The sequence below is a fragment of the Salvelinus fontinalis genome, chromosome 18 (assembly GCF_029448725.1).
Source record: "Salvelinus fontinalis isolate EN_2023a chromosome 18, ASM2944872v1, whole genome shotgun sequence".
Classification (NCBI taxonomy): Eukaryota; Metazoa; Chordata; class Actinopteri; order Salmoniformes; family Salmonidae; genus Salvelinus; species Salvelinus fontinalis.
In genome coordinates this window covers 33,786,335-33,858,423 of record NC_074682.1, presented here as the reverse complement: position 1 = coordinate 33,858,423, position 72,089 = coordinate 33,786,335, and the positions used below count along the sequence as shown (strand labels likewise).

Genomic DNA, 72,089 nt, shown 5'->3' with positions numbered 1-72,089 from the left:
ACAGATTCAACAACAGCAAAAAAGCAGATACTGAATATCCCTTTTTAAACTTGGGATCTTGTATCAATTCTACCAGTCACTACAAAGATACAGGGGTCCTTCCTAACACAGTTGCTGGAGAGGAAGGAAACTGCTCAGGGATTTCACCATGAGGCCAATGGTGATTTTACAACAGTTACAGAGTTTAATGGTGTTGATACGAGAACTGAGGATGGATAAACAACGCGGTAGTTACTCCACAATACTAACCTAAATGACAGAGTGAAAAGACGTAAGCACTTAAGGCATGTAAAGCTGCAATATGTAACTTGTTGGTCTACCTGGCCAAATACACATAGAAATGTGATTTATAAATCTGTCATTCCTGTTGAAAGCAAGTCTAAGAAGCAAGTCTAAGAAGATCTGTTCTATGTGTGCTCTTTCTTAAGTATCATCATTTACTTTCGGTTTTGCACACCATCTTCAAACAGCTGAAAATACAATATTTTGGGTTATTGAAAATATATATCACAGCGGTTTAGATGGTACAACAATTCTCTACACTATGCATTGCTTGTTTTGTCACATAAACTGAAATTAAGCTAAATATTCAAATTTTTGCAACCAGGAAATGGCGGAGTAATTTCTGCATATTGCACCTTTAAATAATATTGCTAAAACAAATGTGGCAACGAAATGACATTTATGTCCTGAATACAAAGCGTTGTGTTATGTTGGATTTGCCCCAAACATATTACTGAGTAACACTCTTCATATTTTAATTATGAATGGTGGTGGCTGTGTCATATTGTGGGCATGCTTGTCATCGGCAAGGACTAGGGAATTTTTTAGGATAAAAGGAAACTGAATACAACTATAAGCACAGGCAAAATCCTATAGGAAAACCTGGTTTAGTCTGCTTTCCAACAGACACTGGGAGACAAATTCACCTTTCAGCAGGACGACCTAAAACACAAGGCCAAATCTACACTGGAGTTGCTTACCAAGACTACATTGAATGTTACTGAGTGTCCTAGTTACAGTTCTGACTAAAATTGGCTTGAAAATGGGCAAATATTGTACAATCCAGTTGAACAAAGTTCTTAGAAACGTAACCAAGAAGACTCACAGTTGTAAACGCCGCCAAAAGTGATTCTACAAAGTATTGACTCAGGGGTGTGAATACTTATGTAAATTAGATATTTCTGTATTTCATTTTCAGTAAATTTGCTAAAATGTATAAAAACATGTCATCTTGTCATTATGGGGTATTATGTGCAGATTGGTGAGAAATGCATATATTTAATCAATTTTAAATTCAGGCTGTAACACAATACAATGTGGAATAAGTCAAGGAGTATGAATACTTTCTGAAGGCACTGTAGATACGGATGCAGCCACAGAGGCAGATATACAGGGACAGACACAGAGACAGCTTTACACAGACTGATTCAGAGGTGGATATACAGGGACAGACACAGAGACAGCTTTACAGAGGCTGATACAGAGGTAGATACAGAGACTGATACAGAGTCTGATACAAAGGCTGATACAGAGGCTGATACAGAGGTAGATACAGAGGCTGATACAGAGGTAGATACAGAGGTAGATACAGAGGCTGATACAGAGGCTGATACAGATCCTGACTGAGAGGTAGTTACAGAGGCTGATATAGAGGTAGATACAGAGACTGATACAGAGGCTGATACAGAGGCTGATACAGAGACTGATTGAGAGGTAGCTACAGAGGCTGATACAAAGTCAAGTATGCACATGTGTTTTTTCTAAGATGTGCGTGTTGTCACTTTATAAGTCATGAGAGATAGAAATGCTACAAACATACTGAGAAGGAGAAATAACTTATTATCAGTGAGATCTAGCAAGACATAAAGAAAGACGGAAATTAAGCTATAGCCAGAAAGGGAAATGGGAAAATAGAAAGAGAAAGAAATGAAACCTAAGTAACAGAAACAAAAACTCTAAAGACCTGTTTATATCTGGTGCTAACTTTGTCCTGATCTTGTCCACATTCTGATAGTGGCCATATTTAGACAGGTGTAGACGATTAAAATATGCATTGGGATCTGCTTTTCCTGACCACCTCGGGAGGTAGACAGGAGATAATGGGGACAAATGGGGTGGAGACAAGCACAAGACAGGTGAAACAGATCAGGGTGTGACATGTAGAGGTTGTTGATGAAGAATTTTTTGAATCCGAAATTATACTTTTGTTACATTGTTTGGTAGTTCAGCTGGTTAGCTAGGGCTCAGTCTCATTGACCACAAAAAGTTGCTAACGCTAGCTAGCCACTTAATATAACTTGTTTTCCCAAAATATATGTTAGCTAGCTAAGTTAGCAATATTATGAATACAACTCCCATATTCTGTCGACATCAGAATAGGATTTGAAAGCACTAGTTAGCGCCAAAGTGATTATAGCTCTTACTGCATGCTGACAGTAAATTCTGAACCATTCAGTGGCTAGCTACACTACAAACATAATTTTACCAAGTTCCCGTGAAGCAAATGTAATGACAGTCCACCATAACATACCCAAGTTTCCTTATAAGCAAGGGGTAGTCTGTATTTCATTTATTTGTGAAATTATAAACACAGTTTGGGATCATTGTGGGGGGATTTCGCCAGTGGTTGAATGGGGAATAGGTCTTCCCAGGAAAATGTTGCGCAAAATTGCAACATTAATCAAGGGGGGCGGAGTTTCGCGAAAGGTCAATTGGTGGAATAAGCTTCCATTTCAACTTTTACTGTAGGTGGAGTGGTTAATCTCAATAGACCTCCATCCCCACCTTCATTCTCTCATTTTCTTCTGTACCCTCTACTAAAGTTTGATTTGATTTGACAATCTATGTCAATGTATAAATAGCTAATTCAGAAGCGGGTGCTCATTCAGAAGTCCCCGAGACGCAAATTATATGTCCAGGCCCCTCCAGCCAACTGTGATAAGGATTAAGCCAGCAATACTAGCAGGTCCTAGGTTAACATTATCGCTAACATTATAAGAACACTAAGGAACCAAAATCATTCGCAGGGAATCACAATGCACATCACTTGTTTTGTTAATCTTGTTGTCAGTCAGTCACGACACCACCTCACACCTCAGGTACCCATGCCTCACGGGTCCCCATTACCCTCCCCATGTCCCTCCCTATCGACCTCAGAGAGTGTTTTTGTGTGTCCACTTTACGTTATAGAGAGATTAGACCTCCTCCCTCCTTCTCTGTGAACCTGCTCTCCTGCTCTCTCCTCTCTGGCACAGGGCTCCACATGAATAAATGTCTCCATATCTCAGAGTGACAGCGTGCCGACCCCTACTGCGAGGGAAGCCGAGCGTGACCCCCCAGCCAGGGCCCCAGCATGGTGCACATTATCAAACGCAGGCAGCAAGCCCTCACTACGGCTGCCCTAATCCTGCCTGACATTTTTAAGAGTCAAATGTTACACGACACAACCAATATGAGAGGAGAGGAAAACAACAAATGAATCTTTCAGAAGGACCCTATCAGGAAAAAAACAAAACGTAATTCTATCAATGTAGTTTTGGGTGACTTTCCTATGGTTGATTAGGAAAGGGCATCTATTTTTCTGGATTGGCAGGTATGCTACAGTCTGTAACGCCACTAAATTAGGATGTGGTTATAACATTTAATGATACACTAGGGGGTGTCATGTAAACTCTGGGCATTAGTTCCTGTATGGATTTAAGCATCAACATTTAACGGTACATTTGGATGGTTGTTATTTTACAGTAGCTGAATACAGTAACAACCGCTTAATATGACTGTTGAGGCGTAAGAACAAATCTTACTCCTCTTCAGATATTCATTTTCACCATCGTCATCATCACCATCACCACCACCAACACCACCACTTTAAATTTAATTCAACATGTTATGATTAATGAAAATATATAGAAAGAAAAGAGAAAAAAATTTGAGGAGATTTGTGGAGTTGTATGTAGAGGTGTGTGTCATTGAAGAAGAGCATGTGTCTGCTCTGGGGCTCGATCGTTAACCTGGCTGGTGTTTTAGCTCCAATCAAAGGAAGAAGAGGTGGAAAGTGTGAGGAGGTGGGTCAGGCTGAATGTGTCAGACAGGGATCTCCCCTGAGAGGGCACTCCACTCGCGCAATCAGAGAATCAGACCTGTCGAAACAAGGAAGCGGATGAGGTGAGACGGGGGGAATCTTGGAGTTATGTGAAAGACACTGCGGATCACCCTGGCGTCTCCCGAGGCCTGCCAGACTAATGGGGCTTTATCCGGATTAGGGCTGGATCAGAGTGGGTCTCTGGGCCTGTCTCCTGGTTAAGAAGAGTATGGCGGAGTTACCATGCCAATGAGGTCAGCTTGGTGCTCTGCTAGCTGTGACAAGCCCAAGGACAGTGCAGAGAGAGGGTGCCAGGCCAGCCCAACCTACTGTAGCCTAGCCCATCCTGCCCCCCAGGCGCATGTGTCCTGTCTGTGTGTGTGTGTGTGTGTGTGTGTGTGTGTGTGTGTGTGTGTGTGTGTGTGTGTGTGTGTGTGTGTGTGTGTGTGTGTGTGTGTGTGTGTGTGTGTGTGTGTGTGTGTGTGTGTGTGTGTGTGTGTGTGTTGTCCAGCATACAGCAAAGGATTACCCTCAGGGTGTCCGACAGCAGTGCTAATCTGGAATAATCTGCAGACTAGTTTGCGCTGTACAACACACAGGGAGTCAAACAAGAGCTGAGTGGCTTAGTGTTACGTACCGCTGAGTGATACCCAAACAGAGCATCAGGGCGTAATCAGCCCAGTCAAATACCAATAAATAAAATCCCTATATGTCCCTGTGGTGGCCGCCCGGAATAAACCCTAGTACACTGAATGAAATAGTCTAGATTCGTGAGGATCTCAAGTCAGCAAAATTAAGTACATTTAGATTGCGTGGTAGATGTTTGTTTTATTTTGTTCGGTTAGGTTAGTGTATATGTGAAAACACTGCAAAGTACAATACGGGTGACAGATGTGTCTGAAAGCTTTATGGGTGTGTGTGTGTGTGTATGTGTGTGTCAGCGTCTCTGTGGACAGGACATACATACATAAGCATGTGCAAATGGGTTGTCCACCTTCATTCTCCCCCCTATTCATCTGGACCCCCAGTGGAGAGACTGGCAGGCAAACTACCAATTAGCGGCAATTGTCATTCAGGCAGCTTGGTGAGCCTGCCGACTGACTTGGCCAACAACTGGCCTGGGACAGAGTGGTGGGCCTTCTGTCTGCTACTCACCAAGCCAACTCCCTGGCCCTGCCTTCTACCTTGGGTGTGTTCAGGGTTGCAAGGTTGTGTCATTTCTGTCATTTGAAATGACACAATGTCCCATGGGTTGTAGATGTTCCCTATAACATGATGTCAAGTGTGATCAAATGCACATCCTTTAGTGGGGTGCAGGGCCCCCAAAAAATTATAAATAGAGCGTGCACACTCATAAGGTGCAGGATCTAAGCATTGTTAGTTTGTGAATAAAGGTAGGTTGTGGAGGTGATGAGTGTGTGAGCTCTATTTCCTTTATAACATTTTTGAACACTTTTAGCATCTACAACAACCCTGTCTGTTCTACTTGGTGTATGTTCAGAGGCGCAAAGGTATTTTTCCTTTGAATAACATGTCAGAACACTTGTCAACATCCAACACATGTGCCATTCATTCCAGTTTCATGTATGTGTCACGCATGTTTGGACTGTGTGGTGGCTGCCTGTGATAGTTAGTGATCTGGTCCATAAAATACAATCACTCCTCCATCGGCCATTTTAACTTCAACCATGCATCAGTGTAGACAGCTAGCACTGTTTTAATTCTATAAGTCACATGAACTGCAATAGTGAAAATCCATGTTTACGTCCCAAATGGCACTCTATTTCCAGAGTGCACTACTTTTCACCGGAACCCTAGGGGAGCTCTGGTCAAAAGTAATGCACATTATACGGAATAGGGTGCCATTGGGGACGAAGCCCATGTGTTACTTTACTCCCACGTAAAATGTCCATAAATGCAGATTCCCCGTTCTACACTGATGATCTCCTGTCTCACACAGGGTGATTATTGCTGCACCACTCATATTAATGTGAATCATTTGCATAAAATGTGTGTGCACTCTGCCGGCCTCCACTCCACTCCATTGACCATCTCCTGGAATTACCTTGATCTGCTTAACTGTGTGTGTATGATATTGCGTGCTCTCCCCCCTCCTCTCCACCAAAAGGAAGGGAAAGCGGATACCTAGTCAGTTGCACAACTGAAATGTGTCTTACACATTTAACCCAACCTTCTGAATTAGAGAGGTGCGGGGGGCTGTGCTAATCGACATCGGTTACTGGCTCAATGCTCTTAACCGCTAGGCTACCTGCCGTCCCCAATCCAATGACTCCGCCTCCAATGATTGTCAAACTACTCAGGTTTGCTGATGACACCACCCTAGTTGGTCTCATCTCTGACGACGATGAATTTGTGGAAAGGTTGACCGCCTGGTTCTGCCGCAACAACCTGGAACTCAACACAGTCTAAACCGTGGTGATGGTGGTTGACTACAGGAAATGCCCCTTACCATCTCTCCCCCCGAGATAGATGGCTCAGCCGTCAGCACGGCCAAGTCATTCAAATTCCTGGGCAGCATCTCCCACAACATCACAGCGGTCACCAAGAAGTATCAACAGAGGATGCACTATCTGCACCAGCTGAGGAAACTCAAACTGTCTCTGACAATTCTTGTTCGGTTCTACACGTCCATCATTGAGTCCATTCTTACCTCTTCTATCGCCGTTTGGTTTGGATCTGTGTCTGCCTGCTACTAGGGCAAACTGCAGCTCATCGTCTGGTCTGCGGAGAAGGTCATCGGCTGTCAACCGGCCCTCCATCAAGGACCTGCACGCCTCCATGACAAGGAAGTGTGCATGAAAGATCATCGCAGACCGTGCTCACCCCAGACACCGCTTATTTCAAAGACTCTGCTCTGGCAGACGGTTTAGGTTAATCAAAACCGCCCGCCACCTGAACAGTTTCTTCCCACATGCTGTGGTCCTCATCAACTGGCCATCGGGCTCATAGGGATTAAGTGACTGCATTGGGTGGATTACTGCACCTTGTCATCAATGACCTCAATACTAATCTGCACCACAGGAGACTGCTAAGGGGAGGACGGCTCATAATAATGTCTGGATCAGAGCAAATGGAATGGCATTAAACACATGGAAAGCATGTGTTTGATCTATTCAATACCATTCCACTAAATCCGCTCCAGCCATTACCACGAGCTTGTCCTCCCCAATTAAAGTGCCACCAAACTCCTGTGATCTGCACGATGTACAACACGGTATATATTTGCTTCAGCAGCATCCCTCCATCTGCTTATACATTACCGTTCAAAAGTTTGCGGTCACTTAGAAATGTCCTTGTTTTCTATGAAAACATACATGAAATTAGTTGCAAAATGAATAGGAAATATAGTCAAGACGTTGACAAGGTTATACATAATGATTTTTAATTGAAATAATAATTGTGTCCAAACTTTGCTTTCGTCAGAAAAAACTCCATTTGCAGCAATTACAGCCTTGCAAACATTTGGCATTCTAGTTATCAATTTGTTGAGGTAATCTGAAGAGATTTCACCCCATGTTTCCTGAAGCACCTCCCACAAGTTGGATTGGCTTGATGGGTACTTCTTACATACCATACGGTCAAGCTGCTCCTAAAAACAGCTCAATTATCAAGGCACAAGGCGAGACCCAAATGCAGATACAGGAGGCAGATGGTTGGAGTCTTACAATGTTTATTAATCCAAAGGGGTAGACAAGAGAATGGTCATGGACAGGCAAAAGGTAAAAACCAGATCAGAGTCAGGAGGTACAGAGTGGCAGACAGGCTCGTGGTCAAGGCAGGCAGAATGGTCAGGCAGGCGGGTACAAAGTCCAGAAACAGGCAAGGGTCAAAACCGGGAGGACTAGAAAAAGGAGAATGCAAAAGCAGGAGAACGGGAAAAATGCTGGTTGAGTTGGAAACATACAAGACGAACTGGCGCAGAGAGAAAGGAAACACATAGAGATTAACATAAATAGAGATTAGTTGAGACCAGGCACCTTAAGGTGGTCTCCAGGTCTTGGCTCGCTCCGACTGACCGTTAGTTTGAGGATGGAAACCAGATGACAGGCTGGCCGATGACCCAATAAGGGTGCAGAATGCCTTCTAGAACTGAGACGAGAACTGAGGACCCCGATCGGAGACCATGTCTACCGGAAGTCCATGGATCCGGAAGACATGCTGCACCATAAGCTGGGCCGTCTCCATGGCAGAAGGTAGTTGGGTAGAGGGATGAAATGGGCGGCCTTGGAGAACCGGTTGACTACCGTTAGAATGACAGTGTTGCCATCAGATGGAGGGAGCCCAGTGACAAAGTCCAGAGATATATGAGACCAGGGACGATGAGGAACCGGTAGTGGCTGCAGGAGGCCAGAAGGGGCTTGCCGTGGAGTCTTGTTTTGAGCACACACAGTGCATGTGGTGACGAAGGTAGAGTCGTCAGGGACCATTGTGGGCCACCAGAAACGTTGTCGAATGAAGGCTAGTGTAGGACGGGACCCTGGATGATAGGTCAGCCTGGAGAAATAAGCCCATTCCAGGACCCAGGACCGGACTGGGGTAGGGACAAACAGCTGGTTAGCCGGATCCCCTTCAGGACCAGGTTGGGAGCGTTGCGCTTCGCGAACGAGGTTCTCAATACCCCAATCCACAGTGGCAGCAAGCAATGAGGTAAGGAGAATGGTTTTGAAAGTCGAGGGTGTGGCAGAGGAACTGTATAGGCGGGAGAGAGCATCAGGCTTCACATTTTTAGACCCTGGACGGTAGGAAATGGTAAAGTTGAATCTGGTAAACAGGAGGGCCCGCCGGGCCTGCCTTGAGTTGAGGCGCTTGGCTGAACGGAGATATTACAAGTTTTTATGGTCAGTCCAGACCAGGAATGGCTGTTCTGCTCCATCCAGCCAGTGCCTGCACTCCTCCAATGCCATCTTCAACGCTAGGAGTTCTCGGTTACCAACATCGTAGTTCCTCTAGGCAGGATTGAGACGATGGGACAGGAAGGCACAAGGATGAAGCTTCTGGTCCTGGGCAGATCGCTTGGACAGGATGGCCCCCACGCCAACATCCGAAGCATCAACTTCCACCACAAATTGATGCGAGGGATCCTGGTGGATGAGGATGGGTGCTGTTGTGAACCGATGCTTCAGTTCCACAAAGGCTTTGTCGACAGCTGGAGACCATTTGAACTGTACCTTGGGGGAGGTGAGTGCCGAGAGGGGGGCCGTAATCCCAAATGAAACGGCGGTAGAAGTTTGCAAACCCAAGAAACCGTTGCAACTGCACCCTGGACGTTGGTTGAGGCCAATCCACCACTGCTTTCACCTTTCCAGGATCCATCTGAACATTGCCCTCAGCAATGACATATCCCAGAAAGGTGATAGAAGAGCGGTGGAACTCACACTTCTCGGCTTTCACGAACAATTGGTTCTCCAGGAGGCGCTGAAGGCAGCATCTAGTAAAGATGAGGTCAAGCGTATTGCCTGCCTTGTGAGTAGGGGGGGAAGGTGAGAGGGTGAGGTCAAAAGAGGAGAGGAGTGGAAAGAAGGAGGCAGAGAGGAATGAATCAAAGGTAGACGTGGGGAGGTTAAAGTCACCCAGAACTGTGAGAGGTGAGCCGTCCTCAGGAAAGGAGCTTATCAAGGCATCAAGCTCATTGATGAACTCTCCAAGGGAACCTGGAGGGCGATAAATGATAAGGATGTTAAGCTTGAAAGGGCTGGTAACTGTGACAGCATGGAATTCAAAGGAGGCGATAGACAGATGGGTAAGGGGAGAAAGAGAAAATGACCACTTGGGAGAGATGAGGATCCCGGTGCCACCACCCCGCTGACCAGAAGCTCTCGGGGTGTGCGAGAACACGTGGGCAGACGAGGAGAGAGCAGTAGGAGTAGCAGTGTTATCTGTGGTGATCCATGTTTCCGTCAGTGCCAAGAAGTCGAGGGACTGGAGGGAAACATAGGCTGTCTGACATGGAGTACATGTTCTTTGGCAGATCGGGAAAAAAACAGGGTGTCTTCCAGGTAGACAAACACAAACCGGTTTAGCATGTGCCGAAGCACATCATTGACCAAAGCCTGGAAGACAGCGGGGGCGTTGGTGAGTCCAAATGGCATGACCTGGTGCTCATAATCTCCACTGGCTGTGTTGAAGGCTGTCTTCCACTTATCCCTCTCGCTTATCCGAACCAGGTAATAGGCATTCCGAAGGTCCAACTTGAAAAACATGGTAGCCCCCTGGAGAGTTTCAAACGCCAAGGAGAGGAGAGGTAGGGGGTAACAATTTTTGACAGTGATATCGTTAAGTCCCCGGTAGTCAATGCACGGGCGCAGGGTCTTGTCCTTTTTCCACAAAGAGAAACCCTGCACCGGCAGGAGATGCAGAAGGATGTACGGCCACAGTTGCGAGAGACTCCTCTATGTACTCCTCCATAGCTGTGGTCTCTTGTCCAGACAGAGAATACAACCGACCCCGATGTGGTGTAATGCCTGGGAGAAGGTCAATAGCACAATTATAAGGACAGTGTGGGGGAAGGGAAGTAGCACGTGCCTTACTGAACACTTCCAGGAGGTCATGGTATTCAAGGGAATTGCAGAGACATCCACAGTCTTGCTAACATCCTGAGGAGAACGACTTGGTGAAGGCTGTGCTGCTTGAAGGCAGTGGGAATGGCAAAAAGGATGGAGCTTGTGGTCCAGTCAATCACAGCATTGTATTTTTGTAGTCAGGAAAATCCCAACACAACCTGAACATGGGGAGATGCAATGAGGAGGAACTGTATCAATAGGGTTGAGATACGGTGACTGTGCTAGTCACTCCTTTATAGACAGAATACCAGCTGACTACTTCTTTTTTTAATAAATTTATTTTTTAAATTGAATATCCAAAACATACAATATACTTGCAGGGAAGCCGCTCAACAACTACACCACACCAGTCATCCAACAGACTCCCATTCAGAGTTCCACACAGAAGCATCCAGGGTCAACGCCCTGCTCAAGGGCACGTCGACAGATCTCCCACAAGGCCAAAAAAAACGGGGACGCGAACCCTCCAAGATCCCCCCACAGTTCCCAATAGCTGTCCCTCAACCATCCAAGACCCCTCCCTCAGTCACCCCCCCAAGAAGAAAAGAAAAGAAAATGTATTTAATTCCCCACCCCCAAGACCCCCCCCCCCCCCCCCCCGATGCACCAACAACCAAAAAAATTTACTTATGAGACAAAAGAAAAAGACAAAAGAAAACAGAAAACACCAATGCAAAAAATGCCTTTTAGAATTAATAAATTGGATTAGCTAACACAAGTACCATTGGAACACTGTCACGCCCTGACCATAGTTTGCTTTGTATGTTTATATGTTTTGTTTGGTCAGGGTGTGATCTGAGTGGGCATTCTATGTTGTATGTCTAGTTTGTCTGTTTCTGTGTTTGGCCTGATATGGTTCTCAATCAGAGGCAGGTGTTAGTCGTTGTCTCTGATTGGGAACCATATTTAGGTAGCCTGTTTTGTCATTGTGGGTTGTTGGTGATTGTCTATGTGTTAGTTGCCTGTGTCTGCACTGTTATATATAGCGTCACGTTCGTTTTGTTGTTTTGTATTAGTTTGGTCAGTGTTTCTTCTTAAATAAATAGAAGAATGTATTCACTTCACGCTGCACCTTGGTCCTCCTCTCTTCCACATTACGACAAACGTGACAAACACAGGTGTGATGGTTGCTGGAAATTGGCCTCTGTACACCTATGTAGATATTTTATTTAAAAAACTGCCATTTTCAGCTACAATAATCATTTACAACATTAACAATGTCTACACTGTATTTCAGATCAATTTGTTGTTATCTTAATGGACAAAAACATTTTTTTTTCAAAAACAAGGACATTTCTAAGTGACCCCAAACTTTTGAACGGTAGTGTATATCTTTCAACGATGCTGTGATGTTTAACGTACAATTTCAATCTATCTATTTGAATAGAATCCACAGATTTTGAGTTGAAGATAAATACTTTTACTAAGAGTATTAGGATATAAGTAATTGACTTACCCGGTCTCTCCAGATCTCCTAACAGTACTATTTTTAGGGTCAATTCTAGATCAATGTTATGCATTTTCAGCCATTCCTGAACCTGAGACCAGTAACAGGTTACCTGAGGACAATACCAAAATAAATGGTCTGTTGATTCTGTATCCTCACAACAAAATCTGCAGAGCTTCGATGATTTCACGTCCCAAATACTCAACATTTTGTTGGTGGCAAGAATTCAATATAATGATTTTAGCTGAAAAGCACGAAGTCTTGAATCTTGCATCATTTTATATATCAACTCATACCATGGAATCAGTATATCAAAAATCTCTTCCCAACTATTTTGCAATCTGTATGGCACAGTTGTCAACATACTGGTCCTCAAATGAAACTGGTATACTTTCCTATTTATGCTATTTTTATTCCTCTGTCAGTTTTGATCCTTTATACTGGGCAGACAGACCAGTTCTCTACCTCCTCGCGCTACCACCTGCCTCCTCCATTTTTGGGGTAATGCTGTAATCAATTGGTTGTACTCTTGGATTGAGCAGACCTTCCAGTACAATTCTGATAACTCCATGAAAGACATAACTCTACCATTCCAATTTACAATATCGTTAAAGAACAAAATACCCTTTTCAAACATCTTTCCCATAAATACAGGTATTTTATCAACCAGCACATTTGAGTTCAGCCATAATATTTGTTGTAATATTTCTTCTGTCTTTTCATCGGGATGATATTGAAATTGTAGCCAGCTGTGCAATGCTTGTTTGAAAAAGTATAATTTTCAATTAATCGGCACAATGGCAAAAATGATGTTTTTAAGCAATGGATATGCTTTTCTTAGTAATCTACTTGAAAACCATTTAGGGTTCAAGTAAAACTTTTGAATAAGTGAAGCTTTTAGAGAGAGGTTTAGTGATTTTATATTTAATAATCATATGCATTACAAATATAGGCATGCTTTATTTTGTCTGGTTAGCGTCCCAGGAGAGTGAAATATGTTTTGCTCAAATGATTTATAAAACGAATCATCAGGAGTAGGCAGCACCATAAGTAAGTGAGTAAACTGAGATATGACTAAGGAGTTAATCAGGACAATTTTCCCATAAATAGACAGGTATTTACCTCTCCATGGTTGCAGGATCTTGTCTATTTTTACAAGTTTTCTGTTAAAATTCATTGTGGAGAGCTTATTTATATATTTTGTGATATGAGTGTATGTCTACAAGTATGTCTACTTCATCGTCAGCCCATTTTATAGGTAAACTGCAGGGTAATGTAAAAGTAGTATTTTCTAAAGATCCAATACTTAATATTGTACACTTATCATAATTGGGTTTTAGTCAAGAGAGTCCAGAAAAGTTATCTACATCTTCAATGAGACATTGCAGGGATCTAGCTTGCGGACTTAATATAAAACTTGAGTCATTGGCATACATGGACACCTTTGTTTTTAAGCCTTGGATTTCTAATCCTCTAATGTTGTTATTGGATCAAATTTTAATAGCTAGCATTTTGATAGCCATAACGAATAGATATGGTAACTGCGGACATCCTTGTTTAACTCCTCTTGACAATTCAAAACTCTGAGAAGTAGCCGTTATTTACTATTTTACCGCTGAGGTTGCTATACATTACTTTTACCCATTTTATAAGAGAATCACCGAAATTGAAAAAATCCAGGCATTTATAAATAAAATCCAGTCTTACTTTATCAAATGCCTTTTCAAAATTCATTATAAATACCAAGCCTGGCTTTTTAGATATTTCACGATGTTATATTATCTCTAGCAGTTGTCGTATATTATCTCCAATGTATCGTCCATGTAAAAAACCTGTCTGATCAGGATGAACAATATCTGGTAAAACCCTTTTAATTCTGGGTGCTATGCATTTCTCTAGTATTTTTGCATCACAACATTAAAATGTAAGGTGCCTCCAGTTTTTTAGATAGACTGGGTTTTTATATTTGCCATCCAGGTCTTGTTTTAATAATAGTGAAATCAGACCTTCCTGCTGAGTACCTGACAGACTACCATTTCTATAGTAGTTAAAACAATCTAATAATGGAGCTTTTAGTATATCAAAAAAGGCTTGATATACCTCTACCGGTATGCCATCAAGCCCTGGGATTTTTTTCCAGACTGAAAGGATTTAATAGCCTCAAAAATGTCTTCCTCTGTAACTTGACCTTCGCACTGATATTTCTGTACATTTGTTAGTTTTCAATTTTCTGTGCTATTTGGAAAGAATTCCTTACCGTAATCTTCCTTCAGTGGGAGAGGATGAGACAGAAAAGAGAAGATCTGCTTTTTTTAAATATTTTTTTTTATTTCACCTTTATTTAACCAGGTAGGCCAGTTGAGAACAAGTTCTCATTTACAACTGTGACCTGGCCAAGATAAAACAAAGAAGTGCGACAAAAACAACAACAGAGTTACACATGGGATAAACAAACGTACAGTCAATAACACAATAGAAAACCGATATACAGTGTGTTCAAATGTAGTAAGATTAGGGAGGTAAGGCAATAAATAGGACATAGTGGCGAAATAATTACAATTTAGCATCAACACTGGAGTGATATATGTGCAAATGATGATGTGCAAGTAGAGATACTGAGGTGCAAAAAAAACTATATGGGGATGAGGTAGGTGGGTGGGCTATTTACAGATGGGCTGTGTACAGGTGCAGTGATCGGTAAGCTGCTCTGACAGCTGATGCTTAAAGTTAGTGAGGGAGATATAAGTCTCCAACTTCAGTGGTTTTTGCAATTCGAGAGAACTGGAAGGAAACGCGCCAAAGAGATGTTGGCTTTGGGGATGACCAGTGAAATGTACCTACCGGAGAGCGTGGTACGGGTGGGTGTTGCTATGGTGACCAGTGAGCTGAGATAAGGCGGGGCTTTACCTAGCAAAGACTTATAGATGACCTGGAGCCAGTGTGTTTGGCGACGAATATTTTGAGAGGGCCAGCCAACGAGACCATACAGGTCGCAGTGGTGGGTAGTATATGGGGCTTTGGTGACAAAACGGATGGCACTGTGATAGACTACATCCAATTTGCTGATTAGAGTGTTGGAAGCTATTTTGTAAAATACATCGTCGAAGTCAAGGATTGGTAGAATAGTCAGTTTTATGAGGGTATGCTGGGCAGCAGCATACCCTCCTGCTGGGCAGCAGGCTTTGTTGCGAAACAGGAAGCCGATTCTGGATTTAATTTTGGATTGGAGATGCGTAATGTGAGTCTGGAAAGAGAGTTTATAGTCTAACCAGACACCTAGGTATTCGTAGTTGTGTACATATTCTAAGTCAGAACCGTCCAGAGTAGTGATGCTAGTCGGGCGGGCGGGTGCAGGCAGTGATCGGTTGAAGAGCATGCATTTAGTTTTACTAGCATTATAAGAGCAGTTGGAAGCCATGGAAGAAGTGTTGAATGGCATTGAAGCTCATTTGGAGGTTTGTTTTACATAGTGTCCAAAGAAGGGCCAGATGTATACAGAATGGTGTCGTCTGTGTAGAGGTGGATCAGAGAATCACCAGCAACAAGAGCGACATCATTGATATATACAGAGAAAAGAGTTGGCCCGAGAATTTAACCTCTTTGGCACCCCCATAGAGACTGCCAGAGGTCCGGACAAAAGGCCCTCCGATTTGACACACTGAACTCTATCTGAGAAGTAGTTGGTGAACCAGTCGAGGCAGCCCTTTCAGAAAAAAAGGCTACTGAGTGCCGATAAGAATACGGTGATTGACACAGTCGAAAGCCTTGGCCAGGTCAATGAAGACGGCTGCACATTACTGTCTTTTATCGATAGTGGTTATGATATCGTTTAGGACCTTGAGCGTGGCTGAGGTGCACCCATGACCAGCTCGGAAACCAGAATGCATAGCGGAAAAGGTACGATGGGATTCGAAATGGTCGGTGATCTGTTTATCTTGGCTTTCAAAGACTTTAGAAAGGCAGGGCAGGATGGATATAGGTCGGTAACAGTTTGGGTCTAGAGGGGGATAACCACGGCAGCTTTCCAATCTTTGGGGATCTCAGACGATATGAAAGAGAGGTTGAATAGGTTAAGAATAGGGGTTGCAACAATTGCGGCAGATCATTTTAGAAAGAGAAGGTCCAGATTGTCTAGCCCAGCTGATATGTAGGGGTCCAGACTTTGCAGCTCTTTCAGATCATCAGCTATCTGGATTTGGGTGAAGGAGAAGCGGTGGGGGGGAGTGTTGGGCAAGTTGCTGTGGGGGGTGCAGAGCTGTTGGCCGGGATAGGGGTAGCCAGGTGGTAAGCATGGCTGGCAATAGAAAAATTCGTATTTAAATTCTCGATTATCGTAGATTTATCGGTGGTGACAGTGTTTCCTAGCCTCAGTGCAGCGGGTAGCTGGGAAGAGGTGCTCTTATTCTCCATGGACTTTACAGTGTCCCAAACCTTTTTGGAATTAGTACTACAGGATGCAAATTTCTGTTTGAGAAAGCTAGCCTTTGCTTTCCTAACTGACTGTGAATATTGGTTCCTGACTTCCCTGAAAAGTTGCATATCGCGGGGGCTATTCGATGCTAATGCAGTACGCCACAGGATGTTTTTGTGCTGGTCAAGGGCAGTCAAATCTGGAGTGAACCAAAGGCTATATCTGTTCTTAGTTCTAAATTTTTTTAATGGGGACATGCTTATTTAGGATGGTGAGGAAAACAGTTTTAAAGAACAACCAGGCATCCTCTACTGACGGAATGAGGTCAGTATCCTTCCAGAATACCCGGACCAGGTTATTTAGAAAGGCCTGCTCGATTAAGTGTTTTAGGGAGCGTTTGACAGTGATGAATGGAGGTTTGACCGCGGACCCATTACGGACACAGGCAATGAGGCAGTGATCGCTGAGATCCTGGTTGAAGAAGGCAGAGGTGTATTTAGAGGGCAAGTTATTCAGGATGATATCTATGAGGGTGCCAATGTTTACGAATTTAAGGTTGTACCAGGTAGGTTCCTTGATAATTTGTGTGAGATTGAAGGCATCTAGCTTAGATTGTAGGACGGACGGGGTGTATTTAAGCATATCCCGGTTTAGGTCACCTAACAGCACAAGCTCTGAAAATAGATGGGGGGCAATCAATTCACATATGGTGTCCAGGGCACAGCTGAGGGCTGATGGGGGTCTACAACAAGCGGCAACAGTGAGACTTATTTCTGTAAAGGTGGATTTTTAAAAGTAGAAACTCGAACTGTTTGGGCACAGACCGGGATAGTATGACAGAACACTGCAGGCTATCTCCACAGTAGATTGTAACACCGCCCCATTTGGCAGTTCTATCTTGACGGAAAATGTTGTAGTTGGAGAATTTTTGGTGGCCTTCCTAAGCCAGGATTCATACATGGCTAAAACATCAGGGTTGGCGGAGTGTGCTAAAGCAGTGAATAAAACAAACTTAGGGAGGAGGCTTCTGATGTTAACATGCATGAAACCAAGGCTTTTACGGTTACAGAAGTCAACAAATGAGAGTGCCTGCAGAATAGATGTAGTAGTGGGGGCTATAAGGCCTGGATTAACCTCTACACCACCAGAGGAACAGAGGAGGAGTAGGATGAGGGTACGGCTAAAGGCTATAAGAACTGGTTGTCTAGTGCGTTGGGAACAAAGAATAAAAGGAGCAGATATCTGGGCGTGGTAGAAAAGATAAAAATATTTAGCTTCCTCTTTTAAAATATAATTTGGAGAATCATAGATGACTCCGTCTTCAGTAACGAGTTTCTGCAAATGATTTTTGTTAGCGTTCCTGTGTTGGCGATTCAGGAAGAACATTTTTCTCCAAATTCCATCCAGTTTGTCTTATTTTTGTAATATATTACATTAGATCGTTCTTGAATAAGTTCCTTAATTAAGTTCTTTATGTTTTCCTCTAACTTATTTTGTATCTCTGTTGCATTGTTTTATTGCTATCTACCTGTACTATTAGTTCATGTATTTCCCTTGTTAGTCTTGCCTCTTTAGCAAGAAACATTTTTTTTATTATTGATTAATATTGAATTGAATGACCTCTGAAGGTACATTTTGTCACGCTCGTTGGAATAAATGGACCAAGGCGCAGCGTGCGTAGAGTTCCACATGTTTATTAGATGAAACTCACAAAAAACCAATGAAGAGTAACGAAACGTGAAGCAAATGCAGTGCTCACAGGCACTACACAAAAAAACAAGATCCCACAAACAACAGGTGGGCAAAGTCTGCCTAAATATGATCCCCAATCAGAGACAACGATAGACAGCTGCCTCTGATTGGGAACCATACCAGGCCAACATAGAAAACGAAAAACTAGAATGCCCACCCTAATCACACCCTGACCTAACCAAATAGAGAAATAAAAGGATCTCTAAGGTCAGGGCGTGACAGTACCCCCCCCAAAGGTGCGGACTCCGGCCCTAAAACCTGAACCTATAGGGGAGGGTCCGGGTGGGAATCCAGCCTCGGTGGGTCTGCTCGCGGGTACTCCAGCTTAGGTGGCGACTCTGGTGCGGGGATCGTCGCCGGAAGCTCCGGACCGTGGATCGTCGCCAGGGACTCCAGACCGTAGATCGTTGCCGGAAGCTCCGGACCGTGGATCGTCGCCGGAGGAACCGGACCGTGGATCGTCGCCGGAAGCTCCGGACCGTGGATCGTCGCCGGAGGAACCGGACCGTGGATCGTCGCCGGAAGCTCCGGACCGTGGATCGTCACCGGAGGAACCGGACCGTGGATCGTCGCCGGTTCACGTATCGTTTATTCTTTATTGTTTTTTTTGTGCGTTTCACTAATAAAATATGTGGAACCCAGATCACGCTGCACGTTGGTCCGAGTATGCTTCCACCGATCGTGACAGAAGATCGCACCACACCAGGACCAAGCAGCGTGCCCAGGAGGAGATGGCATCCTGGACTTGGGAGGAGATCGAGGAGAGAATATCCTGGACTTGGGAGGAAGTCTTGGCAAAATACGAAAGCCTGCCGTGGAAACAGACGACAGGGGAGAAGGGAGGACAGCGACACCGCCGGGGTTCGCGGACAGGTAGAAAAGCCAAAAGACAGACCAAATTATTTTGGGGGGGGGGGGGCACACGGGGTGTTCGGCGGAGCCGAGGAATGAGCAATAGACCGTCAGGGAGTCGAAGGAGGAACTCGACGAAAGATTCCGGAGAGAGGTGGTGGAGATGAGAGTGCTGCAGAGCGGGAGTGCTGAGGAGCGTGACACCAGTCCGGTGTCATCTGCACCCGTTTCACGCATCTGGCCTCCAGTGCGCCTCCCCAGTCCGGTACGTCTTGTGTCTCCTCCACGCACTTGCCGTGCGAAATGTGTCATTGTTCCGGTACAATTTGTGCCGGTTCTACGCACCAGGTCTCCAGTGCGCCTCCACAGCCCTGTACGTCCTGTGCTATCTCCCCGCACTCACCGTGCGGAGTGTGTCATCGTTCCAGCACCATCTGTGCCAGCTCTACGCACCAGGTCTCCAGTGCGCCTCCACAGCCCAGTACGTCCTGTGCCTCCTCCTCGCACTCTCCCAGAAGTGTGTGTCCCCAGTCAGGTACGTCCTGTGCCTGCTCCCTGCACTCGCCCTGAAGTGCGTGTCACCAGTCCGGTGCCACCTGTGCCGGCCCCACGCTTTAGGCCTCCAGTGCGCCTCCCCAGTCCAGAACTTCAGGCGACGGTCCCTAGTCCAGAACTTCAGGCGACGGTCCCCAGTCCAGAGTTTCAGGCGACGTTCCCCAGTCCAGAGCTTCAGGCGACGGTCTCCAGTCCAGAGCTTCAGGCGACGGTCCCCAGTTCAGAGCCTCAGACGACGGTCCCCAGTCCAGAGCTTCAGGCGACGGTCCCCAGTCCAGAGCTTCCGGCGACGAGTCCCAGTCCAGAGCTTCCGGCGACGGGTCACAGTCCAGAGCTTCTGGCCACATTTCACAGTCTGGAACTCCAACGACGGTCCACAGTCCGTAACCTCCTGAGACGGTCCACAGTCCGGAACCTTCTGAGACGGTCTACGGTCCGGAACCTCCTGAGACGGTCAACGGTCCGGAACCTCCTGCGACGGTCCACGGTCCAGAACCTCCAGCTCCAAGGCAGGAACCTTCCTCTGCGCCAGTGCCCAGTCCGAGCACGGCGTCCAGTCCAGCTCCATGGCAGGAGCCCTTCTCTGCGCCGATGCCCAGTCCAGGCATGGCGTCCAGTCCCGCTCCATGGCAGGAGCCTTCCTCTGCGCCGATGCTTAGTCCAGACACGGCATTAAGTACCGCTCCATGGCAGGAGCCTTCCTCTGCACCGATGTCCAGTCCAGGCACGGCGTCCAGTCCCGCTCCAAGGCCGGAACCTTCCTCTGCTCCGGTGCCCAGTCCAGGCATGGCATCCGGTCCCGCTCCATGGGAGGAGCCTTCCTCTGCGCCGATGTCAGGTCCAGGCATGGCGTCCAATCTGCTCCATGGCAGGAGCCTTCCTCTGCGCCGGTGCCCAGTCCAGGCATGGAGGTCAACTCAGCTCCATGGCCGGAGCCTTCTTCGGCGCCGGTGCCCAGTCCGGGTGCGGTGTACAACCCAGCTCCATGGCCGGGGCCCTCCTCTGCGCCAATGCACAGTCCGGGCACGGCGTTCTACCCGGCTCCTTGGCCGGACCCGTGGTCTGGGCAGGAACAAAGACCCGCACTGGAGCCGCCACCGACACTAGTCACCCCCCACCCTCCCCAGTTGGTTTCAGGTTTTGCGGCCAGAGTCTGCACCTTTGGAGGGAGGTACTGTCACGCCCTGACCATAGAGAGCCTTGTTATTCTCTATTTTGGTTAGGTCGGGGTGTGACTAAGGGGAGTGTTCCTATCTAGGTTATTATTTCTAGGTTGGCCTGGTATGGTTCCCAATCAGAGGCAGCTGTTTATCGTTGTCTCTGATTGGGGATCATATTTAGGCAGCCATTTTCCCACTGGTTTTTGTGGGATCTTGTTTCTGTGTAGTTGCCTGTGAGCACTGCTTGAGCTTCACGTATCGTTTATTCTTTATTGTTTTTTTGTGCGTTTCACTAATAAAATATGTGGAACACAGATCACGCTGCACGTTGGTCCGAGTATGCTTCCAACGATCGTGACAGGATGTGATTTAGTGAGAGTGTGTACGATGTCTGTATAAGAGTAAGACTATAATGTGTGATGTACAAATAAATAATAACCCCGCCAATTTGCATGGTTGAGTGTCTACTGTATGCGTGTACCATGTAGTGTGCATAGCCTTAATATTCATGTTGATAACTGTAATCCATATCGTATCACCATCATAGTTGCATCATAATTACCTATAACATCATTGAAAAACACATCCCAGCATTTCCATAGAAATTGACGTTTCACATGATCATGAAAGAGACCTTGCATTACTATAGAGATGGCATTACTACAGTACAAATGTATCCCGTACAATATGTTATTATTCCCCAATATCCATATTCTGATATCTTCCCCTTGCTTGTTGTAAACATATATAAACATGTAGACAAAGACATAGAAAAAAAAGACAAACAAGAAACATATTCAATATAGAACAGTTCTTGACAATAGAGAGAGAGGTGAGAGAAGGGGGGGAAGAGAAAAGAGAGAAAGAGAGAGTGAGAGAAAAGAGTGAGATCAAGTGTGTATGTGTATGTATTAGTCCATATGTGTAAGTGAACATGTAATTGAGTACATGTGTGTTCATATCCACTTCATAGTGTTCAGATATCTTTACAGTTCCCATACTTTCTTTTTTTTGTAACCTGAAGTCCCTGTAGAATTTAGTACAGCAATGGTGTTATAGAGCTGTCTCGGAAAAGCTGTCCATCTATAAAGAGTTTGTCCACAATGAGAAAGGCACACTTACCCATCTCCCTCTGTTGCCTCTGTACAGGATACAGTCTCTTGCGATGTTCGTTTATCTCCCGTGGAAATTGGTAATTGAGCCCAAATTTTGTCCCTTTAAGCACCGTTTCCCTGCTTTTGATCAGCTCCTTTTGTTGGTAGTGTTCAAATTTTGCGATGATTGGTCAGGGACCGTTGGTCTTCTCGCTCCTAGCTCCAAGTCTGTGTACACGGTGGAAAGCCAACTTGTTTACAGTCTCTACAGGAAGTTTCAAGGTGGATTGCATGAATTCTCTGATCGCGCCCTCTGGATTATTGGACGCGTCCTCAGGAATCCCAGAAAATATTAGATTTTCACGCATGTTACGACTATATATGTCTAGCAGCGACTCCTTCATCACCTTGTTTTCCCTGAGTAGTGTCACGCCCTGGCCATAGAGAGGCTTTTATTCTCTATTTTGGTTAAGCCAGGGTGTGACTAGGGTGGGCATGCTAGTTTCTTTATTTGTATGTTTTCTATTTCTTTGTATTTGGCCGGGTGTGGTTCTCAATCAGAGGAAGCTGTCTATCATTGTCTCTGATTGAGAACTATAGTTAGGTAGCCCTTTTTTCCACCTGTCTTTGTGGGAAGTTGACTTTGTTTAGGGCCAATAGCCTTTGTGCTTCACAGTTTGTTTTTGTAGTGTTTATTGTTTTCTTCGGCGTCATTTCTATTAATAAAAAGAAAATGTACGCTAACCACGCTGCACCTTGGTCCTCTTCTTTTAACTTCTTGTCAATATGGGGGCGCTGTTTCCCCATTGGAAAAAATCGTGCCCAAATTAAACTGCCTCGTACTCAATTCTAGATCGTACAATATGCATATTATTATTACTATTGGATAGAAAACACTCTCAAGTTTCTAAAACCGTTTGAATTAATACCGCACAAATTATTGAAATGACAGGCTACTTTGACACTGACAAACTGAGAATCTGAGATCAATAAAAATGACCTTGTCTTGAATCCAGCAATTGCCTAGGCCTAGGTTTATGTGGAAATGCACATATTGTAGTCTACAATACGAGGAGGAAATTATAGCCCTAAAAATGCTTTCCAGTTTCACTGACTCACCCAATGATGCACAGCTCACTCGCCGATGATGGCCGATGCGTTCATGCCAAAAACCTATAGCTCTCTTGTTTTACTTTGTAAAACAATATTTGGAAGTTGATCAAGTATTTTGGTTTCCTACAGCATATGGATTAGACTCTTCTCTTTTCAGCAGGAGCCATTTGCTTTCCAACCTGTTTTCCCATGATTGTATTTGAAATATTGCGAAAGGCCTGTTTTGTCTGCATGCTGTTCAAGGACAGATTTGTTGCACGTTCCTGACTGTTTGCTATGCCTTGTTATTGGGCTACACACAATCCACAGCTAGGCTATTTTTTAAAGAAGATATTGATCCTCTAAATTATAGGCCTTCTCATGGTGTAGTAGGCTATTCTGAATTATTTCATTTATTTCTGAACAGACAGCAGTAATTCTATAACTTTGGCATATTGATTTCAATTTATAAACAGAGTTTTGACTGGTCACTATCTAATAAAAGCGGATCCCAGCTTTTTCGTGTTGCTATATTTATTGCTCAATTCTTAAAAATTAAGCACATTAATACACTTTACAAACGGTGTAGCCTACCTGGCATATTACAAAAGTAACTGTACGCAGTCTATGGGTTACTTTTTTGTGGGCCATTCTACATAAAACAATAATTCCACACATATATTAGTAGGCTATATGTAAAGACCAGGTTACATTAAGAATACTGTGTGAGTATATTATCAAGTGCTTGCCTAATTGTGAGAGACGGATGAAGTGTGTGCAGCCTGCGCAAGATACAGTGCATAGCTCTTCCCTTTCTTGCAACTTCATTGCATCATTCAGCCTTAGAATGTATTAGAAATCAAAACATATACCCTAATGTTTGTATCGGAACGTATAAATAACTCTAAATTAAGCATATAGGTGGACCTGTTTATTTGTTAACCGCATAACACAGAATAGCCTCCCTCAAATCTTTTTGGGGAAAAATATCCTTTCAGTTTTATTCAGCTACATTCAATTGTATTGTTCTTACTATAAAATAATGCCACAGGAATTATAAGCAAATCTTTCCTGCTAAATGAACTGTAGCCCACAGCCATATAGCATACAAGTTATGGGCCTAACATAAGGATGACTCAGAATATGCTATTCTGTTCTTCTGAAATAGTCTACATTTTTTTGATATCATGTTTCTTTAGATGTGTTTCTTTAGACCTGCCTAAAATAAATCATGGATTTATTTTGATGATGTAATTGATTTATTAGACTTTTTAAAATGTAGATGTTCCTTAAGTCTGTATCAGTGGCTTGTAGGCTATGCATGGAAGCTGGAGATGCTAAAGGTGTTTATGTTAATTAACAGTCAATTACTGTGAGACTGGCAGTTATTTGAATGACAGTCACCGGCTGAAAAATTCATGACCGTCACAGCCCTACTTCATGGTCAAAACATATGTCCAGAATAAAGCGCTGCTCTGCCTTCTTATGTGGTCAGGTGCCACAAAGAGGGACTTAGGAAAATTGTCTCAGAACAGGGCAGCACGGCATTAATAATATGAATGTTGATCATTCCTGGCTCAAAGTAAAGGAGACACTGACCTAATCACTACTTGTATTTGTGAGAAGTATTGACATGTTGAAAGCACCGAGATGTCTGTTTACACTACTAGCGTACAGCTCATACACCGATGCATACTGCACAAAAAATGCCAGAACAGTCCAGAACAGACTAGGCGGTTGTACTTTATAGAGCCATGACTTCATGGAACTCCTTTTCACATCAAGTAACTCCTGCAGGCAGTAAAATCAGATTGAAAAAAACGGATAAAAATACACATTATGCAACAGTGGGGACTGTGAAGAGACACACAAAGGCACAGACACACGCATACACACATGATAACATACGCACTATACACACACGTACACATGGATTTTGAGTTGTAGATATGTGGTAGTAGAGTAGTGGCCTGAGGGTTGTGAAATGTAATGTAATGTTTTTTTATTGTATATAACTGCCTTCATTTTGCTGGACCCCTTGGCAGCAGCTAATGAGGATCCATAATAAATACAAATACAAATATATCTGTGGAAGGGTATCAAGCTATTTCTAGAATGTTGAAAGTTTCCAAAAGCACAGTGGTCTCCATCACTGGGAAAGGTAAAAAAAAATATTGAACTACCTAGACTCTGCCTAGAGCTGGCCGTCCGACCAAACTGAGCAACCAGTCAAGAAGTACTTGACCAGGGAGGTGACCAAGAACTCAATGACCACTCTGACAGAACTACAGAGTTCCTTGGCTGAGATCAGAGAACCTGCCAGAAAGAAAACAGTCTCTACAGTACTTCACCAGACAAGTGAACAGACAGAAGCCACTCCTGAGAAAAAGGCACACGACAGCATGACTGGAGTTAGCAAAAAGGCATGTGAAAGACATGTGAAAGGCAAAAGATTCTGTGGTCTGATGAGACAAAAATGTTACTATTTGCCCTGAATGCAAAGCTCTATCTCTGGAGTAAACCAAGCACAGGTCATCACCCGTCTAACACCCTCCCTACCATGAAGCATGGTGGTGGCTGCTGCATCATGCTATGGGGGTGCTTTTCAGCTACGTTCCCCAGTTTCTGTGTTCTGTTTTGTATTTGAGTGTGTGTTTCAGGAGATGGCTTCCTGAAGTACTCCCCAACCAGCTGATTGGTCAACCCCAGGCTAATTGGTGATTGGAGCTGACCCCGCCCCCTCGTCAAGAAGCAGCTGACTCTAATCACCATTGCCACCTGAAGATAAAAGCCAGTGTTCTGCCCAAGAAGATTGAGAATAGAGAGAGGAGATGAGATTTGGAGTAGAGATTTGGAGATTGAGAGAGAAAAATTAGATTGTGATATAGTGTGGGTTGTGTATCAGAAAGTGTGGTATGTACTGTTGTTGTTGGTAGCAGTTTTTCTATGTCCTGTGTTTGTGAGTGTTTGTGAAATCATTAATAATTACTCTGTTTCATTTGTTCCCAGGGGGGAAGGAGAAGGCACTTTGGGAGTGCTTAGGCAAGAGGCCCGAGGGCATACATATACCCATAGTATATTTACTGTCTAGGCACACTAGGTTAGACCTGGGCGGACCACCCCCTGTATTTTGGTTAGGGCACCAGACGGTGCAAAGTTAGGTAAGTTAAGTGGGTAGGCAGGTTAGATAGGAGAGGGGGAACTTTGATATTTACTTTCTTTGCTTTGGTTCCGTCCAGCCCCTTTTCCCCATATTACCGTGTAAGAAAATAAATCCAAGTAAACGGTAAAATCTGCTTTTGTGTCATCCTTGCTCGCACCTACAGTCCATACCTCTTGCACTTCAGAGAGTTGAGTTATAGCAGGGAGTTGCGTTCCCTCTTCTCAGAGGCGTGCGTAACAGAGACTGGTAAGGACAGAGGGAACAATGAATGGAGCCAAATGCAGGTAAATCCTTCATCAGAATCTGCTTCAGAGTGCAAACAACCTTAGACTGGGGCGAAGCCAAATCCCAGACTTGAATCCCATTGAAGATCTGTGGAAAGACTTGAAGATTGGTGTTCACTACTGCTCCCCATCAAACTTAACAGAGCTTGAAAAAATGCTGCCAAACATACCATCGTAAACCTGACTATCCTACCGATCCTTGACTTCGGCGATGTCATATACAAAATAGCCTCCAACACTCTCCTCAGCAAACTGGATGTAGTCTATCACAGTGCCATCCGTCTTGTCACCAAATCCCAATATACCACCCACCACTGCGACCTGTATGCTCTCCTTGGCTGGCCCTCACTACATATCAGTCTCAAACCCACTGGCTCCAGGTCATCTATAAGTCTTTGCTAGGTAAAGCCCTGTCATATCTCAGCTCACTGGTCACCATAGCAACACCCACCCATAGCACACGCTCCAGTAGGTATATTTCACTGGTCATCCCCAAATCCAACACTTCCTTTGGCCGCCTTTCCTTCCAGTTCTCTATAGCCAATGACTGGAACGAATTGCAAAAATCACTGAAGCTGGAGTCTTATATCTCCCTCTCTAACTTTAAGCATCAGCTGTCAGAACAGCTTACCGATCACTGTACCTGCACACAGCCAATCTGTAAATAGCACACCCAACTACCTCATCCCCATATTGATATTTTTCCTCTTGATCTTTTGCACCCCAGTATCTCTACTTGTACATCATCATCTGCACATCTTTCACTCCAGTGTTAATGCTAAATTGTAATTATTTCGCCTCTATAGTCTATTTATTGCCTTACCTCCCTACTCTTCTATATTTGCACACACTGTACATAGATATTTCTATTGTGTTATTGACTGTACGTTTGTTTATGTGTAACTCTGTGTTGTTGTTTTTGTTGCACTGCTTTGCTTTATCTTGGTCAGTTCGCAGTTGTAAATGAGAACGTGTTCTCAACTGGCCTACCTGGTTAAATAAAGGTGAAATAAAACATTTTTAAAATAATTTCAACAGAATGGGAGAAAATCCTAAAATCCAGATGTGCAAAGCTAATACAGACATACCCAAGATGACTCAAATCCGCCGAATGTGCTTCTACAAATTATTGACTCATTGGTGTCAATACTTATGTAAATTAAATATTTCTGTATTTAATTTTGAATCCATTTGCAAAAATGTCCACAAAGATGTTTTCGCTTTGTCATTATGGGGTATTGTGTGTAGATGGGTGAGAGAACAAAATCTGTTTAGTCAATTTTGAAATCAGGCTGTAACACAAAATATGTAATAAGTCAAGGGGTATAAATACTTTCCGAAGGCACTGTCAAGTTGACCTCTTTCTTGTGCAATTCCCCACTTGAAAAGGACAATCCCTCCACGTGAAGATTTTAACTGGATTTCACTCAATAAACAGCCATAGAATCAGTTGTTTGTCTTTTATTTACCATTCTTTGGTTGGCAGTAAACAGGTGAAAAACCTAAAAAAAGAGATGACAAATACAAGTGATTATTTGAGTTGACAGCCTAATTAAATACACAAAATTATCCACATCCACCTCAGAAACACATTTCTGCCATTATCAAATACAAGGTTTCCACTGTTAAGCAAATGTTTCCCCAAAATAGAAACCCACCATTTTTTATCAAATGAGCAGAACCAGTACACTTTTATCCAAATTTGCATTTTAGCCAAACACATTCAAAATACCTCTAGTAGCAAAAAACCACACTTATTTTCTAATCAGCAGTTACGCAGACAAATCCTACATCTTTTAGCCAAAGATTTTCCAAACTATACATTTGTTACTGAATTAAGAACTTGGTTTACTAAGATTTCTACAAAGTTTAAATTACTTTTAATCATTTCAAACAAGTTCTATCAACAATGAATTTGGCTCTTCTTACTTTATACCCCACAAACAACATTTGAAGTTATAAATACTACTGCAAAAGTCCTATCAAAGTTAAGAGTTAAGTCTGTGTTTTCCAGAGTATCATTAGCAGTGCACTGCTTAAGTCAGTCTAACAAAACATGGCCAATATGGCGCTTACCGGCTGTCTTTCACAGTTTTGTGGAGGGCTTGGACTTGCACAGTCACCTTGATCACATAGATGAAGTTTCCTTGGTCTTGTGGTGCTATAAATGCTCCTTTCACTGCGTTCTAAAGACAACAGCAGAGCCAGGTGCTGGCACGCCCAGATTGCCTGGAAGATTTGTTCCACCTGGTTCACCACTGATTGAAGGAGGAGGAGTTTCACCACTGAGGAGCTCCCAGGCAGTTTGACAGCACACCTCCCACTCAATCTTCCCACGGGAACCGATGGAAAGATTGTAAATCAGCACCTACATACTGCCGGTCAGCTCCGAGTTTGATCCTCAACTGGTAGCAAGACAACCAAGCGTCGAACATCTCTGTGCAGGACTGTTGTTTGCGTAGCTTCTTTCAGGACTTTGGCCGATGGTCGGTTTAGTGCGGGTTTTGTGACAGGAAGGCAGGAGCTTTGGACCACTTTGACGTTCACGTCTCGAACAATGCCCTTAGCATCTGGATTAACGCTCATCACCCGTCCTAGTTTGAATTGGCCCCTCATTGCATTTTGGTCACACAACCAGACAATATCTCCGACAGCAACGTTGCGATATGAAGTGTGCCATTTACTTCTCAGAAATAAGTTTGGGCCGGCAAGCTGGCTCCAAGACCTCCAGAACTTGTTGACCTGGTTCTGCATCTCTCTGAGTCTCTTGTAAGGGTAGTTCTCAAAGTCAAATGTTCTGATCTCACCGCTTGGAGAGGCCCGGCCCAGGAGAAGTGTGTTGGGTGACACATACTGCACGCTTTCTTCATGGCTCTGCACCCTGGCATCTATTGGGCATTCGTTGGCAAGGTTTGCAGCAAGTTGTAGTGTTGTCTGAAGCTCGCTGTAGCTAAGGCCAGTGTTGTTGCCCAGGCTCTGCAGTGCCTTCTTGAGAAGGCGACCAGCGGCTTCAGCAGCCCGATTTCGGTGAGGTGAGTCAGCAGGGTGAATTGTCCACTCCCATTTGGTACCTTTTTGAGCCGACATCTCTTCTATTGAAGTCCTATTCTGAGCATCCAGGAACTGGTACAGCTCTCTTAGGACAGGTTTGGCGCCGATGAAGTTTGTCCCCGGGTCGGACCAGATCTTTCTTGGGTGCCCTCTAATTGCAGTAAAGCGTTGGTAAGCCATCAAGAAGCTCTCTGTCGACATTGTGTTGACCAGGTCTGCATGAATTGCCCTGCTGGCCATACAGCTGAAGACGACACCCCACACTTTCATTGAGACCCGTTTCTTGATGTCATCTTTGACAAGGTACGGTCCGAAGAGGTCGACTGTAGTGAACTCGAATGGAGCTGCAGGTGTGGCTCTTTCAGCAGGTAAGTCAGCCATTACCTGTTCGCACCTTCTTGCTCTTGACTTTTTGCAGAAAAGGCAGTTATCCACTACTTTTTGGCAAATTTTTCTTCCTTGGATGACCCAGGCTTTCCTCCTCATTTTCAGCAGGGTTGCAGCCACACCTTCATGACCCTCATCGTGCGCCTCCCGTGCCAATAAAGTAGAGACCCATGCATTGAAAGGCAGAAGGGGAACTGCAGCGCCATCCTCCCTGAAGCCATGGATTCTCCCACCGCAGACTAGTAACCCAGATTTTGGCTCTCTGTACACAACCAAGCGGTCCGTAGTGGTAGTTGGGAACGTCACCCCCTCTTGAGCAGCAAGATAGATGTCTCTTATTGCCTCTTGACGTTCTGTGGCGGTGATAACTCCTTTTGTGGGAATCGCCTCCCACTTTGGGGTCTCAATGGATTTTGTTGCAGATCTAAACTTTTTGGCGGCTCTCCAAATAAAAGCAACAGTCTTGATTGGACACTTTAGGCTACTAAAGCGCCTCTCATCCACCAAGTTTAGGACAGCTGCACCTGCAGGAAATCGTCCCACAAGACTTGGAAGACTTCTTTTCGCTTGGGCTCTGGTGAGTGCTGCCACAAATGACTTCTTTTGCATATTGTTAATGCTCTCTCGAGCTGTCACAGACACATCTTTTGACGACATAATTGGCCACTCGCTCTCTGGAAGATATAGAAACTCTGGCCCTTGCTGCCACTCTGAATGGGCATCAAGTTCCTTTGGCCCAGCTCCTCGAGTGATAATGTCAGCTATGTTGAGTGGTCCAGGGATCCACCACCAGTCCTGTAGCCGTGTGCTCTCTTGGATCTCTCCAATTCTATTAGCGAAGAAAGTCTGAAATCCATAGCTTTCTCGCTGGATAGCTCCAAGAACGGTCTGACTGTCTAACAAATGGTACCACCTTTTTATCTGGATCTGGGTATGCTGTTCAAAGTACTTTTTCAGGCGGCTTGCAAAGACTGCACCGCAAAGTTCTGCTTTGACTGCATCCCTCTTCTGGTCTAGTGGTGTCAGCTTTGCTTTTGACTCCACTAGTCGAATTGTTAATTGTTTGTTGCAGTTCCACCGCAGGTAGAGGACAGCACCATAGGAGCTTTCACTGCCATCTGAAAAAGTGACAGCGACTGGTTCAGTTGTTGCCTTTGGTGGAGTAAGAGCTCATGGGAACATTACTTTGCTTAGCTGGACGTACTCCTCAAAAATTCCAATTGCATCTTTGCGGAGCTCATCCGACAGGGAAAGGTCCCATGTGTCCTTGACCATGCTGTACTTTGATTTTGCCTCTTGGAATGCCCTTCGGACCAAGATAGCCCCTCTTTGCTTTGATGGCGTTGTCAGGCCAACTGGGTCGTACAAACCAGCAACTTGACTCAGCAGTTCACGTCTTGTCAGCGGGTCTGGTGTCTGAGCTCGTACTTCTTCTAGCAGTAAGTCTTGCCCAAGTCTCATCTTTTTCCTCCGCCTGGAGAAGTTGACCCTCACCATGACATGCAACATGTCTTCATCCACAATGTAGCCGAGACCGAGCGCCTTGTTGTCTTCCTCCTTAAGCTGATTTGGCAGGACAACAATATTTGGTGATGCCTTTTCGCTTTCTCCTTTATTTTGGCCTGAGAAGACCCAAGGCTTCAGTGCAAACCCTCCTGCTTTTAGAATCAGCTCCACATTCTTTGTGATGACTTCGAGTTTTTCACGGCAGTTGTGGGATGTCAAGATGTCATCGACGTAGCTGTGCTCATGTAATACTTGGCATTCATCTGTGAGGTGGCTGAATTGAGGCAGGTTAGCCGTCTCCCTCATGGCCAGTTGTGCTATGCACCCTGCTAGCTTGTCCCCGATATTCACTCTGGTTATGGCGTAATGTTCCACCTCATCGCCCTCTGAATCCCGCCACAAGAACCGGTGTAGATGGACTTCCCTCTCCTCGAGCCACACAGAATTGTACATTTTTCTGACATCTCCTAAAGCGGCGTAGGAGCCTTGGCGGAACTTGAGGAGGACAGCTCGAATCGGATTGAGAACGTCAGGGCCTTTCATCAGAAGGTCATTGAGACTTTGGCCTTTGTACTTCTGACTGCTGTTCCAGACAAGTCTTACCGGAGTTGTAACAGAGTGGGGGTTGGGTGCGATAAGATGACTAATATACCAGACAGGTCCATTCCAGTTGGTTAGATCCTCTTTGGTCAGCTTTCTTGCAGCCCGGCGGTCAACCATTTCGTGGACTTGAGCACCATAGGCTTTTTTCCACTGCGGTTCTTTGGCGAGCTGTCTCTCTGTTCTGAGAAAGGTTGCCTCCACTGCTTTTATGTTGTTTGGCAATGTAGATGGGTCAATGAGCCATGGATACCTTGCATGCCAGTGTGGACTATCACTGTGGCCATCAGCACCAACATAAGTCAGGCCACCCTTACCAACTTCCAGCTCCCTTTCTTCAGCCAGAGTCATTTCTTTGCCACCAAGTTGACAACTGCCGCAGCGACATCCTCCACATTTTGGGGTGCAGGGGGCGCCAATGCTATCCCATCTCCACCACTCAATAAAATCCCGAGTGGAAATAGCAGAACAAGAAGACCTGATGGTAGGTTTGGCGCAGATATGTTCTTCATACATCAATGCTGCTGTTCTCATGGATCTGGCGAAGTGCGCTCTGGACTGGTGTGCTGTAACTGTAGCCTCTTCAAACAGACCAGGGTGTGCCCCTGCAATTGTCTTTCCCAATGGCCCATCCCATAGTACAAGGTCCCCAACGGTGCGTATTTTCTGTGGGACCAGTCGCCCTTCCTTATGGCTTATCAAAAGCTGTATTTGTCTTGGCCTAACAAGTTCATTTTGGGGGACATCTGGGAATAATTTTTGGAGTCTTTTGGCTGTCACATGTTTGTGAATCTCTGCAATGCTGTCCAAACCATAGCAGAGGAGTTGGTGGGATCTGACATTGCCTTGCTTTGTGCGGACCCGGATCTTTAGGAGGTACCGTTTTGTGGTGACTTGAACTTTCATTCCTCCCACACCATGGACAACAAGGGTTATGGCTTCACTTCTAAGGTTCAAACGATCAGCTGCATCATGAGTTATATAGTTTGTATCCGATGCCAGGTCGATCAAAGTCCCAACTTTTTGTCCTGCATTGGCCGTGACCTCTAAGAGCATCATGATGACTGGCCACTCCACTATTCCATTCTCTGCTAGAAGACTGGGTTGGTTGGACACAAGAGAGATTCTGGCTATAGTGTTGCAAAAGGCATTGCAACACTTCTCTGCAAGTTCAGGTGAGAGACTTTTAATGAACTCTTCTTGGGCTTGGGTATAACGCTCTCTTGTGTCACCTCCCACTTTGCTGTTATTGGACCTCTGGACGACATTCCCTTTGGATGTACCAGCTCTCGGGCAGAGGTAATAGTGGTGTTCTGCAGCACGCTGTTCTATGCAGTCTGGCCTCCTGCACAGAAACTCTGATTTACAATAGTCACCTTCCTTGTGAATCTCCAGGCATCTTTTGCAGGCTCCCAGCTTCCTGACAGCATCTCTTTTCTCTGACAGCTTAAGCGTGCGAAACTTTTGGCAGAAATATAGCCTTTTCTTATGCTTGCAGTCTCCGCAGACCACACATCCTTGAGCCTGGTCGCTTAGTTGGGTGGAGATTCTGGTTCGAGCTTGCCGAGGTTCAGATTTCGGTTTTGGTTCCTCCTCTCTCAGTTGGTCCAGCTTCTCATAGATGGCTTCTTGACCTTGAAGAAACTTGTGGAGGTAGTCAAATCGCTTGTCTTCTTCAGCTTCATCACCTTTGCCAGCTACATGAAGAAGCCATTCCTTCTTCAGGCCATCAGGAAGTTTACTCTCTATTGTCTTTGTTACAAGAGGGTTCTTTATAGCACCGGTTTTGCCAAGCTCGTTCAGATCGACCAGGGCTTTTGCTACTGATTGGATGAGCTCAACAATCCTCCTGGGCTGGTTACCTTTAACTGCTGGGAGTCTTTGGAGCTCTTCTACTATCTCAAGGGCTATAGTTGTCTTATTTCCAAAGCGGTTCTCCAAGACCCGGAAAACCTCCTCAGCAGTTGTGTAAGTTGTCAGGTGAAGGTCTCGTATGGTCTTCTCATCCACACTGTCGAGAAGTTGGAACTTTTTAACCTCTCTGGATCCAGTAGGTTCTCCCTGCATCTGGAGCGCTTCCCAGTCTTTTTTCCACCGGTGAAACTCTCGGCGGATGCCAGAAAACTTTGGGAGGGAAGCAGGCTTTAATTTAATTGCTGGTGTGGCCACAGAACTGTTTGAAGTAGTACTCAATCTGCTGGTTTCTCCTCTAACGTTTTCCCCTGTAAAGTCTGCTTGTCTTATTGTGAGATTTGGCAAGATAGTTTCAAGGTCTTTGATACGACTCTGGAAATGTTGTTGCTCTGCTGGGGGGGCCCAGCACTTCCAATGTTTATGCACCTCCTTCGCAGCCTTCACAAGTTTCTCTAGTTGTCCGATCATGAAGAGATATGCATCTGGGTTTTTACTTGGGTCCACAGCTCCCACGTTTTCTGCTTGCGACTCTGCTGTTGTAATTGCTTGTGTCAGTTCATATTCCCCGAAATTGGCCCACAATGTCTTTTGTATGAGGTCCTTTAGCTCTTGCAGTTTTTTCTCACACTCATTGGCTGTTTTGACCAAGTCAGACTTCTGCTGCTCGCTCAACTCCTCTGCATCAGAGTTTTCTTCAATACATTGCCCCTCTACATCATCGTTGGCTTCCAGGACTTTGCCAGCTTCTTCAGTGAGCTTCCTAAAATTGTCTCTGAGCTCCTCTTCTGACATCATTGTATGCATTCGTAGCACATTATTGGCCAGACGGGAAAACTGACGCTTCGCTGATGTCCTTGCGGTCTTTAGCTGCTCCACCAGTAATGAATCAGCCATTTCAATCACAGCAGCAGGCGGGAACAGTCTTTACTTGTCTCTCTGGACACGTGTGGTCACTTTTCTGGTCCTTTTCCAGTCTTGAGCCACGGTTTTTCACTGTCAAGTTTTGACCTCTTTCTTGTGCAATTCCCCACTTGAAAAGGACAATCCCTCCACGTGAAGATTTTAACTGGATTTCACTCAATAAACAGCCATAGAATCAGTTGTTTGTCTTTTATTTACCATTCTTTGGTTGGCAGTAAACAGGTGAAAAACCTAAAAAAAGAGATGACAAATACAAGTGATTATTTGAGTTGACAGCCTAATTAAATACACAAAATTATCCACATCCACCTCAGAAACACATTTCTGCCATTATCAAATACAAGGTTTCCACTGTTAAGCAAATGTTTCCCCAAAATAGAAACCCACCATTTTTAATCAAATGAGCAGAACCAGTACACTTTTATCCAAATTTGCATTTTAGCCAAACACATTCAAAATACCTCTAGTAGCAAAAAACCACACTTATTTTCTAATCAGCAGTTAAGCAGACAAATCCTACATCTTTTAGCCAAAGATTTTCCAGACTATACATTTGTTACTGAATTAAGAACTTGGTTTACTAAGATTTCTACAAAGTTTAAATTACTTTTAACCATTTCAAACAAGTTCTATCAACAATGAATTTGGCTCTTCTTACTTTATACCCCACAAACAACATTTGAAGTTATAAATACCACTGCAAAAGTCCTATCAAAGTTAAGAGTTAAGTCTGTGTTTTCCAGAGTATCATTAGCAGTGCACTGCTTAAGTCAGTCTAACAAAACATGGCCAATATGGCGCTTACCGGCTGTCTTTCACAGTTTTGTGGAGGGCTTGGACTTGCACAGTCACCTTGATCACATAGATGAAGTTTCCTTGGTCTTGTGGTGCTATAAATGCTCCTTTCACTGCGTTCTAAAGACAACAGCAGAGCCAGGTGCTGGCACGCCCAGATTGCCTGGAAGATTTGTTCCACCTGGTTCACCACTGATTGAAGGAGGAGGAGTTTCACCACTGAGGAGCTCCCAGGCAGTTTGACAGCACAGGCACTGTATCATACAGTGAGCTATACAACAGCTTCTTAACATGGGTCTTCTGTACGCAGTTTTATGATGGTGGCGTAACTAACCGTGGACCTTCACGGTGGACCTTCAAAAATACTTCTATAGGTCTTTCTAACTTTGGCTGGTCCACTATAAGATATGTGTCACGCCCTGACCTTAGTTATCTCTGTTTTCTTTATTATTTTGGTCAGGTCAGGGTGTGACGAGGGTGGGTATGCTAGTTTTGTATTGTCTAGGGTTTTTTGTATGTCTAGGGGTTTTTGGTAAGTCTAGGTAAATGTACAGTGGGGAAAAACAAGTATTTGATACACTGTCGATTTTGCAGGTTTTCCTACTTACTCATGTAGAGGTCTGTAATTTTTATCATAGGTACACTTCAACTGTGAGAGACGGAATCTTAAACAAAAATCCAGAAAATCACATTGTATGATTTTTAAGTAATTCATTTGCATTTTATTGCATGACATAAGTATTTGATCACCTATCAACCAGTAACAATTCCGGCTCTCACAGACCTGTTAGTTTTTCTTTAAGAAGCCCTCCTGTTCTCCACTCATTACCTGTATTAACTGCACCTGTTTGAACTCGTTACCTGTATAAAAGACACCTGCCCACACACTCAATCAAACAGACTCCAACCTCTCCACAATGGCCAAGACCAGAGAGATGTGTAAGGACATCAGGGATAAAATTGTAAACCTGCACAAGGCTGGGATGGGCTACAGGACAATAGGCAAGCAGCTTGGTGAGAAGGCAACAACTGTTGGCGCAATTATTAGAAAATGGAAGAAGTTCAAGATGGCGGTCAATCACCCTCGGTCTGGGGCTCCATGCAAGATCTCACCTCGTGGGGCATCAATGATCATGAGGAAGGTGAGGGATCAGCCCAGAACTACACGGCAGGACCTGGACAATGACCTGAAGAGAGCTGGGACCACAGTCTCAAAGAAAACCATTAGTAACACACTACGCCGTCATGGATTAAAATCCTGCAGCGCACGCAAGGTCCCCCTGCTCAAGCCAGCGCATGTCCAGGCCCGACTGAAGTTTGCCAATGACCATATGGATGATCCAGAGGAGGAATGGGAGAAGGTCATGTGGTCTGATGAGACAAAAATAGAGCTTTTTGGTCTAAACTCCACTCGCCGTGTTTGGAGGAAGAAGAAGGATGAGTACAACCCCAAGAACACTATCCCAACCGTGAAGCATGGAGGTGGAAACATCATTTTTTGGGTTGCTTTTCTGCAAAGGGGACAGAACGACTGCACCGTATTGAGGGGAGGATGGATGGTGCCATGTATCGTGAGATCTTGGCCAACAACCTCCTTCCCTCAGTAAGAGCATTGAAGATGGGTCGTGGCTGGATCTTCCAGCATGACAACGACCCGAAACACAGAGCCAGGGCAACTAAAGAGTGGCAACGTAAGAAGCATCTCAAGGTCCTGAAGTGGCCTAGCCAGTCTCCAGACCTGAACCCAATAGAAAATCTTTGGAGGGAGCTGAAAGTCCGTATTGCCCAGCGACAGCCCTGAAACCTGAAGGATCTGGAGAAGGTCTGTATGGAGGAGTGGGCCAAAATCCCTGCTGCAGTGTGTGCAAACCTAGTCAAGAACTACAGGAAATGTATGATCTCTGGAAATGCAAACAAAGGTTTCAGTACCAAATATTAAGTTCTGCTTTTCTGATGTATCAAATACTTATGTCATGCAATAAAATGCAAATGAATTACTTAAAAATCATACAATGTGATTTTCTGGATTTTTGTTTTAGATTCCGTCTCTCACAGTTGAAGTGTACCTATGATAAAAATTACAGACCTCTACATGCTTTGTAAGTAGGAAAACCTGCAAAATCGGCAGTGTGTCACATACTTGTTCTCCCCACTGTATGTCTATGGTGGCCTGAATTGGTTCCCAATCAGAGGCAGCTGTTTATCGTTGTCTCTGATTGGGGATCATATTTAGGTTGCCATTTTCCCTTTTGGTTTAGTGGGTTCTTGATCTATGTTTCGTTGCCTGTCTGTACTATCCATATTAGCTTCACGGTTCGTTTTGTTATTTTGTTCGTTTTGTTCAGTGTTCGTTCTTTAAATAAAGAAGAATGTACGCTTACCACGCTGCGCCTTGGTCTCCTCCCTACGACGGCCGTGACAGAAGAACCCACTACAAAAGGAACAAGCAGCGTGTGAATGAGGAGCGGACATCCTGGGCCCGGGAGAAAGATGATTGGAGGACATCCTGGACCTGGGAGGAGGTAATGGCAGGGGACAAGACCTTTCCATGGAAGCCAGTGGAGATAGCACAGGAGGAACGGCGACAATACGAGGGGACATGGTTAGCAAGGAAGCCCGAGAGGCAGCCCCAATAATTTTTTTGGGGGGGCACACGAGGAGATTGGATGAGTCAGGTTGGAGACCTGAGCCAACTTCTTGTGCTTACCACGGGGGGAGCGTGTAACTGGTCAGGCACCGTGTTATGCAGAGATGCGCACGGTGTCTCCAGTTCGCATTCTTAGCCCGGTGCGCTATATTCCAGCTCCCCGCATTTGCCGGGCTAGAATGGGCATCCAGCCAGGACGGATGGTGCCGGCTCAGCGCTCCTGTTCTCCAGTACACCTCCTTGGACCAGGATATCCTGCGCCGGCTCTGCGTACAGTGTCTACGGTGCGTCTGCACAGCCCAGTGCGTCCTGTGCTAGCACCCCACACTTTCCGGGCTCAAGTGAGCATCCAGCCAGGACGCATTGTGCCAGCTCTACGCTGCAGATCTCCAGTGCGCCCCCACAGTCCAGTACGTCCTGTGTCTCCTCTCCGCACTCGCCCTGAGGTGCGTGTCCTCAGTCCGGTACCACCAGTCCCGGCACCACTCATCAGGCCTCCAGTGCGCTTCCACAGTCCAGTACGGCCTGTGCCTCTTCCCCGCACTCACCCTGAAGTGCGTGTCCTCAGCCCGGTACCACCAGTTCCGGCACCACGCATTAGGCCTCCAGTGCGCTTCCACAGTCCAGTACGGCCTGTGCCTCTTCCCCGCACTCGCCCTGAGGTACGTGTCCTCAGCCCAGTACCACCAGTGCCGGCACCACGCACCAGGCCTCCAGTGCGTCTCCAGAGTCCAGTACGGCCTGTGCCAATTCCCCACACTCGCCCTGAGGTGCGTGTCCTCAGCCCGGTACCACCAGTTCTGGCACCACACATCAGGCTTCCAGTGCGCTTCCATAGTCCAGAACTTCCGGCGACAGTACCCAGTCCAGAGCTTCCAGCGACAGTACCCAGTCCAGAGCTTCCGGCGACAGTACCCAGTCCAGAGCTTCCGGCGACAGTACCCAGTCCAGAGCTTCCGGCGACAGTACCCAGCCCAGAGCTTCCGGCGACAGTACCCAGCCCAGAGCTTCCGGCGACGTTTCACAGTCCGGAACCTCCAACAACGGGCCACAGTCCGGAACCTCCAATGACGGGCCACAGTCCGGAACCTCCAACGACGGGCCACAGTCCGGAACCTCCAACGACGGCCCACAGTCCGGAACCTCCTATGACGGGCCACAGTTCGAAACCTCCTACGACGGGCCACAGTCCGGAACCTCCAACGGCGGGCCACAGTCCGGAGCCCCCAGCGACGATCCCCAGTCCGGAGCTTCCAGAGACGATCCCCAGTCCGGAGCAACCAGCGACGATCCCCAGTCCGGAGCAACCAGCGGCGATCCCCAGTCCGGAGCAACCAGCGACGGTCCCCAGCCCGGAGCCTCCAGCGACGGTCCCCAGCCCGGGGTCTCCAGCGACGGTCCCCAGCCCGGGGTCTCCAGCGACGGTCCCCAGCCCGGGGACTCCAGCGACAGTCCCCAGCCCGGGGTCTCCAGCGACGGTCCCCAGCCCGAGGTCTCCAGCGACGGTCCCCAGCCCGGGGTCTCCAGCGACGGTCCCCAGCCCGGGGTCTCCAGCGAGGGTCCCCGGTCCGGGGCCTCCGGCGATGATCCGCAGTCCAGAGCTTCCGGCGATGATCCACAGTCCGGATTTACAAAGGCGGAGGGATCAGTGTATAGAGGGGGGGCGGCGTCCAGAACCAGAGCCGCCACCAAGGGTAGATGCCCACCCGGACCCTCCCCTATAAGTTCAGGTTTGCGGTCGGGAGTCCGCACCTTTGGGGGTCGGGGGGGTACTGTCACTCCCTGACCTTAGTTATCTCTGTTTTCTTTATTATTTTGGTTAGGTCAGGGTGTGACGAGGGTGGGTATGCTAGTTTTGTATTGTCTAGGGTTTTTTGTATGTCTATGGGTTTTTGGTAAGTCTAGGTACATGTATGTCTATGGTGGCCTGAATTGGTTCCCAATCAGAGGCAGCTGTTTATCGTTGTCTCTGATTGGGGATCATATTTAGGTTGCCATTTTCCCGTTTGGTTTAGTGGGTTCTTGATCTATGTTTAGTTGCCTGTCTGCACTATCCATATTAGCGTTCATGGTTCGTTTTGTTATTTTGTTCGTTTTGTTCAGTGTTCGTTCTTTTAATAAAGAAGAATGTACGCTTACCACGCTGCGCATTGGTCTCCTCCCTACGACGGCCGTGACAATATGATTAGGAGGGGAACAGAAAATGTGCTCAGCATCACCATCATTACCCAATTTAACTCAGAATTACATTACATTGGGCTTGACCAAAAACTGAGCCAAAGGGATCATACAGGAGGCATAGCCAAACAAAGTAACTTAGTGTGGAGCTCCAATACAATTTGTTGCATGCACACAAACCCCTGACACACCTCTCTACTAGAGTCTTATTTATTAATGCTATTGGATGTGGAAGTGTTGTAACCAGTCAGGGACCATATGACTACTCTAGAACCGGAACGGAGTCTATTTAACTGGAGCCAGAGATACTGTGACTTCATTCACACACCACTGTGTCCATAGGGTACTGTCTAGATCTACAGTACTACTACATCATAACAAATACAACAACATTAACCTCAGGCTTTATTTTTGCTATTTCAAGGCCTACTGTATATCAACCACATAACCTTCAAAATGCACAGAAAAGATCAGATCTGGTAAGTCATTTCATTTTTCTTTACTGGTTTTTGGGTGAGTTGTCCCATGTGTATATGTTTTATAGGATTCAATCTGGACACCAGTGAAGTGCCAGCTGTTTTTGTGTGAAATCAAGTGGTCCTCATTACTTGAATGTTAGAACATTATCTATCTTTAATGGATTTGTTTTGTTTTGTTAGTAATTTGCTTTACTTTTTTGTACAGAGTAATAATATTCATGTTGTTTAGTCTTCTAGTTTTATGCATTTCGTGCTTTTGCCACATTTTATTGACAACTTTCACAGTTATTAGACATACCAGTACTGAGGATGTAAAGAGAGAGACAGTCTTTTGTATGGATTTTATTTCTCGTTCTGCTTAGGTTAGACAGAATACCTTTTTATGGCAATAATAAGTAGGATTGCGTGATTCAAGATTGCTGTAAGGCAACCCTCATGGTCTGGCAGACAGACCATGACAACAGGACATCTCACTTATACTGAAGGTGTATCTGAGTGTATACTATACCATGGTTGGGTTCAATTTGAAATTAAGTCAGTCAATTCAGGAAGTAAATTTATATTCCAATTCAATAACTGAAATTAAATTCGCAATAAATTGAAAAAGAGAAGCTATTTGTTTGAAATGCTTTTCCATTTTTCCATTTCAATTGACCCTAACCCTGTGCTATACACCCATAATGTATGTTAAGTAAAATCACAGGTAGTCTGGGATGCAAGCTATTCCAGTTCATGCACATTCACAATAGAACATACAAGACCTGTCTTAAAATACGTCAGATTCTGTGTGGGAACTAAATTGTCACTGAGGGGATCATGTTAATAATAATTATTATTATAATTTATGCCATTTAGCAGACCCTTTATCCAAGCGACTTGCAGTATTGCCCATGACAGGATAGTTATTATTCCCAGCTCCCACTCTGTACAGTCTAAGTCAGTGTTATCCTCTTCTTGTTCCTTTAGTCATGATGACGACCAGAAGACAGCCAGCTGGCTCCTGTCCCAGACGCAGCACAGGCCCAAAGTGGCCATCATCTGTGGCTCCGGACTGGGTATGCTGCCTGATGCGCTCAAGTGCCAGGACTCCTTTCCTTACTCCAACATCCCTGGGTTCCCACAGAGCACAGGTGAGAAAAAAAATGTATATAAAGAAAGAAAGAAAGAAAAGAAAAGAAAAGAAAAGAAAAGAAAAGAAAAGAAAAGAAAAGAAAAGAAAAGAAAAGAAAAGAAAAGAAAAGAAAAGAAAGAAAGAAAGAAAGAAAGAAAGAAAGAAAGAAAGAAAGAAAGAAAGAAAGAAAGAAAGAAAGATATGGGGACTGGGAATGTTCACATGGACCAAGGGCAGAAGTTTGTGTAACATACACTGGTTGTTACAATCAGATAGACAACAATGATCAACATAATATACCTAACACACCACAATGGCCATGATGACATTAACTTGAATCTTTGTTATGAAAATAGAACAGTCAGCTTTAAACATAGTGAACAAGTTTAACGGCGACGTTAAATATGTTTTTTTTTCATTGTTGTTTATGTGATGTGTGTGTGTGTGTGCATGTGCGTATGTGTGTGTGTGTGTGTGTGTGTGGCTTCACAGTGCAAGGACACGCTGGCAGACTGGTGTTTGGGGAGCTAAAAGGAAAGACGTGTGTTTGCATGCAGGGCCGTTTCCACATGTATGAGGGACACTCACTCTGTAAGGTCAGTACCATATCACAGCGATCAGTATCGAAAAACAATGGAAAAAGTGTTAACACACAATCGCACATCCCAATTGGCACAAATAGATGAAAAATAACAGCTGTTACTGTCCACTCAGGGAGCAAATATTACTACTAAAACACACACCATATTAGGAACTTCCTTGTTCCTCATCAACCCTCACCCTTCCCCTGGTCATCTCTCAATCATGCACTAATCAAGCGTCACCCCTCCTCCTCAGTGTGTGTGTGTATATATATATATATATATACACTGCTCAAAAAAATAAAGGGAACACTTAAACAACACAATGTAACTCCAAGTCAATCACACTTCTGTGAAATCAAACTGTCCACTTAGGAAGCAACACTGATTGACAATAAATTTCACATGCTGTTGTGCAAATGGAATAGACAAAAGGTGGAAATTATAGGCAATTAGCAAGACACCCCCCAAAACAGGAGTGATTCTGCAGGTGGTGACCACAGACCACTTCTCAGTTCCTATGCTTCCTGGCTGATGTTTTGGTCACTTTTGAATGCTGGCGGTGCTCTCACTCTAGTGGTAGCATGAGACGGAGTCTACAACCCACACAAGTGGCTCAGGTAGTGCAGTTCATCCAGGATGGCACATCAATGCGAACTGTGGCAAAAAGGTTTGCTGTGTCTGTCAGCGTAGTGTCCAGAGCATGCAGGCGATACCAAGAGACAGGCCAGTACATCAGGAGACGTGGAGGAGGCCGTAGGAGGGCAACAACCCAGCAGCAGGACCGCTACCTCCGACTTTGTGCAAGGAGGTGCACTGCCAGCGCCCTGCAAAATGACCTCCAGCAGGCCACAAAACTCAAGATTGAGTTGGAGACGTGCGTGGCTATGCAGTCATGGATGAACAGAGAGTACAAGAGAGAGCTGATCCACCGTGTTGAGGATCAGCGTGGCAGAGCAGTGGTTGTTGCCTACCTTCATCAACCTGGGGTTGGCCCGTCAGGAAGTCTAGGATTCAGTTGCACGGGGGGGGTTCAGATCTAGGGCCCTGAGCTTGGAGGGCACTATGTGCAACTGGGTTTTTGACTGGACATTACATGCTAGCTACATGCTTTGTTATTGTGGACATCGTGCATTTAGCTAGCTTGCTAATGTTGAGTAACAGTAAATCCGATGTCCCTGCCAATGTGAAAAATCATTGTAATGTAGCCTACAGCTGAATGAGCCAAAAGGTTATGCAAGTGCAGGTTTGACCATACTATACAGGCTTGTTAACATGCCTGTTAGTATTTTATGGGTTTTCCATCTCAAATTGGTAGTTTTAGTTTATTCACTTCTTGATCAGAGTCTTAATCGAAAAGCCATGAGCAAAGTAGTCTCACGGAAGCTCTACCATTCCCATAACGTTGTTTCAATATGGCTGTGACCACATCTCTCTCAACTTGTGCGAGGCGCTTGAAAAACGTATAATATTATGTTCTAAAAGCATTTTCATAACATCACATTCAACAAGGTAACCTAACATTGACATGTAAAACAATATTGTTGGTTGATTTGAGTGTTTCAGTTCCACTTAAAATGACACCACTTTTTTTTTCTTGAGGAGGAATGTTAGTGGAGGATTGACATAGTTCCTAATATGTATGCTCTATGGCTGGCCTTTAAATGGTATGAACCTAGAGTATTATTAGAGAGAAAAAACGAATACAGGGGGAAACACTCTCACTCACAATTTAATATTATTATTTTAAGATTATAAGCATGACGCTTCATCCCACCAGGCCTTTATCAGGACCTTGAAAGGCTATGAGAAACAGAAGAAATTCACACTTTTCCACAGCCACAGCTCTGCATTTGTTCATTAGATGAAAAAACCTGCATGATGTTGACATGCTCTGCTACACAGTGTTGACATGCTCTGCTCTCATGCATGTCAACATAATGTATAACTACTGTAGAGCATTGCTAGGCTATTCCTGACTCTCTTCAGATTGATGAGATTGATGAGATTGTAGATAAGCGATTCCTCCTTTAGGATAGCTAACTGAGTCCATTGTTATGTCCCAAATTGCATCCTATTCCCTACATAGTGTACTACTTTTGACTAGCGCCCATAGATTGGTGCACTATAACTAGTGCACTGTTTGGGAATAGGGTACCATTTGAGACGTACCTGTGGTGGCAGAATTTGGGGTGAGCTGTGTTGTGTTGCAACTTGTTTTGGGTTAACCCTATAATTTTCTCTCTCCTTGTCTCTCTCTCTCCGTATCTCTCTCTCTCTCTGTCTCTCTTTCTCTCTCTTTCGCTCTCTCTGACTACCTTTCCTGTGCGGGTATTTAAGCTCTTGGGGGTGGAGACCCTGATTGTGACCAATGCAGCAGGCTCACTGGCAGACAGCTACCAGGTTGGGGACATCATGATCATCAAAGATCACATCAACTTCCCTGGCCTGGCTGGGCTCAATCCCCTCAATGGACCCAATGATGACAAGTGAGTGAGATCTTCTAGTCTAGGTCAGTGGTTCCCACTTTATAATGGGTCCTACTAACTAATTACCACAAACAACCTCAAAATATGTCACGCCCTGACCATAGAGAGCTTTTTATTCTCTATGTTGGTTAGGTCGGGGTGTGACTAGGGTGGGTCATCTAGGTGTTTATATATATATGTTGGCCTGTTATGGTTCCCAATCAGAGGCAGCTGTTTATCGTTGTCTCTGATTGGGGATCATATTAAAACTTCTTATGGCTGCATCCCGCTACCGGGATCGATATGACAACAGCCAGTGAAAGTGCAGGGCGCCAAATTCAAACAACAGAAATCTCATAATTAAAATTCCTCAAACATACATGTGTCTTATATCATTTTAAAGGTAATCTTGTTGTTAATCCCACCAAAGTGTCCGATTTCAAATATGCTTTTCAGCGAAAGCCCTACAAACGATTATGTTAGGTCACCACCAAACCACAATAAGCACAGACATTTTTCCAGCGAAAGATAGCTTTCACAAAAAGCAGAAATAGAGATAAACTTAATCACTAACCTTTGATTATCTTCATCAGATGACACTCATATGACTTCATGTTACACAATACATGCATGTTTTGTTTGATAAAGTTCATATTTATAACAAAAAATCTGAGTTTATATTGGCGCGTTACATTCACTAGTTCCGAAAACGTCAAGTGATTTTGCATAGCCACATCGTTTCAACAGAAATACTCATCATAAATGTAGATGATAATACAAGTTATACACATGGAATAATAGATATACCTCTCCTTAATGCAACAGCTGTGTCAGATTTCAAAAAACTTTACGGAAAAAGCAAATCATGCCATAATCTGAGACGGAGCTCAGAACAATAGCCAAATTAGCCGCCATGTTGGGGTTAACAGAAACCAGAAAATACATGATAAATGTTTCCTTACCTTTGATGAACTTCATCAGAATGCAGTCCTAGGAATCCCAGGTCCACAATAAATGCTTGATTTGTTCGATAATGTCCCTTATTTATGTCCAATTAGCTACTTTGGTTAGCGCGTTTGGTAAATAATTCCAAAGTCACAAAGCGTGTCCACTATAATGTGACGAAATGTCCAAAAGTTCCGTAACAGTGAGTAGAAACATGTCAAACGATGTACTGAATCAATCTTTAGAATGTTGTTAACATACATCTTGAATAACGTTCCAACCGGAGAATTAGATTGACTTCAGATGAGCGGTGGAACGGAGGTCCTCCTCATGTGAACGCGCATGTGAAAGCATGGTCAGCTCGTGGCAGTGATTACTCATTCCTGTCTCTCCCCCCCCTCCCCCTTCACATTAGAGTCATCAGACAAAGTTCAATTGACTGTTGACATCTAGTGAAAGCCGTAGGAAGTGAAAACTCATCAATATCTCGCTGTAATTTCAATGAGAGCTTGGTTGAAAATCTGCCACCTCAGAAAAAATTCTAACAGGAAGTGGAACTTCTCAGGTTTTTGCCTGCCACATGAGTGCTGTTATACTCACAGACATAATTCAAACAGTTTTAGAAACTTTAGGGTGTTTTCCATCCAATAGGAATAATAATATGCGTATATTAGCAACTGGGACTGAGGAGCAGGCAGTTTACTATGGGCATCTCTGTGCACCTTTCATCCAAGCTACTCAATACTACCCCTGCAGCCATAAGAAGTTAAGGCAGCCATTTCCCCCTTGTGCTTATTGGGATCTTGTCTATGTATAGTTGCCTGTGAGCATTATTCTAGCTTCACGCTTCGTTTGTTCGTTTTGTTGTTTTGTTGTTTGATGTTTTCTATTCCAAAATAAAGGATGGAAACATACCACGCTGCATCTTGGTCTACTCCTTATGACGAACGTGACAGAAGATCCCACCACAAACGGACCAAGCAGCGTGGCAAGGAGGAGCAGGTATCCTGGGCCTGGGAGGATATCCATGAGATAAAGACATCCTGGTCTTGGGAGGAGATAATGGCAGGAGACGAAAGCCTTCCATGGAAGCAGACGGAAGCGGCGAAGGAAGGACAACAACGACACTGGGGTTCGCGGCCACGACGGAATCCCGAGAGGCAGCCTAAAAAACTTTTTTTTTGGGGGGGGGGGGGGGGCACACGGAGTGGTCGGCGAAGTTGAGGTGTGAGTCAGAAACCGAGGAGTTATTGGACAAATTGGAGGAGAGTGAATGGATGGGAGAGTTAAAGACCTTCGAGGAGTTGTTGGACAAATTGGAGGAGAGTGAAGCGAGAGAGCTATTGGTTTGGCGTAGTATGCACGGCATTCGTCCTCAAGAGCGTGTTAGTCGTCCGATGCCACCTGTGCCAGCTTCCTATACTCGTCCTGAGGAGCGTGTCATTTGTCCGGCACCATCTGTGCCAGCTCTACACACCATTGTCTCCAGTGCGTCTCCACAGCCCAGTACGTCCTGTGCCTGCTCGTCGCACTCTCCCTCAAGTGCGCCTTCCCAGTCAGGTACGTCCTGTGCCTGCTCCTCGCACTCTCCTTGAAGTGCTTGTCCCCAGTCAGGTACGTCCTGTGCCGCCTCCTCGCACTCGCCCTGAGGTGCATGTCATCAGCCCGGTGCCACCTGTACCGGTCCCACGCATCAGGCCTCCAGTGCGCCTCCACAGTCCAGTGCGTCCTGTGCCTCCTCCCCGCACTTGCCCTGAGGTGCGTGTCATCAGCTCGGTGCCATCTGTACCGGTTTCGCGGTCTGGAGCCTCCAGCGAACGGTCGGCGGTCCGGAGCCTCCAGTGACGGTCTGTGGTCCGGAGCCTCCAGCGATGGTCTGCGGTCCGGAGCCTCTGGCGACGGTCTGCGGTCCAGAGCCTCCAGCGGGGGTTCTCAGTCCGGAGTCCCTGGCGACGATCTACGGTCCGGAGTCCCCGGCGACGATCCACGGTCCGGAGTCCCCGGCGGCGATCTACGGTCCGGAGCCTCCGGCGACGATTCACAGTCCGGTTCCTCCGGCGACATGTCCACAAGCGGAGTGGGTACTTCGCCCCGCACCGGAGCCGCCCCCGACGGTAGATGCACACCCGGACCCTCCCCTATTGAGTCAGGTTTTGTGGTCGGAGTCCGCACCTTTGGGGTGGGTACTGTCACGCCCTGACCATAGAGTGCTTTTTATTCTCTATGTTGGTTAGGTCGGGTGTGACTAGGGTGGGTCATCTAGGTGTTTACATGTCTATGTTGGTCTGTTATGGTTCCCAATTAGATGCTACTGTTTATCGTTGTCTCTGATTGGGAATCATATTTAGGCAGCCATTTCCCCTTTGTGTTTTGTGGGATCTTGTATATGTATAATTGCCTGTGAGCATTTTCTATCGTCACGTTTCGTTGGTTCGTATCGTTGTTTTGTTCTTTGATGTTTTCTATTCCAAAATAAAGGATGGAAACATACCACGCTGCATCTTGGTCTACTCCTTATGACGAACATGACAAAATACCAGAAACGACTTCTAAGAGCGCTTGGTGCTGTGTAACCCTTTAGTGGTGTGGTTCAGTAGCCTACATGCTTCATTAGCCACAATTTTCTTGTTTGAACATATTTGAACACCACATTCATATTGTTTTGTGTTGACCAGGTTTGGTCCCCGGTTCCCTCCCATGTCTGGTGTGTATGGCAAAGACCTGCAGAAAATAGCCTTTGACCTCTGTAAGAGCATGGACATCTCTCAAATTGTCCAGGAGGGGGTTTACTGTATGGTGGGAGGGCCCAACTTCGAGACCATCGCAGAGGCCAGACTTCTTCACAGACTAGGGGTGGACGCTGTGGGTAAGAGAACTAGTACTTGTTCACTTCCAGATAGATTATAGATTCTAGCATGGTCCCAGATCTGTTTTTGTTCTCTTGCTAACAGTGCCTGCTAGATAGATTTGTCTATTTAAGTGGTTGGTGATTGTTGCCATGATAAGATATAATTTTAGGGCAACATTTTATAAGACATCTGAGATATGCTTTGTGCATTAGACTTTTATTACTTCATAAACATGAAGGTCCCCACTTTAATGCATTCTAGTATGTAGGAGTAGCAGTAGGTGTTTTTATCTTCTCTCCTCTCCTCTTCTCCTCATAGGAATGAGCACAGCACCAGAGGTGGTGGTAGCCACACAATGTGGCATGAGGGTGTTTGGCCTCTCTCTCATCACCAACAAGGTGGTCAAGAGCTATGACGACACTGAGTCAGTCAACCACAAAGCTGTTCTGGAGGTCAGCAAACTGCGCTCGCAAATGCTGCAGACGCTGGTCAGCCAGATGGACATCAACAACAACGCGGTCTGAACTGAAGAGAGCGAGATGAGATGAGACACTGAAACCCTTCCACTTGTCAAGATGAAAACATTCAACAGCGACCCCGACCAATGGCACAGTTTTCCCAATTCAGTGCACTACTTTTGACCAGAGCCCATGGCACCCTATTTCCTATAAGTAGTACACTATAGGGTGCCATTTCAGATGCACAACAAGAATCTCAAAAGGAATTGTCAAAATCACTCAAAATCTTGCAGCTACTGGCCTATTATGCACACATGGTGCCCAGGGCATTGTCTTGAATATCGTTTGGGTTAAATCAACAATAATCTCATCTGTTCAGTCTGTAAATATTGTACAAAATTGTGTAACTTTATACTGTCATTTGTATTTTGTGATATCACAACTGATGTGTATCTGTTGTATTTTTTTATTTGTTCTGTTAACAGGTTCTCTCAAATGGACAACTTTTTACAACCTGTTATTTTTCAGCTGTATTAACTCATCTTTCTATCCACAATTGTGTGCTAATACTTGTTCACAGATAATAAGATAAAACATTGTAAAGTGAAAGATTATATGCAGCTCTATGTATGATGAAACTTGATGTATTACAAATCAATGTCACATATTCAGATAGTTTTATATATTAATTTATGTAAAATACAATCTGTATTTTAATTGTATTGTTCCTCAACTTTTGTCGGATATTGAGTACGGATTGCACCGACAATCTGCGATGCTTTATCACATTGAAAAACCTATTATAGAAGAATTGTGTTCTCATTTCAGAGAAGTGCAAATCTCTGTGTCACACCAACTTGCTAAATTTGTATTTACTATTTTTTCCCCAAAAGGTTGAACTTGTATGTAGACTAAATGCACGCTACAAATGAATACAGGCAAAATATCGCCTGCTACGTATGTTAATCTCTCGGATCCGCCCTCAGTGTAACCTTTTTGGTTACTCAAATTCGAATCCAGAATGTTTCGTCCATAGCTTCGTCCATGTTCCAGTAGGTGGCGGTCTTTTTCGTCGTCGATGTGGTTGCTATGACGAAGAGAAGCGTTACAGAACATTCCGGAGTAACTTTTATGTTATGCAGCTAGGCTAAAGATACATTTGCAAGGTTGCAAGTCGTATTTATATTGCAAAAGTTAGAATGACTTATTATGCTGCAAGTTCAGCTTTGGAATCAATTTTTTACAACGTATTGATGTAAAAACATAATGAATGTACTGCCAAACCATCTTGTCAAGTCACTGAAGGAAGATTTCAAGATATTGGTAAGTTCATTGTCATGATGATGAGCACACACACACACACACATTATATATATATATATATATATATATATATATATATATATATATATATACACACATACATACATACATACATACATAGAAGATAGAGACAGAACCATAGATAGACAGACAGAGAGGCAGACAGACAGACATAAGTCACACACACACGCACACACAATACATAGTAATATCTGTTTAGGACTACAGCAAGTGGGAGAGATGCAACAGGAGCAAGACAGAGCCCCCTCCCTGGGTGATTTTGCCCCCACTGCCCAACAAGACTACTGGCTCACCAAGCGAGCGTTATCCAGCCACAGGGAGAGAGGAGAGTGGGACTTCTGCCACCCATAACTTTTTCCCAACAACCGACAAGCCAGGTAAGCTATGAACTCATCTTTGAAGGTAAAATATGTTAAATTGAGGAGATTAGGTTGACACATGCTGGAAGGAAAAGATTCACTGAATGAAAATCCAGCTTCAAATGATGCAGAAGGCATAAATTGTCAATGGGAAATTAACTAAAATGGTTGACTTCCTGTTTTGCCTTTGACAGGGAAGTCTCGCCCCAACACTGGCCATGAAGAGTCCACTGTGACATCTATGGGACGACTCTCTCGACGGAGGAGGAACGAAAGAGTGAAGCTGGACCCCATCACTTTGAAGAAACAAGAAAATATCAAAACACTGAACGTATTTATAGGCTATATCACAAGACATTAAATAAGTGATCAGTAAAATCCTCAGCTATTGAATAGTAGACGTTCCTGGCATCATGTTGAGTCAATAGCCACAGTCAACCACTAGAGGGAGTAATTCGCCATAAGAAATAATCCATGGCAGTAATAGATTTAGACCAGCTGTGTCAAAATTTTTACTAGTTTTTATTATTTCCTTTTAATTTGTGTCCAATTAAGACAACCAGGTGAGGGGAGTTCCTAACAAATCAGTGACCTTAATTGATCAATCAAGTACAAGGGAGATGTGATTTAGAGACACGTTATAAAGTGTGCACCAGACCACAATATCTACACTTAAAACCCAATACTGCATAAATAGGAAAGGTATTTAATTTTACATGTAAATAAACAAATAACAACCACTTTCAGTTGCTGATTATGTCGAGGAAGAAGGCCCTAGTGGAGCTGGAGAAGCACTGTGCATTGCTGCAGGAGAGCAACGTCCGTATGGCTGGGGAGATAGACAGTACAGACAGACAGTCAGTGTCCAGTGCCAGGGAATTCCTCATCCGGCATGACAAATTAGGGGTGAGTACATAGAATCTATGTCATCCTATTGCTCTATATCTGCTCCATTGACGACAGGACACACTTGTGTCCTAGTACTCACTCAAATAGATTGGGCAAGCACCTCACTGTCTATTTTACTGCACTCGCATGTAACTGTATTCTCTAGATATGCTAGAACTACATAGGTACCAAGTATACTGTAGATATGATAGAAGAACAGAGTATCAACACATAGATCACCATCAGCTGTAACAGTCAGTTAAGCCAGCGTTTCCCAAACTCCAAGGGGTGCACATTTTGTTTTTTGTCCTAGCACTACACAGCTGATTCAAATAACCAACTCATCATCAAGCTTTGATTATTTGAAACAGCTGTGTAGTACTAGGGCAAAAAACGAAATGTGCACACTTTGGGGTCCCCAGGGCTGAGTTTTGGAAACGCTTAGTTAGGCTATAGATCACCATCAGCTGTAACAGTCAGTTAGGCTATAGATCACCATCAGCTGTAACGGTCAGTTAGGCTATAGATCACCATCAGCTGTAACGGTCAGTTAGGCTATAGATCACCATCAGCTGTAACAGTCAGTTAGGCTATAGATCACCATCAGCTGTAACGGTCAGTTAGGCTATAGATCACCATCAGCTGTAACAGTCAGTTAGGCTATAGATCACCATCAGCTGTAACGGTCAGTTAGGCTATAGATCACCATCAGCTGTAACAGTCAGTTAGGCTATAGATCACCATCAGCTGTAACAGTCAGTTAGGCTATAGATCTCCATCAGCTGTAAGGTCAGTTAGGCTATAGATCACCATCAGCTGTAACGGTCAGTTAGGCTATAGATCACCATCAGCTGTAACAGTCAGTTAGGCTATAGATCACCATCAGCTGTAACAGTCAGTTAGGCTATAGATCACCATCAGCTGTAACGGTCAGTTAGGCTATAGATCACCATCAGCTGTAAGGTCAGTTAGGCTATAGATCACCATCAGCTGTAACAGTCAGTTAGGCTATAGATCACCATCAGCTGTAAGGTCAGTTAGGCTATAGATCACCATCAGCTGTAAGGTCAGTTAGGCTATAGATCACCATCAGCTGTAACAGTCAGTTAGGCTATAGATCACCATCAGCTGTAAGGTCAGTTAGGCTATAGATCACCATCAGCTGTAACAGTCAGTTAGGCTATAGATCACCACCAGCTGTAACAGTCAGTTAGACTATAGATCACCACCAGCTGTAACAGTCAGTTAGGCTATAGATCACCACCAGCTGTAACAGTCAGTTAGGCTATAGATCACCATCAGCTGTAACGGTCAGTTAGGCTATAGATCACCATCAGCTGTAATGGTGAGTTAGGCTATTGATCACCATCAGCTGTAACGGTCAGTTAGACTATAGATCACCACCAGCTGTAAGGTCAGTTAGGCTATAGATCACCATCAGCTGTAATGGTGAGTTAGGCTATTGATCACCATCAGCTGTAACGGTCAGTTAGGCTATTGATCACCACCAGCTGTAACGGTCAGTTAGACTATAGATCACCACCAGCTGTAACGGTCAGTTAGGCTATAGATCACCATCAGCTGTAACGGTCAGTTAGGCTATAGATCACCATCAGCTGTAACGGTCAGTTAGGCTATAGATCACCATCAGCTGTAACGGTCAGTTAGGCTATAGATCACCATCAGCTGTAACGGTCAGTTAGGCTATAGATCTCCATCAGCTGTAACGGTCAGTTAGGCTATAGATCTCCATCAGCTGTAACGGTCAGTTAGGCTATAGATCACCATCAGCTGTAACGGTCAGTTAGGCTATTGATCACCATCAGCTGTAACGGTCAGTTAGACTATAGATCACCACCAGCTGTAACGGTCAGTTAGGCTATAGATCACCATCAGCTGTAACGGTCAGTTAGGCTATAGATCTCCATCAGCTGTAACGGTCAGTTAGGCTATAGATCACCATCAGCTGTAACAGTGTGAGCACCTTTCTTTATGTTATCTCAGAACCTGATATTCTCCTTGATGTTCAGACATACTAAGACTCTTGTAATGTGGTAAACCAATACCACCATTTGTACCATTATATAAAAGCATATTATTGGTACCCTGGATAAATAAAGTCTACCCTGTTTCTTTGTAAGAGTTCTATAGCTGCATTCAACAGCTGGAGCCACAGTCAGATGGAGCAGGCCAAGACAGAGCTCCAGGAGGCTGAGACTGCTGCAAAGAACAGGCTTTGGGGTAAGTGGTGATATTATAAATAATGCAGAGGCAACAAAAAGTTCAGTTTTTATTAATTGAGATGCCTTTGGCAGAGTGAGAATTATAAATCATAAGCAAATATAGTAGTACAGTAAGTCAAGTGTGCTTGTAAATTATGAATACTCTTTTGTTTTACAGTAAATGTGCGTGTGAATGTCGATATTAAATATTATTGTTGTGTGTGTGCATGTGTGACAGTGCAAGGAAAATCTGGTCGATTGGTGTTTGGGAACTCAAAAGGGAAGACGTGTTTGCATGCAGGGCCGTTCCCTCATTTATGATTGAAGAGTCTGTGGGTAAGCCCTTGATGTGTTACCTTGCCAGGTCTCCATGAGCAGCTGAGGGGGGTGAAGGCAGAGCTGGTGAACGCCCAGGCGGAGCTCCACACCCTGAAGACCTACAAGGATAAAGAGTACCCCGTCAAGGCCCTGCGCATTGCCGAGATAAAGAGAGGGATTGATAAACTCAAAGAGACACAGCAGGTCAACAGGTCTCTCAATGGCAACTTCCTCCAATAGAACGCAATAGGCTGTAGTCTCATATGTTGTGTGCTGTTTATTCCTGTGGTTCCAGGATGAGAATGAGGACGTGAACTTGCTGTGCCAGACAGAGATGGTGTACCTGGAGAGACGATCCCAACACGAAGAGCAGGAAGTCCTCTCTGTCATAGCTAAGGTAGGATAGGATTTACTTCATTGTTCCTCAGGGGAAATTGTCTTGGACACACAGCACTGCTATATACAAAAAATAAAATAAACATCTATTATCACACACTCGACACAAACATAATACATAGGATACAAAGGTCTATAGTTCTTTGTGGATGAATGATTCTCAATTGCCGCTAAAATGTTTTATACAAACATTCAGTAAGTATCAGCATAGGTCTATTTCTGAAGTGTATCTGGATTATAGGTGAAAATAACAGTGGAGGTTTTTTGTAATGAGCTAAAGTCAGACTTTATTGGCAGGGGTAGATGTTGACACCATTTGTCATGGCTTTACTCCTTTCTCTCTGTTTTCAGCAAAATGTTTCATATATTCCCTGTGTCGTCAAACTGATGGCCGCACATAATCAGACGATAAAAAAAGAAATTGGAATCCACAAAAAGGTTTGGTTAATAATTATGAAAATTTCTACCAATTTGATACTTCAACTAGTGATAATGGACTCAGACTCACTCTAACTCCATACAGGTCATCATCAACATGTGAAAATAACCCAGTTTTTATTTTTACCATGGCATTATCGGAAAATGACTGTAATTGAAAAAGTATTTTTTTCTTCCTTTCTGTGTCACTCACTCATGCTTTCAACATTTCAGGAAATTGCGGAGCTGGAAGACAAGAACAGAGAGCTGATCAAGAGTGTCCAGGAACTGCAAATATCACGGACCAACATCAGGAAAGAGATCTTCCAAGACGTTTTCCCCAAATCAGATAAGTATGTCAAGGTGATGGAAGGCACTTTACTGTACACTGCTGCTCTTAATAGGTTGTGTGATATCACCAATCCATGCCATGAGGGTGGGCACTTTAGACAATCTGGCTTTGGAAAAGGTTCTTGAGGGGGGCTTTAAAACACCCATCAATAAGAAGACACATTGTCTAAAGTGCATCTCTAAAACTAAAACAATTACTAATGATCATTTACTTGCCTTCTTTTCTTTAAGAAACTATTACCAAAGAGTAGTACATTGAGAACTACAAGCAAAGAGTATGACAATGTTATAATACCAACCATATACTGTCGATACCCACTGAACTGTTGGCTTGTTTATCTATCTGACATCTTATCAGTGTCACAAAACCATCTAGACAGAACTAATAGACATGTGACAGGAATTTAACCTCTTCCTTGTTCCATCAAAATCGATGTCTCGGAAAGAGTAATGGGGTATCACCATCTAATATTACCCAGGGTTGAAAACAGACTTGTAGCGCCATCTTAAATTTAAATGAAGAAGTACAGCAGAGCGGAGTGAATCCCAGTCTGACATTAAAGGTTAATAAGGTGCTCAAATTTCCCCCCAGCCTGTTCCAAAGCAAGATGACACTCCATGCTGTAGACCATGAAAATCCCTCATACCTACAACTCATCAAATATTCAATCATAAAATGTTCCCCTCTGGGGAATACATTAATTTCACGTGACATTTTATATAAGGGAGATTTAATGTTGAATTAGGATATTGCGAAATTACAATGCTTTTGGTAAACATCCTGAATCTCACTTAGCAATGACAACTTTTTTGCACTGACGTGTTTTAATCCTAAAATAGGCGCCTATAAATATGAAGTTGAACTGTAAGTGCAGATGTTCTAAATGGAATTAGCTGTATTGACTCTGACTGCTTCTAACTCGTCATTTTCCAGGCTGGTAAATAGCGAGTCCACACAGATACAACTAATTCCTCTCACTCTAGTCACTTTTGGGGAGAAAGTATGTTTAAATAAACGTACCTGTTTTTTTCCCTTCCGTGATATGATACAGTCTTCCATAGGGAAACGGCTGCCAGCTTGTTTATTCTGTATTTCAGAATTACTTATGGCAATGGGAGATGTTACTTTCCATTCATTTATTCTCACTCAGATAGGCCATTTTTAGGATGGAAAATGTAGGTCTAAAACATCAGAATTGAAGTGGCCTACAGTACATCTATCATAGGATGTTAATTGGGGAACACACTTGATGTGCATGTACTGTATAATTTTGTGTGCAACGTTTTTGTTCATTAGGATTGTAGGTATCCATCAAGAATAGCCCATACTTAATCATCATTTCATTTCTGAAGGGCACTTTGTAATGGCACTAAACTACTTTCCTCCTTATGGCATTAAGCCTTCACAAGCAATTAACATTTCCAAATGTATACTACGTATGTACATAAGGAAAAGGTGTTCAGTGTGCATTAAGGTTCTAAATGTGTGTCGTGTTCATTCCAGATGCACCCCGGATATGGAGGTGACCTTAAACATCCCTCGTGAGGAGTGGCTCCCCATTTAGATGGGTGACAGACTAGGAGAGACATGACTTGTGTGTCGCTCGGCTGCATTTAAACCTGCTGGGCTCTTCTTGGCACAACCCCAGAATTTCTGTTATACTGAGTGCCCATCTTCTCCTACTACAGTGCCCAATCTTCTTAAAACAAGTTCTGCATTGTAATACCAGTCAACTGGGGCCAATAAACATTTGTGAACATTTCTAATAAATAACTCCATGGTTCAATTTCAAATCCTTTGCATATTCATTCTTCTCTCTTTTTTTGTGCAGTGGAATCATATGCAATTGTATCAAAACCTCTCCAATGAGCATATAATGTTTATTGGTGTGGTTTCATTCAGCTATAATTGATAGTCTATAATTGCCAGTTGAATCTAATTTTCTGCCCATTATCACATTCTTCAATGTGCCGGTCCACAGAAAATCCTGTTTAATATTTAGAATATGTTCTGTTTGCTTTTTCTCCACAGTAAGTGCCCCAGTGAGAGTAACCACTTCAAACCCTCCCTTTCTTTACAAATCTCCTCAGACCCTGTAACTGTAGTTTTGGGAAGTCTCTGACTATAATTTACTTAAGTGTGGGAAAGAAGCTGGCTTTCAGTACAAGGCCTTCATCTAGCCATCGTACGGCCGACTGGTTTGATTACTTATTTTTTTCAGTTGGAAAACGTTCAGCCAAGCCTCAGAAAATACAACTTCCTGGGAAGGAGCTCTGGTCTGTGGCTAGGGGTGTGAACTCTGCCCACACAGTGTTAGGACAGAACTGATTTACAGATGTGTGTGTACTGCTTTTCTCAAACAAACTATGCAGCATACTGCTACAAGTGCTTTTAGTGGAGACTGGGCTCACTTTGAAGATATTTCTGTACTTTATAAAGAGTTCAACACTGGGGCTTGATTTGACAAATCTAAACAGAATACTGTACTAATAGACATGGAGGTAAGGATAAAACACATCCTGTCCCCATATTTAGGTGTGCTTGCTGAAGGCAAAGCACAACTCTAGATTTCTTTCATACTCATATTATTTGATTTCTTTAGCCCGCTCTAGAGCTTAAAATAGTTAAGTTATTAACACGAAACCAACTTCTAAATGTCCAGACTGCCCAAACTCAGATTGCTTGAGAAAATATTATTGACAGTATTTCTACTTTTTGAACTGTAACAATATTAAATGAGCTCCCAATGCATTTCAATGGCAAAAAAAGGCCCATAGACTTGAATGGTAAACTATCAACACCAAACCAAAGTTGATATGTTCAGACTGGCCCAACTTAGATTGTTTGTCAAAGGATATTTGATATTTTGGAATGTGCATAAATTAACATGGGTTTGAATTAGAACCTATAGGAATACAGTGGTTGCTTTCAAAATGGTCCTGCTCCTTGGTCAATTAAACTAGAAGACCAACTATAAAACATTCAGGCTATCCAAACTTCAATTACTCTAAAACCTTTATGAACTATAATTTTTTTGTTGTTGCATAAAATAGAATGAAATAACGCACCAACAGGAACTCTTGGACTGTTCAAGCTAGAGACACCAAACCAACTTCTGGCTATCCTATCCTATCGATCAATTCTTCACAAGCTAGCAAGCCCACCACATTGTCTTCAGGAAATGTACTTTTATAGTATTATTTGATTTCTTTAACCCACTCTAGCGCTAAAAACTATTTAAGTTATTAACATGAAACCAACTACCAAATGTCCAGACTGGCCCAACTCGGATTACTTGATAAAATATTTTTAACAGCATTTATACTTTTGGAACTACAGTATATCAATATTTAAATGAGCTCCCAATGCATTTCAATGGAGAATAAAAAGGCCCATAGACTTCAATGGTAAAAAAAAATGTTCAGGCTATCCTAACTTGATTTTTTGGTTTACGTTTATCAATTATAACTTTATACATTTGCATGAAATAACTCACCACCAGTAACTCTTGTACCATTCAACCTAGAGAAACCAACATTTACATATTCAGACTATCCCAACTTCAAATTATTTAAAACATTTATCAACTATAACTATATTACTGTAGATTTGCATAAAATAACTCACCAATAGTAACTCTTGAACCATTCAAGCTAGAGACCCCAAACCAACGTTCTCATATTCAGGCTATCCTAACTTAAAAACTATAACTTTATACATGTTCATATATTAGCACAATTTAACCTACCAACAGTAACTTTTGAATTGTATAAGCTAGAGACACTAAACCATATTTTACATGTTCAGGCTATCCTGTCCAATAAATCAATACATTTTTACATCTACCTACTTAAAAAAAATAACCAGTCATTACCATTACTACTGTGGTCACTACCGCTACTATAACTTATTTCACAACCATAAATACTTTCAAACAGGCTAGCAAGCACACCACATTTTCCTCAGGAAATGTAATTTTCTAGATTTGTATATAAAGCAGTTGTGTGGGCAATGTGCAAACATTAAAACAACCTTTTAAGTATGTCTGCACTGTGGAGGTCAACATTGTGGTAAGAGAGAACACTAACAGTTTAGAACAGGAAGTGACTTACTTCACGTCATGAAGTCGGGGTGTGTTCTTCAATGAGATTAAAGTGAACTCGCACACGGGAAAAGTTGCAGCAGCAATGAGGAAATCAAATTAGGGTTGATTCGAAACACGCGCATCATCAAAGGACCCGCTCGGCTGAAAACACTCAGCGTGTTCAAGCGCGCATTGCCTACATGCGTTTAGCGGGATTTACAGCACGGGTGAGTATCTATCCATTGGTGGAAAAATAAATTAGCCTAATTAACATACGCCATATCCATGTAGCCAACAACTTGTTGGACAGGAAGTGCAATAGCTTTTCACGAAAACTTTGGTTCATGACAGCAAAAATATTATATTGTAATGATTAAACCGCCGGCCGTCCCTATTACATTATTTAGTTGTCGACTGACAAAGTTAGTGGTGCTTCGAGTTTCCAAAATATTTGAAGTAGGCTACGCTATGGCTACGTCTTAGTGTTATCGCTGGAGGTGATCTGAAACATTGGCTCTGAATGCCTTTGAACGTGTGTGTGTTCGTGTGTGAGACGGAGAGGGAGACAGAGAGAGGAAAGAAAGGCAGAGAGATGCGAGTAGAAGAACAGAGAGAGCAACCCCTGATTCCACTCTTAAATTTTTAACAGGGTTGTGGAACTTTGCAGGCTGTTGCCATGACTCCAGTGTATACTGTTACAATGTCCCATCAGCTGTTCTATACAAGTGTAACAAAACTGATTGAAACATTGGAAGCTTGTCTTATTACAAGAACAGAATGACAGCTCGCACACGGCTCCCCGACGCGCGAAAACTTTACAAGCCTTTGGTGTAGTCTGTGCTTTCTCTGACATGGAGAATACTGGACACAATTAGAAGATTCATGGCTACAGTTGTGAGTAAATGAAAGACAATGTTATGTTTGAGTGCTGTTTTCACTCCAGTAGGCTATGTGATATTTTTGTCTTATAGTAAATTATGACTTTATCATCTGATTATGCTGCATACTCTATTCTTCTTTTTAAGGGATGTTCTTTGCCTTTTCGCCAAGATGACACATACCCAGAGAGAGGGCAAAGAGACTTTGCGGAGAAGGGCAAGTACTCCTATCCCTGCCTCTCATCAGCCGGGGCCGAGAGGCAGAGACCCGCCAGCCGACCTCCATCACCCTCCGCTCTGCCAGTCTGCCTCATACCATCCCGGAGACAAGTCTCTCCACTGCCGCGCCAATTGGTCTTCTGATGACTCAGACAATGACTCGGATGGCTCGGGAGCAGAATGTTTATACCGCGTTGTTTTGCTAGGAGACCACGGTGTTGGAAAGTCGAGTCTTGCCAATATCTTTGCTGGCATACAGGAGAAGGATGCTCACGACCATACAGGAGGTGGGTTATTTACTAAGCACAATTCCAATGATTATTACAGGACTATGTATGGTGTGTATAGCCTACTATCAAAACTATTGGTTTGTTTTTTTGTCAATCTCTTATCAGTAACCTAAAATAAATTAATTTTCTCCTAATTAAAATCCATGGACACTATTGACTAATTGGTTATTAAATTAGTTAATTCATTTATGCATCTTTAACAATGACTTTCAGTAATTGTCTCTGACATTGCCCTATCCCTGACAACCTTGGCTAACCTGTCACAACTACATTTATGGAACTCCTGTAACTGGCACATGTAGAAGTGAGTGACCTCAAAGCATTGATTGGCAGCTTGTATTGACCCATGCATTTGGGCATCCAGCTGTGATGTGGTTTGTGGAGGTTGTCCTTTTAAGATACCAATTTCTCTGTAGTTCTCAATTTCATAATAGTGCTAAGAATATTTACAAAACAAATTCATAATGAAAACTTTTTGGTCATGCATGATAGAGTAGCCTAGACAGACAGTGGCTTCATTCGTTTGTGAGAGGTTCATGTTGTTGTGACCTGTGTGTGTCGAGTCATTGCTGATGGCCGAGGACGGGAGTGACTGGCTGAAGATGCATCCCAAATGGCACCCTATTTTCCTTTAATAGTGCACTACTTTTTTGACCGTAGGGCTCTGGTCAAAAGTAGTACACTATAAAGGGAATAGGATTCCATTTGGGATGCAGACTGGATGTTATGAGTGGCCCTGTTGTTGTGGAGAGACCCATCAGCTGTCAGAAGGGCTGTGTGTCAGGGAGACCCGCTGGGACAGGACACCGTTTGACTGACACCAACACCCAGGACCCTGTTCTGTTTGGTCATTTCTCAAACCATCTATCCCAAATTGCATCCTATTCCCTACATAGTGCATAGTGTCCTACTTTTGACCTGAGCCCTGTTCAAAAGTAGTGAACTAAATAGGGCAGGGTTCCCCAACTGCCAGCCCGTGGGTGATTTTATTTGCCCCCCCAAGTTGTTCAACATAAAAGACTGTAAAAACACCTGCACATCAGGACCAAGTGATTTTTAATTTTGGAAATCTGTTCCAAGTATTCCCACACATAGTAGAGAGATGTGATCGTATACAAATGTAAGCAAGGCTTGAAATTATAATGTTTTGCTCAAATGTTATATCTGTTTGGGCTTCTTGAGGTCGATTTGCAGTCTACAAATTATTTGTAAATATGTTCTGGCCCCCTGACCATCCGCTCAAGAAAAAATCTGCCTGTGGCTGAATCTAGTTGATGATCCCTGAAATAGGGAATAGCCTCGGGTTGTTTTCTATGAGCTACATTTTGAGACGCTCTGATAAACTGGGAATGGAGTTCCCCCATCAAATGTGATATTACATAATCATTATAATGTGTGCAATTGGAATATGCACTGACTAGGCCCAGTGCATCTCTGTGGTTACTGATATGGTCATATTGGCTACATTTACACAGGCAGCCCAATTAAAATATTTTTTTCCACTAATTGGTCTTTTGACCAATCACCTCAGATCTTTTCACATCAGATATTTTTCAGAGTTTATCTGATTGGTCAAAAGACCAATTATTGAAACAAATATTTGAATTGGGCTGCCTGTGTAAACGCAGCCTAAGAAATTCTGATGTAAAGCTTATTTGACTGGAGAGAATTCCTGAGGTGACGTGGGGACATGTATTTTCATAACCTCATAATTTAGATAGATATAGCCTGTGTTTTTCCAAAAGATTAGAGAAACTTTTTCAAAATATTTGTACTGTACATGTATTTTGACAAATGCCAAAGCATGTGCAGACACAGCCAGACAGAAGATGGGAACTCCTACAGGAGAGAGGTATTGTAAGGAGATGGAATTCCTAAAGAGGCTATCCCAAACAGGATAGAGATGAATGATAAGAAGCAGAGAGGGGTTGCCCCTGTCTGTTCTAGTGAGCGAGAGAGGGGGTGGATGTGTGGGCTCAGCTCTCTTGCTTATCTTTGCTGAATGGTGAGGTTAGGTTCAGGCTCTGCTGACATGGCAGTTGTGTGTGTGTGTCCCAGCTCTTCAGAAAGATAAAGGCTCCCTTATGACACCACCCCAGCCCACCCGCTCTGACATCTGTTTTCAGCCTGTCACTGACTGGTGGTGTTATTGTTATTTTTAGTGTCTTGTCACTTAGCTTGTCACACTGGCAGAAACTGAGCTGTTCTTCAAGTGGACGCCTTGGTTAGTTTAGAGCTGGTGTGATGAATGGCAAGTGTTTTATGAGGACAGAACAGCATTACGAGGAGATTACAACTCGTGCCAATATAGGCATATTACTAGACATATTACTTGTTTACAGGTTTTGACCTATATTGTAACTTCAACTCAATGACCTCAACTTCTAAAAGCTTTGCCGGACCATTTGTCATTGTCTCGTGCGGGCTGCTTTTACAATAAGGTTAGAGCTGAATGTGGAAAATGTAACAAGCTCTTTCACTCTTGGCTAAAGTGTGTTTTAGTCTCCCTGTCACGACGGCTAGGAGGATCTCAGACTAAACAAGACATGGCTCAATGCTTTTTTCCACATCGAAAATTCCATAGTCATGAGATGGTAGTGGAAGTGTAATAACTCCATGGTCATGATATGTTGTGGAAGTGCAATAACTCTATGGTCATGAGATGGTAGTGGAAGTGTAATAACTCCATGGTCGTAGTGGAAGTGTAATAACTCCATGGTCATGAGATGGTAGTGGAAGTGTAATAACTCCATGGTCGTAGTGGAAGTGTAATAACTCCATGGTCGTAGTGGAAGTGTAATAACTCCATGGTCGTAGTGGAAGTGTAATAACTCCATGGTCGTAGTGGAAGTGTAATAACTCCATGGTCGTAGTGGAAGTGTAATAACTCCATGGTCGTAGTGGAAGTGTAATAACTCCATGGCACCTTTTATAGGTAGTAAGGATAAACACATCAGTAGAGTTCTTGGATGTCAAATATTATTTACCAACTTTGCAAAGTTGGCCTAAATTATTCATCACAATAAAAAATCTGATTCAGCTCACTGATATACATATGTATGCTCCCATGTGGTTTATTGACAACAGTCTACAAGGTTTCAAGCCTTAGGTCTCCATCAGGTTTCCATTCATAAAGAACAAGCCCATATAATATAATATAATATATATATATATATATGTGTGTGTGTGTCTTATATATAGAGAGATATATTTCCAAATGACTTCACCCCTGCAACCAATTGTAGACATATAGTAGGAGGTGACACAAATTAGACAAAATCCTTTCTGTATCTACAACAAGATGTAGGGGTGGTTTCTCGGACACAGACTAAGCCTAGCTCTGGACTAAAAAGCATGTTCAACTGAGAATTTCCATTGAAAGTGATGTTTAGTCTAGTTAGTTTTAGGCTTTATCCATGTCTGGGTAACCATCCGTAAGAGTTGTATTTGAATGTTTAGCAAAAGTGGCAGGCCAACTAGGTTACAATTTTTACACTACAGTGGCGTGAAAAAGTATGTGAACCCTTTGGAATTATCTGTATTTCTGCATAAATTGGTTCTAAAATTAGATCTGATCTTCATCTAATTCACAACGACAGACACACAGTGTGCTTAAACTAATAACACACATTTTTGTATATTTCTCATCTATATTGAATACATAATTTAAACATTCACAGTGTAAGTTGGAAAAAGTATGTGAACCCATAGGCTAATGACTTCTCCAAAAGCTAATTGGAGTCAGCTAACCCGGGAGTACAATCATTGAGACGAGATTGGAGATGTTGGTTAGAGCCGCCCTGCCCTATTAAAAAACACTCTCAAAATGTTTGTTTGCTATTCAAAAGAAGCATTGCATGATGTGAACCATGCCTCGAACAAAAAAGATCTCAGAAGACCCAAAATTAAGAGTTGTTGACTTGCATAAAGCTGGAAAGGGTTACAAAAGTATGTCTAAAAGCCTTGATGTTCATCAGTCCACGGTAGGACAAATTGTCTATAAATGGAGAAAGTTCAGCACTGTTGCTACTCTCCCTACGAGTGGCCGTCCTGCAAAGATGACTGCAAGATCACAGTGCAGAATGCTTAATGAGGTTAAGAAGAATCTTAGTGTCAGCTAAAGACTTAATGAAATCTCTGGAACATGATAACATCTCTGTTTACGAGTCTACGATACCTAAAACACTAAACAAGAATGGTGTTCATGGGAGGACACCATGGAAGAAGCCACTGCTGTCCAAAAAAAAACATTGCTGCACGTCTGAAGTTTGCAAAAGAGCATCTGGATGTTCCACAGCATTACTGGCAAAATATTCTGTGGACAGATGAAACTACAGTTGAGTTGTTTGGAAGGAACACACAACACTGTGGAGAACAAAAGGCACAGCACACCAACATCAAAACCTCATCCCCACTGTAAAGTATGGTGAAGGGAGCATGATGGTTTGGAGCTGCTTTGCTGCCTCAGGGCCTGGACAGCTTGCTATCATCGACGGAAAAATGAATTCCAAAGTTTATCCAGACATTTTGCAGGAGAATGTAAGGCTATATGTCCGCCAGTTGAAGCTCAGAAGTTGGGTGATGCAACAGGACAACGACCCAAAACACAGAAGTAAATCAACAACAGAATGGGTTCAACAGAAGAAAATATGCCTTCTGGAGTGGCCCAGTCAGTGTCCTGAACTTAACCCGATTTGAGATGCTGTGGACCTTGCACTGTGAATGTTTACACAGTGTGTTCCATAAAGACATGAAAACATAATTGTTTGTGTGTTATTAGTTTAAGCAGACTGTGTTTGTCTATTGTTGTGACTTAAATGTTAAATGATAAAATGTTATGACCAATTGATGCAGAAGTCTAGGTTATTCCAAAGGGTTCATACTTTTTCTTGCCTATCCACCATCTGATGTAACTATTTCAACTCCTTTTTCTGTCTTTAGAATTTTTTTCCAATGTTATTGAGGAACGTACAGTATGAAGTAATAACATATTTTCTCATCTCTTTCCTGATTATTGTTTGTTGGTTTAGAGGACACCTATGAGAAAACCATGACTGTGGATGGGGAGGAGACCATCCTCATCGTCATGGACACCTGGGAGAACGAGAAACAGGTACGACAATAACCATGAACCTGGTTTTGTCACCAAAATATTGATTGCACAGTAGTGGCGAATATGATATCTTCTTGCAACAAGACTCCTTTCAAAGTAAAAAAGGTGGGAAAAAATACAAATTTTAACAAGAAAAACAGGAAAAACCATGTTCTATAACTTCTATTTAGTTTGTTTACCTTCAAGATACATTGTGTATGGGGTCTCCGAGAGGCGCAGCTGTCGAAGGCACTCCATCACAGTGCTAGAGGCGTCACTACAGACCCAGGTTCGTTCCTAGGCTGTGTCACAACCGGCTGTGATCGGGAGTCCCATAGGGCAGCGCAAAATTGGCCCAGCGTCGTCCGGGCTAGGGGAGGGTTTGGCCGATGGGGCTTTACTTGGCTCATCGCGCTCTAGCGACTCCTTGTGGCGGGCCGGGCGCCTGCAGGCTGACCCGGTCGTCAGTTGAACAGTGTTTCCTCCGACACATTGGTGCAGTTGGCTTCTGGGTTAAGCGGGTGCGTGTTAAGAAGCGCTGTTTGGTCGGTTTCGGAGGACACATGACTCAACCTTCGCCTCCCAAGCCCATTGGGGAGTTGCAGCGATAAGACAAGATCGAAATTGGAGAGAAAACGGGGGTAAAATTTCCCCAAAAATAAAAGATACATGGTGTACTTGATGGCACTCGAGAACACAAACACTGAGGTAGAGAAAATAAAAAATCCTCTTGTGCCTGAAACAACCCACAAGCCTCCATTCTATTCTCTTCAAAACAACTATGATACCTGAAGGGCAACCCGTCATTGTGGGAAAATATATATGTGCTCACTGTGTGCCTGTAGCAATACCCCATTGACTCACCCCCCAAAGTGGGGTGAATCCTGGTTGTGCTGGAGTCAGTAAGTGGTGCATGGCTCCAGTGGTATGGGGCAAGCGTCTGTATGGAACACTGATGGCTGTGGGGCCTAATTACTCCAGTATTGATTACAGCTGGGGAGTGAAGCGTGCAGGCCAGGCTGCGTGTTGACTTGTCTGTACCGGGTAAGAGGAGATATAAGGACATAATGTCTATAAGGACAGTGGTTTGACTGTGTTTAAGGGCACCAAGTGTTTTTTTATAGGCAGAAAGTCAGATGTACTATATGTTTGACCAAAGACCATCCCTGGAAACCTGAGTTCTGTATTCACAAATACATAGAAATCCGCTTGGGTCCATCTGTCACAATTTGCATATACCCTTTTCGAATAAGGAAGTTAACTTCATGTTGACCACCACTAATCTTTTAAATGGACACGGTTATATTTGACATCAAGGTTGGCTTCAAGGATAACATCAAAGAACACATGCTATATCTAAGTCCAGATCCTGGCGAGCCCCCAAATATGGCTAGTGTTGGTGAATGTTGAACTTTATTTCTGTTGGATAGCAGTTTTTTTGTTTCTCTCAGGAGGAGGATGAGAAGTGGGTCCAGGACTACTGTATGCAGGTGGGCAACGCCTACGTCATAGTTTACTCCATCACGGATCGCACCAGCTTCGAGAGTGCCTCCGAGTTACGCATCCAGCTGCGGCGCATACGGCAGGCCGAGAACATTCCTATCATCCTCGTGGGCAACAAAAGTGACCTGGTCCGCTCCAGAGAAGTGGCTGTAGAAGGTAACGTTGATTCCAATGATAATGATGTTATCATTAACGCATCTCTCCACATCTTCTTCTGAACAGTGATTTGATGACAGCCATTTAAGCAATATGAGCAGCGCTCTGCTTATAAGAGAGAGTAAAATAGTTTGGCTTACAACAGTTCGTGTTGCATTTTCTGTGGACTTCATAGTCAAAACTACAGAACATAGAAATCACATATCAAATGTTGCAGTCCACACGACATATTGTGGACAGTTCATTTAACATTCCAAGAGTTGGATTTACAGCATACATCTCATACACTAACACTGTATTTAACAATGTCACTGTAATTCTTGATGATTTGGTCAATGTTTTAATATTTAACCTGTTCTGCAGGTGAGAGTAAGCTTGTTCTAATTCTGGAGCAATGGATCAAATTAATTTATGTTAGAAGTTTCACCTGATCCAGTGTTATTTTTTATTTTTTTTGTATATTTCTAAATATGTGGACATTGTGTATGTAACGATGTTCCTCCTCTTCATACGAAGAGCGGGTTGTGAATACATAATGAATTTATTAAGGTAAACGACGAAACACGAAAACAAACACTGGGAAGGATTACAAAATAACAAAAAACGAATGTATACTGACCTAAACCATGAGTACTTACATAAAACACGTAGGAACAGGTACAGACTATGACAAACCGAACGAACAAACGCTACAGTCCCGTGTGGTACAGACACGGACGACAATCACCCACAAACAAACAGTGAGAACACCCTACCTTAATATGACTCTCAATTAGAGGAAAACGCAAAACACCTGCCTCTAATTAAGAGCCATACCAGGCAACCCAAAACCAACATAGAAACAGAAAACATAGACTGCCCACCCAAAACTCACGCCCTGACCATCACACACATACAAAACAACAGAAAACAGGTCAGGAACGTGACAGTGTATGATTGAATGTATGGCACAGAGTGCCCATGTCAATTGTTTTTCCTTGCAGCCACTTGCCTACCAATAGAGGACCAATGGAATGGAAACAAGTCTTCGGAAACAAGTCTTTATTTTTTTGGTATATAATCCTCTGCAATTTTGGTACATGTATTGGTTGCCTTGTGTGGCTTCTTTATTTATTTAAAAAAATGTCAGACCAAGTTGTCAGACCCAGACATTAATCTAATGTCGACCTCTCACACTTAAACACCTCTTGTTTGACCCTTTCTTCCTCTGTGCTCTGCTCTCTCCTAGAGGGCCGTGCGTGCGCTGTTGTGTTCGACTGCAAATTCATAGAGACATCCGCTTCGCTCCACCACAACGTTCACGAGCTCTTCGAGGGCATCGTCCGGCAGATTCGCCTGCGGCGAGACAGCAAGGAGACTAACGAGCGCCGGCGCTCCGTCTACAAGCGTAAGGAGAGCCTCACCAAGAAGGCCCGCCGCTTTCTAGACCGCCTGGTGGCCAAGAACAACAAGAAGATGGCGCTGAAGGTTCGCGCCAAGTCTTGCCACGACCTGGCCGTGCTGTAATGGCTGCTGTGTGGCGTTCACGCCGTCAGTGGTTGCAGACTCCAACGCTCCTCTTTCCCCTAACAATCCCCTTGTGGTAAAGGGGAAGAACATTGTTTATTATTTTCTATTTATTTCACCCATTAGAAGCAATTGGGTTGAGGAAATTTAGACTTTTTGTTGCTATATCCCAGATTTGCTGAGAATGAGTTTACTAAACATACACCTTATCAACTGTTTGCCTTACATCTAATTAAATAGATTCCTAGACCAGTGTATCCAGACACAGATCTGACATTTAAACTCCTTTTTCTGTCTCATTTTGAGAAGGTTTTCTAAGATTATTGAGGTATGAAATAATAATTTGAATGCACTGTATGATGTATTTTTGCCATGAGGAAAGCAATGTCCACAGAGGTACTTTACACAGATGTCACTGACTACTTGATTTCAAGGTTTTGCACTATGGGAGACAGTGATGTATTAGGAGGAATCAGTGGAGCTTCTTCTACAACAATGATGTTTCTCTCTACCAAGAGAGCTCAAGTCTGGTTTGAGACTGTTCTGTCTGTGAGCCCATCAGTTCACAGCTAAATTACATGTGAACGCCGATGTTGTTTGGGAATCGACACCATCGTAAACTTTCCAAAAGGATTATCCCGTCCTCATCTTCCTTTACAAGCACCTCCTACACTGGAAGGACCAGTAGGGTGTTACAGTGAAACTGTCATGGTCGCTTTTGAAAGGCTTGGTCTGATTGACCACTGTCAAGAAACACCTTTGTATGATGACATGGTCCTGAAGAGACCAAAGAAGTGTTGAGTTCTTCAATGTCAGTGTTTTTGTCCACGTTGGGCTTGAGAAAGGTATAATAATCACTTTTGTACAAAATTGTGTTTTGAGTTTGTAAATACAGTATGTGAAGGATCTTTATGCGGAAATAAAGGAGTAGGAAAAGTATTACCACTTCACCATTGTCTGCACTGGACTGTAAGGTCTGTTACTCCGAAGGCATTGCTTACAGAAATGTATTATTAAAAGGATAAAAATGAGCTATTTTTAAAAGCTTTTATAAAATATTTGAAAGAGATCGTTGCTAACCTGTGTGCTCCGTTTCTGCTTTCTCCTCATATTAGCTGAAGCAAAACCAGAATCTGAGCGACGTGAGCATAGACTCTTCAAAGGCTTTAAAAGTACATGAGTGATTCTGGTGTAGCTTTCCATAAACCTGCTAAAGGAAAGGGGCGACTATAGAACATATTGTTACAATGGCTTCTTCCCAAATGGCACCCTATTCCCTATAAAGAGCACTACTTTTGACCAGGGCGAACAATAGTGCACTATAAAGTAGTGCACTATTTAGGGAATATGGTGCCATATGGGACGCATGAACATCTGCTGTGTGTTCCATATGGAGTTGTACGTCTGCCTCGTAACGTTGACAAAGTACAGATAATAAGGAGCAGCATTGATTAATGACAATGCCCATGTTGTGGTTTAAACTCCTGGATGGGTAGAAACTCCCGTAAGCATCAAATTCATGTCCAGACACAGACATGTTTGGAAAAATAAAGTTAGAGGGTCAAAGGTCATACGTATCCCCAAGACATGCTAAACCTCTCACCATTACCAATAACACGGGAGGTTAGCATGTCTTGGGGGTATGATCATTGACCCTCTGTAACTTTCATCCACGTGAAGGTAGAAGTGTTTAGAAACATTCTATTCTTATTTACAATTAAAGTGACTCCAAAATGACACAATACATCATTTACCTTTATTTTGTGCCAAATAATTAATCTGAAACACAACCAAAACGAACAGTAAATGCATCCAACAAGTTTGTAGAGACACACGCTTGATTTAGTCATTGCATGCTAGGAATATATGACCAAACACTAAACATTTTGACTACTTTATTTATAAGAATCTTTAGGGGTGTTCATAAGTTTGACCTCTACTTTTATGAAACAAAAATAAATACTTGTTAGTATAAAATTAATATTTTAATTATTTATTTTATACAGTAATTATTGCTTGTCTTTATGAAGGGTGTCAATACTTTTGTATCCCACTGTATACACTACATTACCAAAAGTATGTGGACACCTGCTCGTTAAACATCTCAATCCAAAATCATGGGCATTAATATCAATGACGGTTTTAGCATGTAAATCTTGGTGGGGGCAAACAAAATATATATGTTTTGATGCATGCCAGCAAAGCCACTACACAACACTAAATAATATATTAATTGCGCTATAGTGGTGACAAAAGGTGCCCACAAACTGTTAGGGCCTACATAAAGCTGTCCCAACAGCAGAGCTTTCTTTTCAGCACCATGGAGTGAATCCTTACCACCACTACACCTGGCTGTCAGCGGAGCCTTGTCTCGCAGCAGGGGGGGGGAAAAACATAGCTGATATCGCCGATTTTCTTAAACAAATGTGGTTTCTACTGACAATTGAAATGTACAAACTATGGTATAAGGGAATAATGAGCAGATAAGAGGCAACCCGTAATTTCGATTAAGACAATAATGAGCGAGCTAAGATGGACGTAGTCATATCTATTGTTCAGCACTTTTGAAATGTACAGCGACAGAATTCAGAACATGTGCCATTCTTACAGTATTCTCCCTGTACACCAAGTCAGAACCGTAGGTTAAATGAAGGGGGCATATAAGCAGACAATGAAAGCTCTTACAATATTTGATGACAT

The 72,089-nt window shown here is 43.7% G+C and overlaps 2 protein-coding genes across 4 annotated transcripts; both read left to right on the top strand.

Moving 5' to 3' along the window:
• The first annotated feature begins 41,747 nt into the window (after positions 1-41,747).
• Positions 41,748-49,431, top strand: LOC129815346 (purine nucleoside phosphorylase-like). The gene is made up of 5 exons (XM_055869075.1): positions 41,748-42,083; positions 42,557-42,671; positions 44,961-45,134; positions 48,734-48,924; positions 49,226-49,431. Exons 1-5 carry the CDS (start codon positions 41,798-41,800, stop codon positions 49,429-49,431), a joined length of 972 nt encoding a protein of 323 aa, XP_055725050.1. The 5' UTR covers positions 41,748-41,797.
• Positions 49,432-50,393: 962 nt separating this feature from the next.
• LOC129815345 (GTP-binding protein REM 1-like) lies at positions 50,394-70,420 on the top strand. 3 transcript variants are annotated; one of them, XM_055869072.1, is made up of 13 exons: positions 50,394-50,688; positions 50,909-51,086; positions 51,263-51,399; positions 51,816-51,974; positions 54,098-54,197; positions 54,543-54,700; positions 54,792-54,893; positions 55,244-55,330; positions 55,544-55,662; positions 60,771-61,129; positions 66,163-66,245; positions 67,676-67,883; positions 69,112-70,420. In XM_055869072.1, exons 1-13 carry the CDS (start codon positions 50,632-50,634, stop codon positions 69,387-69,389), a joined length of 2,025 nt encoding a protein of 674 aa, XP_055725047.1. In that variant the 5' UTR covers positions 50,394-50,631; the 3' UTR covers positions 69,390-70,420. The 3 variants fall into 3 exon arrangements, with proteins under 3 accessions (XP_055725047.1, XP_055725048.1, XP_055725049.1); XM_055869073.1 differs by lacking the exons at positions 50,394-50,688; positions 50,909-51,086; positions 51,263-51,399; ... (4 more) ...; positions 55,244-55,330; positions 55,544-55,662 and adding an exon at positions 59,625-59,972; XM_055869074.1 differs by lacking the exons at positions 50,394-50,688; positions 50,909-51,086; positions 51,263-51,399; ... (4 more) ...; positions 55,244-55,330; positions 55,544-55,662 and adding an exon at positions 60,042-60,639.
• Positions 70,421-72,089: the final 1,669 nt, after the last annotated feature.

Excerpts from the sequence above, each read along its gene's own strand:
- LOC129815346 (XM_055869075.1), top strand. The coding sequence starts at position 41,798 with ATGCCATTTAGCAGACCCTTTATCCAAGCGACTTGCAGTATTGCCCAT. Across the intron at positions 42,672-44,960 it reads CTCTGTAAGGTCAGTACCAT|TACCTTTCCTGTGCGGGTAT; the intron begins ATCACAGCGATC and ends GCTCTCTCTGAC. Across the intron at positions 48,925-49,225 it reads ACTAGGGGTGGACGCTGTGG|GAATGAGCACAGCACCAGAG; the intron begins GTAAGAGAACTA and ends TTCTCCTCATAG.
- LOC129815345 (XM_055869072.1), top strand. The coding sequence starts at position 50,632 with ATGAATGTACTGCCAAACCATCTTGTCAAGTCACTGAAGGAAGATTTC. Across the intron at positions 51,400-51,815 it reads AAAATATCAAAACACTGAAC|TTGCTGATTATGTCGAGGAA; the intron begins GTATTTATAGGC and ends AACCACTTTCAG. Across the intron at positions 55,331-55,543 it reads AAATTGGAATCCACAAAAAG|GAAATTGCGGAGCTGGAAGA; the intron begins GTTTGGTTAATA and ends TCAACATTTCAG.